Genomic DNA, 60,948 nt, shown 5'->3' on the forward strand with positions numbered 1-60,948 from the left:
GAGTGGCCCAAGAGTTGGCGGTGGGTGGTGATGACTAACTGCCTTCCCTCTTGTCTTACACTGCAAAATTAGGGACGGCTAGCGCAGATAGTTCTCGTGTAGCTTTGCGAGAAATTCAAAACAAAAATAAAGAACTCCTTAAATATTTCACTGTTGTACCGCGACACCATAAAGTGACTTCTACATATCTTCATTATCCTAAACATTTTATTAAAGCTTTTTGTTAACTTAGAATCTTCAGAAACATCCATAAAGAAAGTAAAAGGAATCCCATTGGTGGAACTTCATTTGTTGATAAAATTTAGAAATATTCCAAAAGAACCTGCCCAAGGATTGTTTGTTTGTTTTTGAATTTCGCACAAAGCTACTCGAGGGCTATCTGTGCTAGCCGTCCCTAATTTAGCAGTGTAAGACTAGAGGGAAGGCAGCTAGTCATCACCACCCACCGCCAACTCTTGGGCTACTCTTTTACCAACGTATAGTGGGATTTACCGTAACATTATAACGCCCCCACGGTTGGGAGGGCGAGCATGTTTGGCGCGACTCGGGCGCGAACCCGCGACCCTCAGATTACGAAGCGCACGCCTTAACGCGCTAGGCCATGCCTGGCCCATTGCCCAAGGATAAAACACTTTACAATATTATGTTTAATGATAATTACAGATACCAGTTAAATACATTTTGTTTACGTTGACGCGTTTAATCATAATTTTCATCTCAAAAATTTATAATGCTTATGTAGCTTAGTAGTTTGACTATGTATTATGAAGAATGGCTTTCAATTTATGTTGTGAGGGAAATATGTAAATTTTACAGCATGCATGTAAAAATAAAAATAAAATTTCACGTTGAAAGAGATAGTAAAAAAAATCACCACTCTTCATCACGAACAAAGTACACATCTATTCGAAATCGCTCGGGTTTCTAAGAAAAGACAATCTGTAATATTTTCTTTTTGAAGCTCTTCCACGTGAGACACTAAAATTATTTTGTGCTAAAATATGATGATAATTTGTGAGAGATCGATATTTGAAACATCATTATATACCTGTGTATGTATGTGTGCGTATACACTGATGGGCGTGGACTTCATACAGTTTTCAGTATATATATTACTAACGAGAACCTGGCCTGGCATGGCCAAGCGCGTAAGGCGTGCGACTCGTAATCCGAGGGTCGCGTGTTCGCGCCCGCGTCGCGCTAAACATACTCGCCCTCCCAGCCGTGGGGGCGTATAATGTTACGTTCAATCCCACTATTCGTTGGTAAAAGAGTAGCCCAAGAGTTGGCGGTGGGTGGTGATGACTAGGTGCCTTCCCTCTAGTCTTACACTGCTAAATTAGGGACGGCTAGCACAGATAGCCCTCGAGTAGCTTTGTGCGAAATTCCAAAAAACAAACAAACAAACAAAACTAACGAGAGAGACCTCCTTAGGCTTGAAGAGGCGTGGCACTTAGGTAAGGAAATGCTCAGCGAACAGAATAGCGTGACGTCAATATGCTTACAAGATGGTATCAAATAAAATCGACCGTTTCTGAACATAATTTTTATCTGTTAAATCAATTCTCCTTTAATGAGACAAAGAAGAAAAAGCACAAAATTAATATTATATGTATGGCTAAAAATCTACTATGAATGATATTATCTATTTTGAGAGAACAGCAAACCGAGTAGTAAAGAGGGCGTTATTGAAAACAAGGAAGTATAATTTTTTATTTATTTTTTAGTAAAACGTTAAAATGGCTGAATGCTGTTTGTCTCGTTGTGCCAAGAAACGACGTTTTTTTCGTAAGGAACTTCAAAGCTGGAGTAAAAATGTTTTATTTCTCGTAGGTGGGTGTAAAGTAGTGTCATTAAGTATCTTAATTAATTTATTTATTACTGGTTGATTTTCCTGCTTCGAATTTGAAAAACTAATACCTGGAATTTAATGGAAAAAACAAACAAAACAAATTAGGACCAAAAAAAAAAAAAAAGCTGAGCTTATTATCAAAATGAAATTTACAAATGGAGATCGGTTGGGTAAAATTTAAGTTGAAACCTGCAATAGTGAACCAAATATTCTGAAATGATTTATAGTTTATTTTCATCTCTACGATTCATGAAATTGTGCAGAAAAAGAATATATGGACAGATTATTAGTTTCTTCGTATTTCTTTTTATAACATAAAGTTAAGCCTTTTTTAGTGGTTTTTTTAAGGATGTAATTAAATGACTGGATGATATTTATTATAGTATGTATTCATAATAATTTTGTGATTAATAAATCATTAAATGTTATGGAAGCTAATACTAATCACTAGCAAAATTGTTATAAGTATATTTTAATAATTTTATCCATTCAGTTTGTGTATATATTATACATATGCCCAGTCATATGTATGGAGGCTATTGACATTGTTGGGTAAAGTATGAATTGTTGTTTACTTCTCACAGTATGTGGAATACCAAAGCTGGAATCCCATTTTCAGATAACTTTTATGTGTGTAATAGTTTGTGCAATTTGGATTCTATTTTATTTTTAAATATAAATTAATAGAGCTAGAAATATGTTTGTAGAGCATCAGCACTGGAGTACAAGTTAGAGTAGTGTAACAGAATGTAAGACATACCTTTAACATATGGATGTATTCCTCATGTCAGTTGAATTGTTTGAAATTTGTCATTGAACTGGAGAATGATTGATTAATCTAATGTAATGATTATCAAATTCCATTAATCTTTTATATTTATTCAGAAGTTTTGTGAATGGTATATTTATTTCAAAAAGCTTTGGTATTGTGAATGACATAAATAACGTTAGTGATGTGGTACAAAACGTCTCTAAAAGAACTGTTAATTGTAGTGAGAGGTTTATAGAAAATGCTATGGAATGAAATATATGACTTAAGATCTTTCTAGCTATTGTATGATTAACAGATACTGCTATTTTCTTGAAGAAATTATTATAAAAATAAGGATTTTTTTTACTTTATATAAATATGCTTTACAGTTCTTTTAGAGTAATGTATTCAGCTTGTATCTTAGCACTATGTGTATATTTTATAAAATAGATGTTACAAAATGATTCTAAAATTTGTTAGGATGTTTCTCTGAAGTGTGAGGTTAATTAAATTTAACATTAGAAATGGTGAGATGATTGCAGATTCTCTATCTAGGCAACCTGTTTTTTATTTATATTTTGGGGATTGTAGCTAGAAATTGTTAGAGATTATTGTTCAAATATTTCCCAGTGGCTTGTGGTTGGCTTCTTTCTATGGGTTTTGAGTCTGTTTTATTTTACCATATAGTAACCTAAATTAATTTAAGTATATAAAATAATGACATTTTGTTGAATTCATTGTTTGATATTATACATCATACCATCTTTTTAATGATTGTATGTATGTGTTTGTTGAAATATTAAATAAGAAATTTGACAAAATTTCATAACATTATTAACATGTTTAAAGTAATTTAGATTATTATATGGTGAAGTAAGATGACAAAAAAGAAATGAAATATTTAACACACACACACACGTAGTTCGTTTCTTTATTAATTTGTCTAGTGATGTGGTGTGTGTAATGGAAAATAGTTTTCTTCTGAGTCTTGTTATTCTGCCACCTGGGAGAAGGGACCAAACCTTCATTCAGATTTCTTCTTGAACATTTAGGAGTGTAAACAAGAAAGATCTGGAATACTTGAAGCAGGTCATCTCTGATATGGTACTTCCTTCTGCTCTCAAGATTAGTTATTCTTGTTCGTTGCTGCTCCCTGTATGTGAGTTTTTTCTTCATATGTGCCATAAGCACCTCCTCATTATAAGAATTAAGTTATTCAAATGTGTGTTTCAAGAAAATTATCATGTGTCACTTCTCCACCAATAAGAGAATAGTACACTGACATGGTGCATGCAACTCTTTTTTTTTTTTTTTTTTTCTCTGCTGTTACCAAACTATCACTTTTCATTTAGCAGTGCTTGTGCTAGGATGCATTTCTTTTTTGACTTGATTTCAGTTTGAGATCCAGTTTCTTCACAAAGTGGTTACACTTTATAAACTACCCTGTTTTATGTATAATTGCCTTAATTCTACCTCATTATAATTGCTTTTTTTTATACATTTGCCCTTTCTGTTAACTGTTAAAGCACAAATTCCAAAGTTAATGTCACACTTCAGATGTCTCAGCTGCGACAGGTGCTATATATCAGGCCTCAGGTGGGAGTGACCAGACAGGAGATTTATATGTAGAGAGATTGAATGTTACATGGGTCAATCTTTATCTCCAGACACTGTTTCACTTCTTTCTAAACCTCTTATAACTATGTAGGCTGACCTGGGCTCCCAATGCCTGTTTCCATCTTCTTGTTTTGTCGTGCATTCCCCTGCATTTTCTAAGGATTCAGTTTAGCTTTCCATGTTTTTTGTACTTTATTTTTTAGGTATATGATGTTTCATCTATCCTTCTATTTCTTATGACCCACAGCTTTCCTCACAATGTGGATGTTAGTCAAAACCCAGTTTAGTTTTCTCCATTCCCTGATGTCTGGAGTCCATCTTGAGCAATTTGCCTTTTAGTTAAATTGATGGAAATATAATGTCTTTTCCCCCATAAGCTTTGGGTCAATCTGCCCTTGCTCGTCATTGTGCAAACTGCTCTTATTTCTCGACCAACAACTTATGATATTCTCCACTTGTGTCAATGTTCCCTCTATTCTGATACTGTATGTAAGTACCTCATACGATAATGTCACTTTTTTTTTAAAATACACTCATGGGCAGGTTTCTCTGTACTATAACTGTTGGAGATATTTTGACGTTCTTCGTGTTGCCTAGTTGATTACTGATACAGTACGTTACTTTAGCTTATATATATAACTGTTCTTGTTGCCTAGTTGATTACTGATACAGTACATTACTTTAGCTCATATATATAACTCTTCTTGTTGCCTAGTTGATTACTGATACAGTACATTACTTTAGCTCATATATATCTCTTCTTGTTGCCTAGTTGATTACTGATACAGTACATTACTTTAGCTCATATATATAACTGTTCTTGTTGCCTAGTTGATTACTGATACAGTACGTTAATTTAGCTCATATATATAACTGTTCTTGTTGCCTAGTTGATCACTGATACAGTACGTTACTTTAGCTTATACATATAACTGTTCTTGTTGCCTAGTTGATTACTGATACAGTACGTTACTTTAGCTCGTATATATAACTGTTCTTGTTGCCTAGTTGATTACTGATACGTTACTTTAGGTCATATATATAACTGTTCTTGTCGCCTAGTTGATTATTGATACAGTACGTTACTTTAGCTCATATATATATCTGTTCTTGTTACCTAGTTGATTACTGATACGTTACTTTAGGTCATATATATAACTGTTCTTGTTGCCTAGTTGATTACTGATACCGTACGTTACTTTAGCTTTTGTATATAACTGTTCTTGTTGCCTAGTTGATTACTGATACAGTACGTTAATTTAGCTCATATGTATAACTGTTCTTGTCGCCTAGTTGATTACTGATACAGTACGTTACTTTAGCTTACATATATAACTGTTCTTGTTGCCTAGTTGATTACTGATACAGTAAGTTACTTTAGCTCATATATATAACTGTTCTTGTTGCCTAGTTGATTACTGATACGTTACTTTAGGTCATATATATAACTGTTCTTGTCGCCTAGTTGAGTACTGATACCGTACGTTACTTTAGCTTGTGTATATAACTGTTCTTGTTGCCTAGTTGATTACTGATACAGTACGTTAATTTAGCTCATATGTATAACTTTTCTTGTTGCCTAGTTGATTACTGATACAGTACGTTACTTTAGCTTGTGTATATAACTGTTCTTGTTGCCTAGTTGATTACTGATACAGTACTGTACTTTAGGTCATATATATAACTGTTCTTGTTGCCTAGTTGATTACTGATACACTTTAGGTCATAACTGTTCGTTACTTTAGCTTACTTTATATATAACTGTTCTTGTTACCTAGTTGATTACTGATACGTTACTTTAGGTCATATATATAACTGTTCTTGTCGCCTAGTTGAGTACTGATACAGTACGTTACTTTAGCTCATATATATAACTGTTCTTGTTACCTAGTTGATTACTGATACGTTACTTTAGGTCATATATATAACTGTTCTTATTGCCTAGTTGATTACTGATACTGTACGTTACTTTAGCTTGTGTATATAAGTGTTCTTGTTGCCTAGTTGATTACTGATACAGTACTACTTTAGGTTATATATATAACTGTTCTTGTGACCTAGTTGATTACTGATATATTACTTTAGGTTATATATATAACTTCTTGTTGCCTAGTTGATTACTGATATGTTACTTTAGGTTATATATATAACTGTTCTTGTTGCCTAGTTGATTACTGATATATTACTTTAGGTTATATATATAACTGTTCTTGTTGGCTAGTTGATTACTGATATATTACTTTAGGTCATATATATAACTGTTCTTGTTGCCTATTTGATTACTGATACAGTACGTTACTTTAGCTTATATATATAACTGTTCTTGTTGCCTAGTTGATTACTGATACGTTACTTTAGGTCATATATATAACTGTTCTTGTTGCCTAGTTGATTACTGATACGTTACTTTAGGTCATATATATAACTATTCTTGTTGCCTAGTTGATTACTGATATGTTACTTTAGGTCATATATATAACTGTTCTTGTTGCCTAGTTGATTACTGATATATTACTTTAGGTTATATATATAACTGTTCTTGTTGCCTAGTTGATTACTAATACGTTACTTTAGGTTATATATATAACTGTTCTTGTTGCCTAGTTGATTACTAATACGTTACTTTAGGTTATATATATAACTGTTCTTGTTGCCTAGTTGATTACTGATATATTACTGTAGGTTATATATATAACTGTTCTTGTTGCCTAGTTGATTACTGATATGTTACTTTAGGTTAAATATATATATATATATATATATAACTGTTTTTGTTCATTGCCATTTTTTATATGCAAAATATTTTTTTATGCATGCCACAAGCCTTCCATATCCCTTCCATTTGGAATTGACTTATTACAGTGTGTATCACATGAAAATCATCATGTGTCAATCCTTCACCAATAAGAGTGCAACATACATGATACATCTGACTCCATCTATTCAATTCTACCAGACTATCACTTCTTGTTTGAGCAATACTTGTATTAAAACGTTTTTTCTTTTGGTGTTTTTTTGTGCAGTTGTGTCCTGTATATGCCCCCTACTCTGTTATATTGTGTGATTTCCATATTCACTTTTCATGGCAACCATCCTTTTTTTCCTGTTATTTCACCTTTCTTTGCCAGTTAGGTTTGGCTCTTCATTCAAATGATGATTTTTTTATCATCATCTTTCCAAACTTTGTTCCAAGTAACTTCTTCCCATTCATCACCTTACATTTTCTTTGGCATTTTATTTTCAGTGCTGAGCTAAGACAAACAGACTTGCTTATGCTTAGTTTTACAGTAACTAGGAAGAACTGTGTACCAGTTATTTACTTTCATATTATAGTGAACAAGTGTAGTCGGATTGTTTCTTTCCAGCATATGAAGTATCCGATAAATTGTTATTTTGGGTGTGTTTTTTTTAATTCTATCAATCTGAAAATTGTTTTTACAATAACTTTCAGCCATAAAAAATGGCCAGCAGCTGATAATGTAAAGCATCTTTAATGTTCTGTCATTAAATGAGGCTTGCCACTGTATAATGTGGTTATATCTGTATTTTTTATGAGCACATAAATATGTGCTAGTTCATTGTTTTTATAATCAAACTAAACACCCTGTGATCTGCTAGTATTTATAATACTCGCTGAAGTAATAGTTTTCTGTATTAGTTTTTCCCTAAATGTTGCATGAATTAATACTCCTGTAACTGTCATTTGTTTGTAATCATTTTAAAAGGTTATAAGACACTTGGCCATTGTAATTGGAAAAACACTGAAATTGTGTCCTTTAAAGCTTGGAATTATTCTTTAGACATACTGGTATTGTTTTTACATTTATCTGTCTGAACATTTTGTCAAGCTATAAACTGCTCATCACTTCTACATTAATTCTTGTTCAATTGGTATTTTGTCATCCAATTCAAGAATTTTGTATTGCTAAAATATTTGAAAATTTGAGTCGTATTATTTTAACTCTGTCAACATGGGCGTGGTCAGTTTGATTGACCACAGGACCATTTTGTCTTTATAAATTTAATATTTCTAACTTTCAATAGAGTATGTATATCATTACAAAATTTGGAAGTCTTTTGGTTAACATTACAATTCTTTCACTTGCAAAAAATTATATTTTTTAATGAAGTATTTGAATTAACTCTAATAAAGATTTGTCCTTGAATACATTAAGGATTTGTTTCAAATAGTCTGTGTGAGAAGGAATTTTCATATTAAGATTAAAAATCATTTTTTTCATCTCAAAAATCTCAGTTTCCTCTCCATAATCACTAAAATCCTCTAAGTACATTTTGAATGTTGTTTTTAAATAGAACTTTACATTTTATTTGTTATTTTCTTTACCCTGTATCTTTATGGGATCAGTCAATTTAGCTGACTGGTAATCACAAAGAAAAACTTTTTTTTCATTCTAGAATTACTTTAAATTGTAAGGTAAAACTACATTTGTTTATTCTAAGTAGCTTGAAGCTTGTAACATCTATTTATAATTAAATTTTATTGTCCTTTGAACCACATGTAACTACTGTTTGCACCTTGCACTGTTGTAAGTCGTATATCATTTGGGGCACATGCAGCTCATATTACACTATTGAATTATATTACTCATGAGTTATTACAAGCTGCTTACATGAATACATCTTGAAACATTTTTGACATTATTTTAAAGAAATAAAAGTACTTACATAAACTTCTTTTCTTTTAGCTGCCAATTGTTGATGATGCTTAACTCTACTTTTTTAATACTAATAGTAGTAATGCACTAAATAATTTTAATTTAATTAAATAATGCATAAATGAACATAAACTAATTACATTGCAAGAAGTAAACAATTTCCCTTAAAAGCTATTTGTTAACATTTCCATGGGTATGGAGTCCTTACTCTGAGCAAAATTGATGATTATTTGTTCATAACACAATGTAATACATCATTTAATAGTTGAAAATCTTGGTTTTATATTGGTTATAGGTATTATATGATTAAACATGAGAGAGAGAGCTATTAACAAATCATCGAATAGAGGGTGTGGCCAAAGGGGTCTGATATTCTGTTGGTAGCTCTGTACCCAACAAAACTGAAAGCTATAAAAAGTTATGGTTTGCCTGAACAATAACAATTTTTTAGTAAGTAATTTATGTTTAATTTCCTACTGTTTCAAGGGGTGGTGGATAAAATGGAGATGAAATGTATCACACTGGGAGATATTCACGTTTTAAAAAAAATATTTATGTAGAATTAATAACTTAAACTTATACACTATTAAAATGTGGGTTATTAGCTAATATTTTATGTTATACTAATTGTTATAACATGAACAAACTTAGTTCAATAAAATTTTGAATGTAAGATACTAAAACCTTGTCATGTAAAAAGATACCTGTAATGAGAGGGTTAACATAATATTATCAGCATTTGTTTTTCATTTTAAATTAAGCTTAGTAATGGAAAAATATTGTCACCGTTTATCTATACAGGCTGAGTTAATATGGCTGACCACTGACCTTATAACCAAAAGCAGCCACCACTTTCCATATTGCAATCTTTTGTATGTTTGCATCTTAATGACATTTGATAAGACTCCTAAGTGTTACAGATCTCTTTGTAGATAAAACATAATTTGGTTACTTTAAATAATTTTACTAAAGATTTGTCTGTAAATACATGGAGTCAAGAGTGTTAACATGAAAATCACTCATAGCACTTAAGATTAAAATGCTTTTCTTCATTTGAAAATTTTAAGAATTTGAGTTGTGTAATCTCTATGACATCATAAAATATATTAAGTTAATTCAGTTGATCTAATAACAATCATAGAAATAAATAAAATAAATCTTAACTACCCTTTACTTTCTAGAATGATTGCAGATTCTAAAAGGAAACTGCAAATATATATTGTAAATAGCTTGTAATAGTTTACATCCATTCATAGTTCATTTTATTTCACTTTGGGCTGTATTTAGCTAATAATAATACCAACCAAGTTGTAAATCACTGAGGGGATACTTATGTTACTGTATTGGATGATGTAAAATCACTCAGGGGATACTTGTGTTACTGTATTGGATGATGTAAAATCACTCAGGGGATACTTGTGTTACTGTATTGGATGATGTAAAATCACCCGGGGGATACTTGTGTTACTGTATTGGATGATGTAAAATCACTCAGGGGATACTTGTGTTACTGTATTGGATGATGTAAGATCACTGAGGGGATACTTGTGTTACTGTATTGGATGATGTAAAATCACTCGGGGGATACTTGTGTTACTGTATTGGATGATGTAAAATCACTCGGGATACTTGTGTTACCGTATTGGATGATGTAAGATCACTGAGGGGATACTTGTGTTACTGTATTGGATGATGTAAAATCACTCAGGGGATACTTGTGTTACTGTATTGGATGATGTAAAATCACTCAGGGGATACTTGTGTTACTATATTGAATGATGTAAAATCACTGAGGGGATACTTGTGTTACTGTATTGGATGATGTAAAATCACTCAGGGGATACTTGTGTTACTATATTGGATGATGTATAGCATGAATTATTCACTGGCATACTCTATGAAAACTTTTTAATTTTCATTATTTTATCCAATCAAACTAAATGTTTCTAATTCTTACATTATAATTACTGCTATAATGATAAAGAATAGATTACTTCTTTTTGATTTATTGTGGTTTTGTTGTCAGTTCCTGATAAAACTTGTTTACTTTATTTTTTAATACAAATAGCACTAGTTCACCAAGTATTTTTTATGTGCTTAAATAATGCACCAAATGTATCAGAATAAAGAATGTCCTGTAACTATTATAATTTAACTGACTTTCTAACTAAGACAGAAGAACTTTAAAATAATTCCCAAAGCTTCTAAATGTGAACAATCAGAAGGAAACTTTCAATGTGAAAGCAAAAGAGACAATATTCTGTACTGAAAACAATGTACTGTGTCATTTGATAGATTACAGTTTTGCAAATTTTTGTTGGTTATAAATAATATAAACTATTAGAGAACTATTAGTGAAGAATGATGTGACAAATGGGTGTGGCAAGTGGATGTGATTTTCTTGTTTATTATTCCATAAACAAATAAGGTTGAAGGTTATGAAAATTGGGCATTGCTTTTGTAATATCTGTATCATAGTGAGTAATTTACAATAAACTTTGTTTTTCAGAAAGGGGTGTTAAATAAGTTACAGAAGGGAAAATGACTTAAAACAAATGTTACAGTTTTCATAGTAAGAAAGATTGAGATTATTTTAAAATATTTTCCTATAAAATTAAGGTCTTAAACTTATTAAAATTTTATTTGAACTATAGTTTGGTGCTATATATATTCAAGTATGTTGATAAAACGCAGTTTAAATTTGAAATATAATTCTAAAAAGTCACAACATGACTTGTAATTAGTGTTAATTTCAACATTTTTATTTTGGTAAGTGTATTAAAACTCAGATTTTGGAAAAACTAGTAAATGCTAATTCTGTTACAGTATCTTACTTCTTATCACAAAATAGCTCTACTTGACTAGCATTGTCACCTGTTGGCATGTTACTAGCCTTCTACCTCTTATTTCTGCATATTCACATGCAAATGAGCTTTCAGAGATTCTCTTTCAATAGCACAACACTACTACTATCATAATCAGTGCCCTCTTCTGCTGCTCTGTGGCATTGAGTCTCTTCCTCCTGTGGATCAGATGTATAATTCAAGATGCTGACTGGTTTTAGTTGATTGAACCAATCAATGTAGTAGTTCTGCTTTTTGAAATAGGGTTTCGTGGTCACCTGTTGCACTGTCTCTGGTGATGCAGTGTTCTGGACTCTCCAATGTGTTTTTTCCCCCTTTCTTCTAGCAGTGTATGAGAGTCATTATCATTTACCAGTTCATAGCTGCTTGAGTGATGGATCATTGAGGCCTGTCTGCTTGAGTAATGAATCACACCACTCAGTTGAGAGTAGAGAGATAGTATTTTCTACCATTGATCTTGTGTACAACTCTGGATGCCATATGTTTTTAGTTGTTGCACAACTCTGTATATCTGACTTTTTTTTTTTCAATGATAAGATGCCCTTCCTTTCACAGAATTGATGATAAATTCCAGATTCCACTAGGTTTTGCTAGTGAAACATTCTACACACACGTGTGTGTGTCTATGTTTGTATAATACCTCTATAATTATAGCTTGCTTCTCAAGCTGAGATGTTCCTCCTCCCTACCATCCGCTGGATGCACATTTTTGGCAGGTCAGATCTTGCTTGGAGATGGTCCAGCAGAGTAAATATTTATATTTTCCAGCTGATTTCCCTCTTTCTGCTGTGGACTGGATGACAAATGCAGCTGGTGCCAGATTTTGGACTGGTGATACACCCTAGCTTTGCTTTGCAATCTCTCTTCCTGCTCTCTGCTGGATATTGGCTTCCAGCAGAAGTGGTGGTGGTTGTAGCTGGATGAAGTATATTTTCCAGTTTGTATATAGCCAGATATGATTTTTCTATCATGGGCTGGAAGAACTATATACCCTTTGTCATTAAGTTTTAGACCACACATGTCTTCCTGCCGCTTTTCATCTTATTACTGTCTGTTGGGTTGAAAATACATGCAAGTGATGAAGTATTTTGGTACAGAAACTTGTATTCCCTACTAATCCTTGTTTCAAGATGAAGAGGTAAGATGTTCCTATATCTACTGTAGATCTGATATACTATTCTAGATGGTCCTTGATGATGGATGAGGTCAAGCTACCCTTATGGTCTGTCACATTCTAGCTGTTAAGACACCCTGGAGTCCTATTTCTTTAGTCATTCATATTCTGGGATTCATCCACATTTCTGCCTTTTATAGTAACAACACTGTCATAAGTACCTGATGTAGTGCAGTCTTTCATTGAGGTGTGATGTTTCCTCCTTTGATTTCATTCCTGGTCTCTATTTGGGTACTTCCTAATAGGTGATTATATTAGTTTATCAGCCTTTCACTAGTTCATTGTGGAAATCTAGGTATTTTGTCAACAGAGATAAAATATCACATTGGAAGTGAGCATTTTCCTACACAAAAATTTTATTCCTATAGGTACTTACCTCTTCTTACATTTCCCACCCAGCCTTTACACTTCTGTTGATATATGCTTTAAGTATTCTAACTAATAGCAATGTGATTAATGAGTGCAACTGTGAAAATGGCACTGGTTATGATAGAAGTGGTGTTGTGTTCCTTTTGGTGGAGAGCTGCTGCATGTGGATGTACAGAAATGTAGGCTAGTATTGTGCAGTGAAAATCTGTGCTGATAGAGGGCAGTGTTAGTCAAATAAACCTATTTTGTGAGAGGAGGTAAGTATTTATTGGAAATATAATTTCAGTGCAGGAAAATGTTAACTTTATGTAGATATAATCATTTAAAAATTTCACTAGATTAAATGACTTGTTTAATGTTCTCCTGTTATATGTTTATTATAATTGCAGAATTAGACAGTGATGGAACATTTTCTGTTTTTTCATTGGTACTGTTGCATAATTGTTCATTATAATATTAATGTTTCTTAAGTATAAGATCTGTCTTGTGATAAAAGTTTTAAATTTTTGAACAAACCAATCTATTGTGTCGACACTGGAATGCTCCATGTAGTTCTCATTGATTGCTCTTTAACCATGTTTATAGATGTATAATAAAAGAGATTTGAATTTTTCATTTTATATGTATATGCTTGAAATTATTCTATTTTGGTAGCTAAAATTTCAGAATACTTTCTGGAAAAAAATTCTTAAAAATGACATAATTTGCAGAGTTTCTTTTGTTTAATCATTCATACTGGTGCTTTGTTTCTTTGTTGCAGTGCTTATTATAATAAAATTTGATAGAAAATGAGTGAATTTGTTCATTATTACTGGTTTAGACTAGGAAGCTTTGGTCTAAGTTCCTTGTTTCTCACCTGCCTCTAATCCTGCTTCATAGGTCATACTCTCATTTTTCTGGAGTGGGTTGAATTTTAACTTGGAATTGCCCTCAAGTTCACAACTTGAACATTAAAATTAACTTCAGGTTGATGCAGGAAACTGACAAACAGGGAAAACTCATGTACAAAATTAGTTTTATTCCCCCAGAGAACTTCTGAGGAGCAGGAAACATGTAAATCATTATTTCTTTGTCATGTTGATATGCAGTACAGATTTTGTTTTTAATAAGACTTAAGTTCAAAAATACAACTCTGCCACTTTATATGCTACTTATAAATCCAGCCTGACAAGTCCCTCTCTATCATTTCATATTCATGATTTCAAAGTGTTACTTTTTGGGATTTATCAGTCACTTCTAAAAAAATTATTTCATTAGAGCAAAACTAATGTATTAAGCATGAAATAACTACAGAAAAACAACTGAAAGTTTAAATTAATTTTAAATAGTAAATTAAATGTTCTTAGAAACTCAGAATTCCACCAAAAGGACTTATCTTCAGCCCAGAATGTTCATTTTCTTTCTATCACCTGTTGTGACATCCATTAGCAGAGTAAACATTTGGAATCATTCCTTGTGAAAAGTAATTCTTCACAATGTTTGCCTTCAAAGTATAAGAGCTATGGTTGTATTATTCATGATATGTCTAAATTAAAAACTTAAAAATTGTTTATCTTAATTTACACAGAAGTGCATAAAAAAAACTTTCCTTTAGTTTGGTCATTTATTAATGAACTTAAAGCCATGTGAATTAGCCATATTGATTTATAACTATAAGTACATCAAACTGATATAGGAAAAGAAGGAACAGAAAACATAAATTTTGGACTGCATTGTGTTTTTGTTTGTTCATAATACATACATAGATGGGAAAATTTCATACTGGGTATTTGAAATTCATACTGCATAAATATTGGAGTGAAAAACTAGTCTTAACACACTAATTTAGTGTCAAAATGTGTATTAGACTACCTAAACAAATTTATAGTGTGAGATTTCTTGTAGGTAGTGGTACTATGTTGTATTCTGAAGTTAAAATAAAATGTTTGTTTTTTTTTACTTACAAAAAGTTCACACAGTATTTTAATTTTATTGTTATTTGAAAACAAGAAAAGAAAGAATTGATAAAACTAAAAGAGGTGCTCTGTGAGTTGAAATATACATGTATTTGTATGTTTAACAGGGCTGGAAAGGATTGCTGAAGAGTTTGTTGGACATGATAAGTGGAAAAATATTGTAACTCCATTTTTAGGTAAGATACAAATTTTTTCTCTTTTGGTAGAAGTTATGGTTATATAATGTTACAATAATATCATTTGTGTGAAAGATATATCTGACATTTATAATGTTGCAAGTTTATTGATTGTCTTGTGGAATATTGTTATCTTCAAAAGACAGTATAGAATATTTATTAGATATATTCTGAAGGAAACTATAATTTTTTATTTTTTAGCCTTCAGGATATGAAAATTAAAATGTAACATTACGTTGTCAAACTAAAGCAGGATTTTCAAGTGTAAATTTTTTATTACATATATATTATAGACTCATGTTGTATGTATGTACTGAAATTATTAGGTTTTAACTACAAAAAGGGATTGAATCTTCAGCCTTCCACTTACTGTGTGCTGTGTCGTATGATCCAAATCCCACGGAATTATGTGGATCACTAATTCTGTGTATAAGTTTTAAATAGGTATATCCCTTAAATAGTTCTGTTGTTATATTATGTAGTTGTACATGAATGAAACAAAAACTTGGTAAGCAGAATGTGGAGTTGTTGTGTTTAGATTTCAAGTATAAACATGTCATAAACATGTAATGACTACCAATTAATCATATTTTTTTGTGTAAACACATAGAGGTTTTTGTTGATGGAACTCTTTATTAGTAAACATTATCAACTAGTTACAAGATATTGAATTTTTGAAATTTGGGTATCCAAAACTGTAAAGATAAGCTGTTGTGTTTTTTTCTTCTAAATTTCATGTGTGCATGTATTTATATTACGTCTGTATATTTTGTGAAACCTTGTAATTATTTTCTTTTGTGCAGTGTTTTAGCTGTAAAGCACTGAAAATGAATAGTTGTGGCAATGAATATTAACAGTAACTACCATAGATTATATAGTCAGTAAGCTTATACTTTAGATACAAAGCATGCTTTAAATTTTAGCCTAATTGTTAATTTTTAGGCTTCTGTTGCAATTTGTGTTGAGATGTAATAGTGTTATGTTGTGTATAAACCATGTTAAATATCTTTCATTTTTGCACTCATATAAATATAAAAGTGCAACTTTACAATTAGCCAATAGGAATCTTGGGTTTTTGTGTAAGCTAGCATGTGTGCAAGCACGGATTGTGTATTTAAAAGAACTATGTATATCAGTCACACAAACTAAAAACCAGTATTGATATCCTCTTAGTATTTGTTTTACAACATTAATACAGTTCATTTGCTCTAGCATTCTATGCCATTTATGCTTGTATTAACATTTTGTTCTCTGAAACTGTATTTCAGAAATGTCACTAATACCTCTGCATTATGAACTATTTCCTTACAAGCACCTGCATGTATTGTGTTAACCTACAGTGTAACTGTTATGATGCTATAGCCCTCCACAAACAGGAAAGCAACACAATACCAGTGACAGTAATCTCCGTGAACACAAATAGACATTCATAGGTTCATTTTTTCCTCAGTTAAGACATATTTTCTGTGTCTTTAGAGTTTGCTCTCACTTTTGTGTATTTAATGTTTTGTTATCTTTGTCCATGGTAAATTTTCATTATACTCACTTGATTGCGATCCAAGTTTTTATATTTGTCTTTTTTTTTTGCTTTTTCTATTTAAGTGTGTATATATAAAATTGGAAAATGAACAGATTCACTCATAGGTTGCTGATTTACTCTAAATTCTCAAGTGTACATTATTTCTATGCCCTGGGGCACAAATGGTCATATTCAGAAATCTTCTACTCCTGTATAAACCACAACTGGAAGGACATTATTAGTTTATTATGTTGCTGGTGTTATTCACCAGTTTGTTGATTCCATTCTGCCTGCTTCTTCTCTAGTTCAAGTCCCTTTTTGTTATTTTTCATTGCCTTCTGTGAAACTTGTGGAAGATTTTGATTGTTTTCTACCTTCAGTCTTTGCTTCTGGTTCTACTCTTAATTAGAAACATTCCTCCTCATCCTTTGTTTGATACACTGTTTGATTAGATGTTTTGCTCTTCCAGTGGTACAGCAGTATGTCTGTGGACTTACACCACTAGAAACCAGGTTTCAATACTCATGGTGAGCAGAGAACACACAGCCCATTATGTAGCTTTGTGCTTAATTTCAAACAATCAGTCAGTAATCAGATGTGTTGTATTCTGTGTCTTTTCATCATTGAATTATCTTGACTTTTTTTTGTTACTTCTTGATCCTCCATCTGCTGACTTCCTTCCCTTATCTCCTCCCTATCAGATACTCATATCCATGCTGAAACTTTTCTGTTTTAGCTTCTCTTGGTCAAATGCTTTTATTCTCTTCATGACACCTTCTCTGTGGCCTCTAGTTGTGACCTGTATATCTTGAACCCCAGTTTGTTGAGACTGTTCTTTTTTTCTTTCTTTCTTTCCACTTCTTCCTCCTCTGTATCTCTTCCCTTCACATCTTCACCAAACCTTTCCATTGTGACCTCTATTTTATGACTTATATTTTGACTGGTTTTCTTTGTTTTTTGGGATCTTCTTAGTTAGAATGTTTACTTTTTGGGTGTCCACCCTCCCTTTCTCCTATCTCAGTGATCTTTACACACCAAGTTTTTCAGGGTGTTAGTAAATCTTGGATTCTATGGCTAAGGCTGCTTACCAGTGTTCTTTCTTGTGTCCTTAAGCTATGGCTACCTCAGTCTGATACCTATTCTCAAGGGTTTTGCTGGGCTAATACCTTTTGTTTTCCTTGTTCAGTCACTTTCATTAACTGTTCCCTCTTCTGCAGGACAAACTATTATAGCATTTGCTTATGATTCCTGTTTAGAGCAAATTCTAGTCATGTCAGCATTCACCTCTCCAAATTTGCTCACCTGTGGTATCCTTTTGTCATTGACCCTTGATTTGTGAAAGTCCATTTTAATAATATATCCCAGCATTTATTTTTATACTCTGTCTCTTCTCTCTCCAATCCTCTGTCTTCAGTGTCTTCAGGATGCAGTGGTATTTTTGTTAACAGTGGAAACTAGAGTACCTGATTGCATTTGACTTTTATTTCTGACCTTTATAATTGACATTTGTCCTTCTCTCATGAACTCTGGATGACCAAGGTTGACATTTCTGATGCCTTTCTTCTCGTTCCCACTTGTCCCATATCTTCTCATCCTTTTTTACCATAATTGATGAGTATTTTAGTTCCATACTCTTCCCTTTGACCTTTTGTTTTAAACAGAATTGTGCTGTCATTTTCTCAGTGCATACATTTTCTTGGTCTTCATATGTATTATTACACAAATTTGGCAATTGCTACCTCCATTACTGTTCAAGTGTTCTCTGGGCTGACTGATCAAACTTTCTAACTCTCTTCACTTTTGATCTTGTCCGTTTGGGAGATTTCTTCAGTTCATATGCAGGTTGGGCTTAACCCTATTCCTTGTGTTTTCATACCATGGATATCTTGGTGTCATAGACTATGTAGTCTCCACATCTTCCTGTATGAGAGGTTGTTTTACTTTTGAGGCCTTGCTTCTATTTAAACCCTAGTCCCTATCAATCATGTTTGTGTTTCCTTTAGTGAGCCTTGGGGAGTCAATCCCTTATTTGCCCTTATGTCTCTCCCTTCCATTCTACAGACTTCTTTGTCATGTCTTAGTTGCTTCAACATAACTTGGGGTACTCCTCTTTCCCCACAATTGAACTTGTATCTATACATAAATTCCTCTCTTTTTGGTTGGGGAGAGTTCCTAACACCATTGCTCTCTCCAGTGTCTGGTGTCCAGGGCAGTGATATCTGCACATCAACATTCTGGAAATTACTGCAGATTATTGGGTTTGCCATCTTCTTTTGCTTTTAAATATTTTTGTGATATTTTGCTCAGACAACTCTGTGACTTGTTTTCTTTGGGTGGTTCAGTAAGAGTGTGATATTTTGAGTTTTTCCTAAGTTGCTTTTCAGCCTGCACCTTACTTGATGGCTGAAAGGGCTGGGAGCAAATATTCTGTTTTCTCTACATTTACAAACATTTTGGTTCATCTTGGGAGGTTTGTTTCTCAATTACATCAAGGTACAGTTATGCCATATCTACCATGGTTGTTGAAATTAGGTGATTTAGCCTACCACTGCCAGGTGTAATGAAAGCATACTGAGACTTAATCAAATATTTTATTTTTCTAACATTAAACTGTTGGAACCTTCAGGATCACCAACTTCTTTAATGATGAGCTGAAACCATTGTTATTATAAATATTGATTCAATTGTCAGCATCTACATTCATCTATGTTATCTATGGTGTCTTGATTTTTATTGGTTCCTGCAGGGGTTCATACCTCTGACATTAGCCTCTCAGTACATTGGTATGTAGAGTAGATTCTGTCCATTTTCAATGGGTTCTGCTGTTTGGTTGGAATATTACCAGTGGTGGCAATGATTATTGTGTACCTTTGGGGTCTGTGGATGCTTGGCTCTGAGAATTTACGGGCATGTGCTAATGAGAGATCCATGGACATTACAGGTCCTTGAGTCAGGGTTAATCATTCAGTTCAAGTCTTCACCAACATTATCTACTCAATCTATAAAGTTTGGATGGTCTGAGGTAGTGAGAAAGTCATGCTAATTCTTCCAGGGTTTTATTCCTCTTGGGTGTTGGGTCTTAGATGATTGGTGTCCAGTCATAGATCTTTTTTAACTATATCAGTGTCTAGATTCTTCAAGGTTCACAAGTTACTCATTCCTCAATTTGAGGTGGCATATTTACTGGGATTGTGAACATCCAAGTTTGTTGTTGTCTGCTCCTTTGTATATGTTGCTATAGTAGTGGATTGCTACCATTATTGACATTTGTTTGTACACAAGGGTCAGGTACTGTAGAGCTCAGGGTTTTTTACCTTTGGACTAGCATTGGCATCACATGGGTTCTGCTGAATCATGCAAGTTTTTTTTCTCGTCACCTCCATTCCCTAGCACTATGCATACACTAGTTACCTGATCAGTATATTAAGGTTACATTACATGCCCTTTCTCAGTGTTTGTCTGATTTCAGTCTCCATCCAGCTCCTTGCTGTGGAACAGCAAACCTGACTCTTAATCACCTCCTTTTCTACCACTGCACAGATTATTCTTTCTCTTTTGGGAAAGTAAGCATCACTCGCATCCTTTGTGCCTTTGGAGAACAATAGATCCTTTTAATTGTTTTTTATGTAATCAAGGGATCATAAATATTGATTCACTGGATTCCCCAGTTTCCTTAGAATCATTCTTTAGTTTCAAGGGGTTGTTAGTTTTGGACAATGCTGAGATTCATGTTCCTCTGCCACTACCTCATCGAGAATGAGCCGCATATACCAACATTCAGGAATTTGAGGGTCTATGCTTGGGCAACAGGTTTTCCCACACAATGTTTTTAGCCCTTCTTGCTCTTCAGAAGGCAATGCCTCACGGTCTGGAATTAAGATGAAAATCATCAGGCTTCACTCTTACAATTCTGTGATAATACCTTGTATTTTCTTCTAAGGAAGCACTTAGTCCAGAGGCTCCTTGTTTTTAAACATTGAACCTCTTTCTTAGTATCACTCCTATCATATTACCATACTAGCTTAACATGTTTTACAGGAGATGACTGTAGTGGGTTGAACTCACTTCTCTCACACATACCAACCGTAACTCAGTTTTTGTCCTCGTTCTTTCCCAAGGACTTTCCATCTTCTACAATCATCCTGTATATGGTAGCCTTATCAACTACTGTTCAATACTTGCAAAGAAATAATCTTTGAGTTTCAAGCACTCTCTGGATTCCTCATATCATTTTTGGTCCTTTGTCCCAAATGCCTGTTCCAGTTACCTAATTAGTATATTAAGGTTACATTACATGCCCTTTCTCAGCACTTGTTTGTGATTTCAGTCTCATATGCTGTGTATTACCTTTACCTTGAAATTTATCTTTCATTGCTAATGACCTACATATGTTGGTGAGTGAAGTGGTTTGCACTGATTGTCCATAGGACACTGTTATTGAGTATGCTGATTATTGGATTGGATAAATCTGGGTTGGTTTGCATGTCAAAATATAGGGAACTTGGTTTAACTATTTGCACTGTTTCCATAGCACTGTTCCTCATGATTCTCCAGTGTGATTTTATTAGTTAAGTGATAAGGTTCATCATGTGGGTTAAGGGCCTACCAAGTGTACTTGTAAAACATCTCCTGTCTTAGTGGATGATTAGATACTTTGTGCGAGTTTAAGGGGCTACCAAGTACACTTATAGAAAAGTTCCTGTTTTAAAGAGTTTTATGTGCATTATATGGGAGCATGGTAACAAAAAGATTTCATTATATTTTGCATGTTATCTCTCAACATACACTCATCCACCTGTTGTATGGTTTGTTTTATTGCAATGCATAAAAACAACTACTGAGTGATGAAATAGCCTGAACCTTTAGAAGAAGTTTCTACAGATTATGTACCTTCAGCAAATTAGGTTATTTACTTTTAATGTGGTACTTACGTAAATTCACATCTTTAAAAATTACAAAGATTTCTGATTATTTTAAAAGAAACTATTAAAAGCACATACCCTTGTTGAAATATTAATTACAAATTTTTCTTGCATTCTTCTTAAATTCTCTCATAAATGTTTTGATTTATAAAACTAAATTTTATCTTTTGTTTTGATATGTAAAGTTTTAATATGCATATGATCACTGATGTACAGTAAACATATCTTTATATACCATCCCAAATTTATAGACAAGCATTATAAATAAGTATATTTCTAAGTACATATATTTAATAAGTATTCAACCCTTTTTGGATTTGTGTGTGTGTGGAAGGTGACGTTTTGAAAGGTAGAATACTTTCAAAATGTCGTCCTCTACACTTGTCTCCACAACAGTCAATTGCCATCCATTCTACAAAGTTTCATCATGAATACTCTGCCTAAAAAAATCTATCAAAGAAGATTTGATATGGTCGAGTGGAAAATGATTTAACTAAGCCTACCTCATCTTGTTCCATGGAAAACAGTTCCTACTGCAGTAAAGCATCATGATTCATAAACAAGTGTAAAGTGTTGAAACAAGCTTTGAATAAAAGAAATGAAGACTGTAATTGTTCTTGAACATTGTTTTCTAGCAGCATACCACTTTTATAATTTTGTTACACAGTCTCTGTTGAATTAAAACCCATGTTGGCCTACACAGATGGTATAAACAGAAAAAGAGCTCTTATTACTGGTTTAAATTATGAATTTATGACTTGTCGAAACTTGTACGTAATCCGTACATCGACTATGGCAACTGATGTTCATAAACAGTGATTGATTAAAAATGAACAAAACTATTACAGCTTTCCTTCATGGTAGCCTATGAGTACTGTGTTATGATCAGAAAAAGGTCTGAAAGCTCAAAAAGACTAACAGTTGTGTTTGAGGCATGTTGAAGTCATACCAAAACAAACATTTGTGATTTGAGAAATATTTTATATACGAAGTTACATGAACATAAACAATTTTATTGAAGAAATTTAAACTCTGGAGTTTCATTTTTTTCAGTGTATGCAGAAATGTCTATAAGTGTACTTGCTGTAAGTTTTTTTTATCGAATAGTATATCTTCACTTTTGATATCAGATATAAACGTGGGTATGATAGTCTTCTTCATTTTAATGAAAAACACCTGAGACAGATAATGGAAGTTTATCAGTTCACAGATTAAATTCCTCTATTTTTATTCATATACTTTAACAAGCCCTAGAATTTCCTGTGTATCCAAACTATTAAAATATAATCTACAGACTTTTTTTTACTGAATTAATATTAGAGTAATTTCATTTTATGTTTCATGAGGAACCTACTGACCTGTAATATTTCAGAAATACTACAACAGGAAGTTTTATGGTAGACAAGCACTGGTTTTAATAATTACAACATTTTGACCAGTAGCAGCTCTTTCTGATGATTATTTGGGTCAGAACTGTAAAAGTTCTTGTGGTATTTTGTAAATTAACTTGATAGTGATTTCAAGCTAATTTTTCTTAGATCATTCTAGTTTATTTAGTAAAGTGAAAGAAGAGTAAATCAAATCTGCTATTGTGATGTAAATGATTGGTATTTGAATATTGTCTAAAATTTAATAAATAATTAAAATAAACATTTCATGTTTATACAATTCTAAAAGCTTAATAGAAGCCATTGGCAGCTTCCATTAAATTTTTAAGATTGTGTGAATATGAAATGCTGGTTTTAATTATCTTTTTATTTTTATCATATTTAAGTACAACTTTCAATATGGTTCCTAATACATTTTAATCAGCTATATGTCATAGCCTGATGTTTTAATCTGGGTTTTTATAAAAAACACTTGAGATGTATTTTTTCATTAGGTCTTAAAGATAAGTATTAATGCAACATTTTATTAAACATCTAATTAGTACGTGTATTATGTAAAAAAATGTGTTAATTTTTTATCCCTTTCCTTACATTTGGTTATCTCTTTTCATGTGAGGATTAGGACAATGACTATTATAATATTCTAGATCTACAATTTAAAAAAAAAATTTGTACGTTAATATTATACTTTGTGTTTTATGATGCTGCTACAAATAAATGTTATTGATAGCAGCTTAGTCTGGGGTTTGTTGATTTCTGTGATGTATGTTAATATAACAAGTTCAACATATATTTAGTTTAAAATTTTCCTCTGTAATTGAGTGCTGGATTCAGTGATTAGAAATATTTAGCTAAATACAAGTTATCACTTGTTAATTGCCCTATGGCAATAACCACATGTGGAAGAGAAATACCTGTGACCCAAATTTAGAATATGGTAAATTACTGTATGACTCATTTTTACTGTACAGGTATGTAAAAGGAGAACATTTCCATGAACAAAGGTATATTTGGGAAAGTTAGTTTTTACAGTGTTTTAAATGTTGTAAGTAAAACGTATACATAGTGATTGGTTTAAGTGTTTTATTTTGTCAATCTGTGTACTAAAGTTTGTTAGTTCTTTAAATTCATCAATTTTTTGTTTTATGTTTCACAAACTTAATGGAAATGTATTGTCATATTTCAACACAACTTGTGTCAGAATACATGAATACATAGTATTTGAATAAGTGAAAATTGGGGCAGACTGGAATTAACTCTTTAAAAGCAGAAATCACAGCTAAACTATTCAACCACTTCACATGGTGTGGTCTCAGCTTTCACTTCATCAGTTATTAGAGATGGACTTTTGAGTTATGCCAAACATCTTGTAGAATATGGAACTTTTTCTAGATCAGTCTAGAGTTTCAGTGGCCAAGTCTATTAAATGTTTGAAAGAAATTGTTAGGATAACAAGTGTTAAGATTTGTAAGCTGCCCAACTCTCAGATGGCAAAAGTAAGAATCAGATAGCCCGCATGACCAAAAAGTGACAAGGAAAACTATATTGCTTAAAACAGCAAAATCATAAAGTTAGACATTTTATTATCACTAATGACAGCTTCTTCCAGGCATCAGAGTTTGAAACTTTAAGAAATCCATTATTGTAAATATTGATGGTCCAGTATAAAAGTTGGGATAACTACCACTAAGTGCTCTAAGACAAAGTTGTAGTGTGATATCTCTTATTGTGTGATGATATAAATATTTGGTTTCAAGTTGGTTCATTATCTTCATTTCCATTCAATATATTTTTTTATTTTATAAGTTAAAATGAAAACTTTTATTCTGAAACTTTGAATGTTGTAGCTTTGATATATTATTTCACAGGATGTATATTTATTTAATATTCTATCCTTGTGTTTGTACAGTGTTTTTAATGCTGCCATGTTTCTGCTTGTATCTTGTAGAGTAAGGTTACCATGTATCAAAAGCAGATAGCAAAAAGAGCATCCTGTGAACGAAACTCACTGACCCGTTTAGTGATATCAGATTAAGTAAAAACATTTCTGTTTGTCTGCTGTTGAAGGTTATTGGTCTTTGAAACTGGTTTGATCTAAAACCATTAAGTGTGATTTGTGTGCTAGAAAGAGCTGCGAGTCTTGTTTTAAACAGATAGTACAGTTGATAATAAAACTTATTGTAGTTGAAAATGATCTTTTTGATTTGTGTACTTCGAAACTTCTTGTAATTAGTGAAGCTGGAAATGATATGTGTTAAGGTTGATTTATATTTAATGAGGATAAATAAAGGCCCATTTACTCACAGTTTAGTAAGAAATAGAATCTGTATGTAGCAAGGTAGTTTTTATTAACCAAACATTATTTTGGAGGTCATAGAAACACACATTTGGATTAACAGAAGTTTTAGTAATATAGTAAAAAATGTTTCAACAGCTGATTCTTAGTTAATATATTTTAACTCATCTACTGATAAACTTAAAATATTTTCTTACTTGGTTTTTAATAAATAATTCATGGAAAACCATAGTCTTTCCTTGAAGAAAGTCATGAAATTGTGATTTATAATAGCCTTAGTAAAAAATGAATAAACACAATAGCCTTTCTGAAGTTAGAAAATGTTTTTACAAGTTGTAGTTGCAATTCCAAAAAAAATTGATAACTTTAACTGTAAGGGAGACAATTCCAAAAAAAAAAGTTTCATGTTCTAGGGCTTAAGTCTCAGTACCATTATTGATTATCTGAAAAGCTTGTAGTTTCTTTATGGATACACCATGATTAGTGCTATAAATGGCTAAGAGGTTTTCAAAATCACAGCCACATTTTTAAAATTATGAACAAGGATTTCAAAAAATGTTAACACGAGTAATGGAATAAGTCACCAAGCATATCACAGGTTCGTCTCCCAACACATACCAGTAGTATGAAGTGAAATTGTGTAGATCACAGGTTTGTCTTCCAACACATACCAGTAATATGAAGTGAAATTGTGTAGATCACAGGTTCGTCTTCCAACACATACCAGTAGTATGAAGTGAAATTGTGTAGATCACAGGTTCGTCTTCCAACACATACCAGTAGTATGAAGTGAAATTGTGTACATCACAGGTTTGTCTCCCAACACATACCAGTAGTATGAAGTGAAATTGTGTACATCACAGGTTTGTCTCCCAACACATACCAGTAGTATGAAGTGAAATTGTGTAGATCACAGGTTCGTCTTCCAACACATACCAGTAGTATGAAGTGAAATTGTGTAGATCACAGGTTCGTCTTCCAACACATACCAGTAGTATGAAGTGAAATTGTGTACATCACAGATTTGTCTCTCAACACATACCAGTAGTATGAAGTGAATTTGTGTAATATTTAACAGTTAAAATATGGCAGGATTCTTGTCTTCTTTGAGTGAAGTTCTCTTGGGAAAATACCATAAAAGGGTAGACATGATCAATGAAACATCACAGTTTGTCTTTATTGAAAGATAAAATTACAACACAGAGATTTATCATTTTAATATTGATTCTTAGGAAATCAAGTTAATCATTAGTTCTGGTATTAACATTGTTCCAACCTTTATTCAATATACTTGTCTCTAGTCACAAGTTGAGTGACTAAGTTAAATGACAATGTATAGTGTATTTAGGTTTTTAGAGGAATGCCTTTCAGTATACTAATAACTTTGAAATATTCTTAACATAATGGTTACTATATAACTAATATTAAATCTGTAATTAACATGTACCTTCCAATGTATCATCCTACAGTTTAATAATATAACAACATTTGCACCATTTTAGCAAATAGCTTCAGTAAAGTTTCCACTTGCTATTGAAATGCCAGCAAAGGAGCAAATACTACTGTTGTTGTTGTGTACAACTTGTCATTATTCAAAGGTGCATAATACACAGCCGATGGTCAATTGAGATTTCATATAAATATGTTTGGTAAGAAAAATAAAAGCATATGTAGAGGCTGTTGCTTGGAAGGACTGTTATAGTCCATCTATTTTAGGTTATACTATTGTAATGGAAATAAAAGAATACAAGTGGTCTTCAGATGATTCTGCTGTAAATCTAGTGTTTTATAGTTTGTCAATTATTCTGCTTGTGTTCACATGTTAGTTTATTGACATGTAACACTTCTTTTGTGTTGTATCTAAAAAGTCATGCTGTATTTAAATTTGTAAAATATTATGTGAACCTGTTATTCAGCTAAAAAAAAGTATAAGTTTATATTCAAGAACATGTGTGTACATGGTAAAAATTATGAATGTTTTCTGTTTAAGTAATAAACCTATATGTTAGTCATTGCTCATTAACTACTTGACTTTAACATAGAGTACTGTGTTGGAAGGCTTGTTTTTTGCTTTGATGTTTAATAGTATTATATGGTTACTCATATTATATATTTAGTATAAATGGAATTGTTGCATGCATTTGTAGTGGACATTTTTAACTCTGGAATATGACAGGTTATTTGGGGGAATGAAATTAAAGTATTTTTGTTGCTCTTAAGCAGTTTTATGTACATAGTTTAAATAACAGTTATTGAACACTATACACCAGTTAAAATTACGGTTTTTGCTCACCGTACATCAGTTAGAATTATGGTTATTGCACACTGTACATCAGTTAAAATTATAGTTATTGCTCACCCGACATCAGTTCAAATTACGGTTATTGCACACCGTACATCTTTTCAAATTATGGTTATTGCACACTGTACATCTTTTCAAATTACAGTTATTGCACACCGTACATCTTTTCAAATTACGGTTATTGCACACCGTACATCTTTTCAAATTACGGTTATTGCACATACAGTGAAACATTTTACTATCATGGTTAAATTAAAATAATAAGTTTCTGTTTACGTCTGTATTTAGCTTTATCGTTCACATCTGACCCCTACTGCAATTTGGAACAAGAAAATGTATCATAATTTTGTTAGCAAATACAAGCAAAACAGTAGAGTTCTACAGGTCTGTTTGAGGTCTTTATAGTAAAAACAAATTATTTAATTTTTTTTTTAAAAAAAGCTAGTTATAAGTTTCTTAGTTTCAGCTTAGAAAAGGATGACACTTTGGTATGTTAAGTAATGCTGTAGAAGCATGTTACATTCACAGTATAATTTGTGCTTTTCAGAGTATGACAACTGTAAACCAACAGACTGGTCACCTGAGGAAAAATGTTGTTTTTGTAGTGCAAAGAAGCAGCCACCTTATGTAAGTTTAGTTTGTGTTATTTATGTACATAAGCTCTTATTGGTTTGTAGAGCAAAGAAGTAACTGTGTTATGTAAGTTCAGTTATTGTTACTTGTGTGTAGAGGTCCATGTTGATTTTCTTAGGAGATAAGGAAAGCCAAGAAATGGTACTACATTGTTGTATTTTTCAGTGTGTTGTGTTGGGGTTTTTTATCTTGCACCTAACTGATTTTTCATGTTGATGGTACTAAGAATAATAGTTCAAAGATTTATTACATTATAAAGAAGTGTTGAAATACAATTAAACAATTGAAAATGAAATAAATTAGCCAAGCTGTCATTCCCAGAAAGAGAGAACATTTTTATAATTTTTAATGAAACTAATCTAGATACTGTTATTTAAAAAGATAGATTCAAGTTGAAATACTTTACTGTTTTAAATCTAGAAAGAAGGAAGGATTTTACTGCTAACAGGTTTATATTTTTAAATTCCACACAAGCTGGCAGTTTGTACACACAATACAAAAATTCCAGTATCTTCCTGCAGTATCTTCATTTTTAGAATTTTCATTTATTTAGTCTCTATGCAGTTCTAGCATAAACTTGTGGTACAGAAAACCATTGAAGTTCCCTTGTTTTAGTTGCTATGTTACTTTGTCATAGATAATGTCTGTTCTGCCTGAGGGGATGTTGTTGTAATTAAAAGTATCCATGTTGAGTCACTGACCAAAATATTCTTTTCTGGCCAAAAAAATGAGTTCTGTCTGTCACAGTTAACCAATGCTGTGAGAGAACAAAGGTTGTGGGGTGACACTGTAGACTGGACAAAGAAACTGAATTTACTTGGGAAATGCCAATTGTAGAATATATCGGAGATCATGTTTCATTTCTATAGAGAACAATCCTAAGATATTAAATGCTATGAGACTAAATGCCACCAGTATATAATTTACTGAGGCCCTATTTGCTGAAGTACATGTGTAAAATTTAATTTTTGTTTAATAACAAAAGTACTGTTTGTTTCATTTAAATTTCACCCATCTTGTTATTTCTCACAAGGAAAACTCGGTCAAATTTTCAACTACAGACTATTCCACATATTTTCTGATTGATCCTGCTACTATTAGCAGATCTCTCTGTCTGACAACACCACAACTTTAATAAGTTTTATTTTCTATTATATGTGTCTTATTCCTTGCTCAGGATCTTCCTGTCTTGGAAGCTGAATAGATATTTTGTACATGTGAAGGACCTTTCAAAAGCACATAAAATATATTTTTATAGCTCTTCATCTTTCTTATATTACACTGAATGTGATATGTTGATACATTAATGTATTTTCTGTTATTGTAAAGCAGAAAAACACTTATTTTTGTTCTTATCTTTGTTACTCATGTTGCTATTTCATAAAATGAGGTGGGTAATTCTAAATGATACAACACCTACATTGTATTTGATACTAGCAGTTCATGTTTCATGAGAATTTTTTCATTGAATAAACATACAATGAGAAATTGTTTCTTTTATTTCATTTTAGGAGTTTCCAGTAGCATCTTTTGGGAAACTGTTGCTGAGTTCAAAACATTTAAAAGTCAGGTTTCATTCTTCTGTATAATTGTTAGGACAAAGATAGGATGTTAGGTAATGCATGCATTTATAGAATTCCTAATATTTGTTTAATATCACAGGCAATGCTTCGGCTGAGATGGTATGTACCATTTTATTTGATAAATTTTGACATTATAACACTTTTAGTGTTTGAAATTTTCAATCAATTGAACCAGCTATCTTCTTCTTTCCAAAGTAAACATGATATTCATACAGACAGAGTAAAAATATATTTTAATTGCCTTCATTTTCAAAAACAAGATAGAAATAATGATGCATGAATAGCTTTCATATTTACTGAAGTCATAAATAAACTATGAAAGCTAATATGGAAACTGTTCATTTGTAAATAAAAAAACAAAAGGGAGAAACAGCTGCTTACACCCAGTTCAGATAGTAACTTTAAATGTCAGCAGTATCCAAAGCTGTGTGATTTAGATGCTGATTTAATTTTTTACTTATGCTAAGTCTGTGGTCTCATTTAGGTCAAACTGAACCTGGAAAAATTCTCTAGGATATTTTTGTTAGAACTGTTGTGTTCATCAGAGACTTTAATAGTTTTGTTCATTTGATTTAGTAAAGTCTAAAAAAACATGCACATATTTGGGTTGTAACAATTTTCGGATTTTTACGATCCATGGAAAATCCACATAGTTTCATTAGTTTGTTTTGGGTTCTTATTTTTGATATTTTGTACATAGTTATTGACCTTCTACTTCATTCTGTGAAGTTTTTAGCTTCAGCTCTTGATATATTTCCAGGCATTATCACAATATTAAACTTTTATTTTTCTAGAACTTTAATTGTTGAATGCAGTTAGCTCTATTAGGCTTGTAATACAAGTACTTCAGTATTAAATTCAAAGAGTGTAAGTTCATGATTATTATAATAGATAGTATGTAGGTGCCTAAGCAGCCATATACCATTTTTGTCTCTGGTACCAAAAGTGACAGAGATTATGTTTTTACCCCTATGTATGTATGTTTGTCAAGCAAGATTTCTTTAAAACAGCTAAATATATTTAGACAAAAGTTGGTGCACATTTAGGCAGTGACCAAACCTAACTAATGATTAGTTTTTGGAAGGTCAAGGTAAAAGAAAATCCAAAAACAACTTCCTAGTTAACTTGAGGATGGATGTCTCACACTATTTTTACTATATAACTTTGTCAAAAATGATCAGATTTGGGATACAACTTGGTTGACATATGTAGAATATTATTAATCATTGTCCGCCAAAAATAAGCCATGTCTGTTGATAACAGTGAACATATGGACACTTTTTATGTCTGAATGTGATCAGTGTTGCATGTCAGTAGCTATACTGAGTGCTCTTCTAGTTGTCTTCTGAGCCAAGAATGTAACAAATGAATGTAAGTCCTACATTCAGCACTAGTAACTTTAAAACTATATGTGGAATGTTGTATGTAATTTTACAAGTTTTCAAAGTATGCTGTGTTCTACTTGTTTAGGTTTCTTACCAGGAAACTTCCTTTCTTCAGTTATTTTTTAAATGTCCCAATTTTGTATGCATAAGTTTATCTCCGATACCTGTGGTAGACTGATTGGTCTTTTTTTCTATTACTATACTTGATGTGGAATAGTTACAAACTTACAATACTTAAGTTATATCATCTTGTTTGTTATAAAACTAAAAACTTAAAAGAATAAATAAATTTAGTAGATTTTAAAACATTTTATCAACATAGAGACCACCTTTAACATAACAGTGCTGAACTTGGAAATTGAGTTTCTGTGCAATTAGAATATTCACATTTCAGCCTCCAAAGAGAAACCTTTTTTTATCCACTTTGTGCAATTTGTTTGTTTTTAAACACACTTTTGTATGAACAACCATTCATATGGTGAGTTAAGTGAGGAATTGTAGGTGATGCAGTTTTTATGGTTTTGTTTTCTACTTTTAACCCTTTCACTATGTGCTCGGTATAAAATACACAAGCACATCTACGCATTTACATACAGTAAGTATCTGTACTATAAGTTTTGATACAGCATGTGTATCTTTACAAAATTTGGGAGACCTTTAGTAAAGTTTACAAATATTTTGTATACAAAAAATTGTATTTTTTAATTAAATATTTTTATTGAAGATTTGTTTGTGAAAATAGTCTGTTTTGATACACGTCTGAGTGCAAAATGAATTTGTGTTGTGATTAAATAAATATATTCTTTACTCCCCAAATCTTAAATATTATTTGTGTAATCTCTAAAACCTCCTAAATACATTTCAAATGTTTGTTTTTCAGTAAAACTTTACATTTTATGTTATTTTCTATACTCTGTGTGGGATATGTCATTTAGCCAACCTCATAACCGTCATAAATCAGAAAATAAATATAAATTATGCTTTTCTTGTGATAGATTGGCTGCGTATTATAACACAAAAGTACAAATGTTTAGTCTAAGTAGCTTAAATCGCATAATGCTATATATTTATTATTTTTTATTATATTGACCTTGCAGTCATACCTAGCTAACATTACATAACTTGCATTGACAAGGTGTACATGCACTCAGGTCACATACCCATTAATATAAAATTGACCTTTGGACTTTCCTGTCTTGGCTGTGTTTTGGGGGACTAGTATTTTGTAATATACAGTCACATTTCAATTAATGTGTGTGTGTAGGTTATTACTATTTAGTAATAAATTATTAAACTTATTTTTTTTAAAACAGAACAATAAATCAAGGAGAAAAACAAATAATTATTTTTTCTTGCTACAACCTTTGTACTCTGTTTAAAAGAGGTTTATTATGCTGTAAACAAGATAAAGAAAGGTGTAATTATAGTCATTACCAAGCTGAGAATGTTTTCATGTTGTATTCTGAATCTTATTGCTGTAACAATACTCTTAGCAGAAACCTTATTGTTGTAACTTAAACCATACCAGTGTAAGAATAGCAGAAGTTCTCTATGTCATGTTTTGTATATCTGTAACAATATTAGTGACATCATTACTGGGCTAACAGTGTAAGTCATGACATGTCAACACTGTCAGTGAATTAAACATTTATATATTCATTATCTTCAAATGCTTAGAGTATTGATTAACAAGATAAATTTGCCATTTTAGGACCCTGCTAGTGGTATTTTCCATTCTGAAGATGGAAGGTGGAGCATGGAAAGCCCCCATCCAGATGCCATGAAAGGTATTATAATCATATGATCGGAATGCCTTGATTAAAAAATTAAAATAAATATAAAGTCTAGAGAGGAGTAATTCTAAACTATAGTAGTTTAATAGCTTTGTTAGTATTGTATTTGACAACTTTAAACTGATATCTGTTCCATGTTGTAGCACATCACCTTTGAATTGACATTGAAGGAGATATAAATATTCAGAAATAACATTTGATAATTAATAAACTCTGTGGTAATAAGTTAGGTATTGAACAAAAAGAATCTTTGCTTTTTATAATTTTTTACTGGGTAACATTTTAGATTTTTGTTGTTGTTATAGAAGATCTAATGAAAATTGTAGAAGTCAGAAAATAAAAGAAACTTAAAAACTAAAGATAGATATAATAATTATGTATTTAAAGATTTACAGATAAAGGTTTGTCAAACTATGGGAATCAAGAAATAAAATAATAAAACAAATAAGTTATTTGTGTAGAGTTTGTGTAATAATAGCAGCAGTACGGTTTTATACAACAAAATATATCTTAGTTATGACGAGAAAATCCGCTTGTAGATAAAAAAAATATATGTAAAAACAGTTGGTTTGGGTTGAGAAAAGTTTATATATGTAGAGGAGCAAACAACGTTTCTACCTTTTTTGGTCATCGTCAGGTTCACAAAGAAAGATAGAGGTAACTGAGTGTAGGAATGTAGAGGGCGTGCTTAGATGTTTGATTATATTTACTAATATAGGTATAAAGGTGTTCCTTTGTATTGGTTTAATTTGGGCTTGAGTTGTTGTATAAGTAAGGCTTCTTTAATTTTGTGTTTGTTTATGTTTGCTTTATTTAGTATTTGGGTGTTTTCTATGGTTATGTTGTGTTTATTTGATTTGCAGTGTTCGAAAACGTGTGAAGGTGACTTTTTGTGTTCTTTGAATCTGGTTTCCATTTTTCTGCTTGTTTCTCCAATATAGCAGTCGTGGCAGTTAGCACATTATATTTTATAAATAATGTTAGTGTGATGTTTGTTAGTGTTTTTACATAGTATAGACTTTAGTTTTATGCCTTGTGTTTCAGTATTTGCATACTAAGATGTTTCAGTGGTCAAAACTTGCATGTTTCTTTATGTGTCTACATATTTAGGTATATGTCTCAATAGTCAAATGTTTCTTTATGTGTCTACATATTTAGGTATATGTTTCAATAGTCAAATGTTTCTTTGTGTCTACATATTTAGGTATATGTCTCAATAGTCAAATGTTTCTTTATGTGTCTACATATTTAGATATATGTCTCAATAGTCAAATGTTTCTTTATGTGTTTACATATTTAGGTATATGTCTCAATAGTCAAATGTTTCTTTATGTGTCTACATATTTAGGTATATGTTTTAATAGTCAAATGTTTCTTTATGTGTCTACATATTTAGGTATATGTCTCAATAGTCAAATGTTTCTTTATGTGTCTACATATTTAGATATATGTCTCAATAGTCAAATGTTTCTTTATGTGTCTACATATTTAGGTATATGTCTCAATAGTCAAATGTTTCTTTATGTGTCTACATATTAAGGTATATGTCTCAATAGTCAAATGTTTTTTCCGAAACACATCTTTTCTCTAGCTTTATCCTAAGGAAAGTTTCTCTTCTCTACCGATCTAAGTAGTAATCCAGTCGTTATTCCCCATACTATTGCCCCTAGTAATTTTAATCTTGTGACCCTCTCCACTTAATTCAATATGCCCTCTCTACCAAACCTGTAGAAAAAACCCTGTTATTACTTTTCTTGATGGCAGAAATTATGATGATGTCTTATATGATTACTGAGAGTTTCTCTTTGACATTATTACTGCATTTTCTTTTAGACCTGTTTTGGTGGGTCTGGAGTTTATTATTTATCTTATTAAAAACACTTAATATAAATACACACATTCACCTCTCAGAAGTGGAGCCACCTGATGCTCCTACTTTACCAACTCATGAGTCACGGGTCTAGTGTTGCCCGACATTAGGAGGCACTTTCTGTGGGTAGAGCATGCAGACATTGCAAAAAGATTTGCTGATCATTGTCATGCCTTGTCCTCTTGTTTATTGGATCAGCATGCCTTGGCTTTCCATTGCATGGATAACCCTTATTTGGACTTTCAAAGGCTAGATCCCCTTCCTCCTATCTAGGCTCTAGACAAGATGCCACAGTTCACTTTAACCAATCTCAGAATTTCTTTGTCACTTACAACAGTTTTTTTTGTCATCTTTGCAACTGTTGTCTGAGGCTTATCACAGATCTTCCTCACTATTTTGAATTATCTTAGTCATATATTGAGTTCTACCTTAATAATGATATTGGCTTCTTCTCTCTCCTTAGTATCTTGATTGGTTTATTTTTGAGATCTTTTGGAGAGAGATGCTTTGCTTTGTCCCTTAGAGATCTTAGAGAAGATTCTTTTCTCAAACAATCTGTTTTTGCTTGCATTCCTGATTCTGTGGAATCTTGAATGAATGTGGCACCTCTCCACTCTTCCCCTTCTACCTCTGTGAGTTTTCAGACCCTCATCTTGTAACACAAGGGCATATTTTGACCTAACCAGTTACTATTCTTCTCCAGGATAGAGCATAGACTATGGTATTAATGACAACCTGTGAGATCTTGACTCAAAGGGTTTGTTGACAGTATGGGACACCTTCTCCATGGAACAGTGGGTTATTCAAGTTCTCAGGAAAGTATTGTTCATTCAGTTCATGTTTCCTTTTCCATTGTCTTTCATATTGCTCCCCAAGGACCCTCTTACATCCAGCCATGAAGCTCAAATCATCCATAAACTTTGGCAGAAGGAGCTCACAAAGCTTGTTAATTCCTCTTAGAAGGGTTTATTATTCCCAGGTGTTTGTAATGTCAAAAAAAATGGGCAATTGACGAACTGTCATTGACCTTTCTCATCTCATTCACTTCCTCCAGCATCCTCACTATACAAGGGAGTGGTTTATTTCCTTTCAGTAGCTGTTTTCACCCAGTCTGTGATGATAAAATTTAATGTTGCCATTGCATATCTTCATTTTCTGATTGTGAAGTCTGAACAGCATTATCTTCACTTTGTGCATAACATCCTGATTTTTCAGTTTTGTACTTTTCCATTTGGGCTCTCATGTATTCTGTATGTTTTTTGACAAATTGTTAGGTCCTTTTCATATCACATTCACCATTGCATTGATTATTAGCTTCTTTTCGCCCCTTCCTGCCAGTTAGCAGAGTTTCATTTTCAAGCATTATTATCAGAAGCTGCAAGAGCTGGGTTTCTTACCAAAATAGATAGGTCTGTTCTTACTCCCACACAGATCCTCGTCCGTTTAGGGGCGTTTTTCAATTCCATGCTAAGTCAAACCCAACCTTGTACATGGAACAGGTAGTTCTTCAGATACAGTTGTCTCCTTCTCCACCATAACATACAATTCTATCTCTGTTAGGGATGTGGGCATTCTTAGAATCACTCATTCATTTACACTGGGGCCTACATGCAAACCATTCAGTGGTTATTATGGGACCAGTGATACATTTGCACAGGTATGATGGATTGTCCAATTGTTTTATCTACTTCCAATTTGCAAGATCTTGACTAGTGGTTAGATAGATACAACACAGTAGTTGGTGTCCCTTCATCTTTTTACACATGTTTCTGTCCAGAACTGGAGCACTTGTGTAGAGAATATGCAATTCAAAGGCCTATGGCCAGAAGAGGAAACTTCTCTTCACATCACTCTGCTAGAACTTCTACCAATTCAATGAGCCTTTAACTGTTAAGTAATGCTTCATTCAGACAATTCTGTAGTCATCTCATACATTTTAAAGCAAGGGGCACTAATTCCATATCCTTTTGCTTTTGAACATTAGGTTTTTCCTTTTGGGCATACAAACATCAGATCATTTTTCTTGCCTGTTATATTCCAGGTGTAATGAATTTAATGGCCAACCAGTTATCTCATCCCAACAAAGATCTTTCCATGGAAGAGAATTTTGTTGTATCTGCTTTTGTCGCACACTGGAATGCTTAACTTCTGTCCCTCTGGTTTCCTGTACCTCACTTTATGACTTTGGACATATATGCTCTCACTCAGGATTGAACAGGTCTTCATCCTTATGCTTCTTTCTGATTTGTCTGTTATCCAAGGTACTTGCACTGACTTTCTCCACATTCTTTCAAGTTCTTCTGGTGACACCGCATGACCAGGTCAATCTTGGTTTCCATTCCTTGAATATCTTCAGGAGTGTCAACCTCTTACCCTTCCTCTCTGGCCATATCTCTTACATCAGCATCAGTCAGACTTTTGTTGTATGGAAATCATTTTTCGACATGACACCTGGTATTTATGTGGTCCATCTCATTATATCAGGGATTGATTTCTTGGGTGGTGTCCTTATTAACACAGTTCATTTGTCGTTCTTCTTTGGAAGTTTATAAGTGGAAGTAGTTTAATTATTTTCAGTAGTCTGTCGGGCCTGAGTTTAACCCTGCTAGTCCCACTGTACTGTACGTTTCTTAATTCCTGATGTGGTTCTTCGACTATCATCTTCATCTATTGTCCTGTATAAAGCTGCTTTATTGAGTATCTTTTTCATTCATCAAGAGACAAATAGTGTTTGAGTCATCAGTTTTGTTATTATTTCTAAAATATTTTTAGGTTATCCATCCTTGTTGTCTTTTCCAGGTTCCTAATTGAGATAAAACATTCTGTAATATTCAGGTTGGGTTCCCGTAATATCATGTTGTTATAATACAATTATACTACACTGTGGTCTCTATGCCCTAATCACTACACCTTGGATTTATCTTTGGGTCCACAGTCTTATAATTCCAGAGATGGGACCTTGTCTGCATGATTGGAGAATGGAATACTCTCATGATCACATTTATGTAATATTTTTAGACCAGATGCATCTGGTATTGCAGAAGGAACCACTTTCAGAATAGATGTCCCTTCTTGCATATTTCTTCTCATGATGTTATGGTTTTGACATTGTTCCTGTTGGCCTTCACAGCCAACATTTTAGATTTCACATAATCTGTTCCAGAAGGACTATGAGCCTCACTGGTGTGCTGTATCTCTGTTTGTACATAAACACTTTCTGTGTGAATCTTGCTCTCACTGGACCCTCCCCCAAGCTAAAGTGTGGCAAGAGGTATGTTTCAGTAGTTTACATTTTCTTATACCAAAAATGTGTTTCCAATAATACCTCCTTTCACCCTGCCCAATAGCTGGTGTTTGGGTCTGATAATTTTGCCAGTCTCAAAAAAGTGAATAAGAAGTAATAATGGAGTATATGAATCTGGTATATAGGGTGCACTGAAGTAGGTGGAAAGTATCACAAGATTAAAATTACTAGGGACATATAGTGGAGGTGAATAAGAAGTAATAATGGAGTATATGAATCTGGTATATAGGGTGCACTGAAGTAGGTAGAAAGTGTCAGAAGATTAAAATTACTAGGGACATATAGTGGAGGTAAGTATAGGAAAATGTCACGTTTATGTTACAGAATTTTCTGACATGAAATTCTATTCTGTGTTTATGCAAGGCTCAAAATCTGATATTTTGGAAAACATGATATCTTTAGCATTAAACTACATCAGTAAAGCAAGACTTCAGTAGTGTAAAATGGGCTTTTCTACACCTAGCTAAATCTCTCCTCACAGGTCATGCAGAAAGTTAAACAGAAGTTATCTAATAACAAATTCATTCAAATCATCTTAAGTAGTAACCTTCCTTGAAGATGTAAACAAGGTAACTTGTATAGACTTAGGCCTATGAACTTCAAAAGCATTGTACTGAACTAACTATCAAAAGCTGTATGAGCAGCAAGCGAAATACAAAAATATCTGATTATATGGACAAAACAATAGACTGAGTATATTTAAAAATTTGAATAAATCATTATTGTCCTGCTGATGATACAACATTTTTAAAATATACAAATAGTTTTGTCTTTTTCTAAAGTATTTAAGGTGGTTCAGCAAGTTATTCATATTCCACACTTTACTGGTGTCTTTCATAAATATCAGTCATTATGGTTTTTTTTAAAATGGGCTTCTCAAAGTCATTGTCTGTAGATTGACTTGGAGGAGAGAAACAACATTGAACCAATATATAGATATTTTCTGCAAAGCAGTAATTTATATCAATTACAACTTCATAAAAAGCTATTTGTGGAAGAAGTTCTTTTTCCTCCTGTCTTGGTTCAGAACCCACATTTGTTTTTCTTATTATATTCATTTGTATCATTTCTGTAGTTAGGTTAGTTCCATATTTCTGTACTGATCAGCAACATTTGACTCGTTGCCATGAGATAGATTAGTTTCATGTTTTCCTACTGACAAGCAACACAGGATGGCTCCCAAGAGTTGAATAAGCTTTTAAATAATAAAAGGTTAGAAAAAAACACTATTTTTGTGCTTTCCTAACATCACAATTTAACTTAAAAAAATCATATTTAGGAAATTACTAAGAATTTTGAAAAGAGATGTAATAGTGTTGGCATGTTAAGACTTTCTGGTGATGATATGTGAAAAGAGATGTAATAGTGTTGGCATGTTAAGACTTTCTGGTGATGATGTGTGAAAAGAGATGTAATAGTGTTGACATGTTAAGACTTTCTGGTGATGATGTGTGAAAAGAGATGTAATAGTGTTGGCATGTTAAGACTTTCTGGTGATGACATGTGAAAAGAGATGTAATAGTGTTGGCATGTTAAGACTTTCTCTGATGTGATGATGTGTTAAGAAATGTGTGAAAAGAGATGTAATAGTGTTGGCATGTTAAGACTTCTGGTGGTGATGATATTTGGCATGTTATGTGAAAAAAAGAGATGTAATAGTGTTGGCATGTTAAGACTTTCTGGTGATGATATGTGAAAAGAGATGTGATAGTGTTGGCATGTTGAGACTTTCTGGTGATGATATTTTATGTGAAAAGAGATGTAATAGTGTTGGCATGTTAAGACTTTCTGGTGATGATATGTGAAAAGAGATGTGATAGTGTTGGCATGTTAAGACTTTCTGGTGATGATGTGTGAAAAGAGATGTAATAGTGTTGGCATGTTAAGACTTTCTGGTGATGATGTGTGAAAAGAAATGTAATAGTGTTGACATGTTAAGACTTTCTGGTGATGATATGTGAAAAGAGATGTAATAGTGTTAGGATGTTAAGACTTTCTGGTGATGATGTGTGAAAAGAGATGTAATAGTGTTGGCATGTTAAGACTTTCTGGTGATGATGTGTGAAAAGAGATGTAATAGTGTTGGCATGTTAAGACTTTCTGGTGATGATGTGTGAAAAGAGATGTAATAGTGTTGGCATGTTAAGACTTTCTGGTGATGATGTGTGAAAAGAGGTGTAATAGTGTTGGCATGTTAAGACTTTCTGGTGATGATGTGTGAAAAGAGATGTAATAGATGTTAAGACTTTCTGGTGATGACATGTGAAAAGAGATGTAATAGTGTTGGCATGTTAAGACTTTCTGGTGATGATGTGTGAAAAGAGATGTAATAGTGTTGGCATGTTAAGACTTTCTGGTGATGATATGTGAAAAGAGATGTAATAGTGTTGGCATGTTAAGACTTTCTGGTGATGATATTTTATGTGAGAAATGAGATGTGAATATGTGAAAAGTGTTAGTGTTGGCATGTTAAGACTTTCTGGTGATGATATTTGTATGTGAAAGAGAGATGTGTGAAAAGAGATGTAATGGTGTTGTGTTGACATGTTAAGACTCTGGTGATGATATGTGAAAAGAGATGATAGTGTTAGGATGATGTGTGAAAGAGATGTAATAGTGTTAGCATGTTAAGACTTTCTGGTGATGATGTGAAAAGAGATGTAATAGTGTTGGCATGTTAAGACTTTCTGGTGATGATATGTGAAAAGAGATGTAATAGTGTTGACATGTTCTGGTGATGATATTTTATGTGAAAAGAGATGTAATAGTGTTGACATGTTCTGGTGATGATATTTTATGTGAAAAGAGATGTAATAGTGTTGACATGTTCTGGTGATGATATTTTATGTGAAAAGAGATGTGATAGTGTTGGCATGTTAAGACTTTCTGGTGATGATGTGTGAAAAGAGATGTAATAGTGTTGGCATGTTAAGACTTTCTGGTGATGATGTGTGAAAAGAAATGTAATAGTGTTGACATGTTAAGACTTTCTGGTGATGATATGTGAAAAGAGATGTAATAGTGTTAGGATGTTAAGACTTTCTGGTGATGATGTGTGAAAAGAGATGTAATAGTGTTAGCATGTTAAGACTTTCTGGTGATGATGTGTGAAAAGAGATGTAATAGTGTTGGCATGTTAAGACTTTCTGGTGATGATATGTGAAAAGAGATGTAATAGTGTTGACATGTTCTGGTGATGATATTTTATGTGAAAAGAGATGTAATAGTGTTGACATGTTCTGGTGATGATATTTTATGTGAAAAGAGATGTAATAGTGTTGACATGTTCTGGTGATGATATTTTATGTGAAAAGAGATGTAATAGTGTTGACATGTTCTGGTGATGATATTTTATGTGAATAAAATTCCTTTTATTTTCTGTTAATTTTTCAAGAAGCATCATTGTATACAATGATGATCAAAACTGAAAATTATAATTTGTTTAGTCAAATACATTTATTTTACTCATTTCAGTAACCAAGGAAAAACAAGAGTTAGACAGATTTCTAAAATAGATACTTTTGCCTTTAAAACTTTAATCTGTAATAAACAAGAAATTAAAGCCTAACATCAACCTTGCTATTATTTTCATTCTTCTGAACATGCAGGAAATTCAGTGTGTAAAACTGATTGTTTCAACAAACATTTTTGGTCTGATGGCTCTGTTGGAGGGTCTCGATCCCCATCACCCCATGGGGAAAAGCCACTTGACTTAAGTTTGTACTCCAGTAGAATTTGCAAAAATTCCATCAAGGAGGATGAAGAAGACAGTAGTTCAACTAGTTCTGTTCTCAAAGTTCCACTTCCATCATCAAAGTTAGGGTAGGTTTGTTTTAACTATAGTTTTGCTTATGTATTGTCTCTTTTTGTTGTGAACTATTTTGTTCCATTTTTGTTAAAATTTTAGCTATGTCAATAACCTAGATAACCTGTTGTTGTTAGTATTAATGATTAAGATGATTGTGAAGTGTATTTTCACAGGGTCTGTTTCTTATTTCACATCTTCGTTTTACAAATGTTACTACAAGCATATGTGACATAATACATAACATATTCATCACTGAAAATTGTTATGTATTACATAGGATATTTCTATGATAAGTAGCTGGTACTGATTTATTGTCATTTGAAAGTGTCTGCCACAACATAGTTGAGTAAGTAACATTTGTAACGACTGATACAGTAGCAGTAAGGAATTATACAATATGCATGTAATGTGATAATACAATGTACTCAAACTGAAGAGTATCAATTACAGCATCCACAAAAAGTGGATGTTTGTAATTAATGGTTCTGTTCACACAACAACAAAGCATATTCTGGAATTTTAAGGAATTGTTTTTCAATTTGTAAGATTTTAACTTTTTTTCTGATTATACAATGTCTAGTAAGCCAACATGATCAACTGCAGTAGATGATTTTACAATGTTCAGTAAGACAACATGATCAACTGCAGTAGAAGATTATACAATGTTCAGTAAGACAACATGATCAACTACAGTAGAAGATTATACAATGTTCAGTAAGACAACATGATCAACTACAGTAGAAGATTATACAATGTTCAGTAAGACAACATGATCAACTACAGTAGAAGATTATACAATGTTCAGTAAGACAACATGATCAACTACAGTAGAAGATTATACAATGTTCAGTAAGACAAAATGATCAACTGCAGTAGAAGATTATACAATGTTCAGTGAGACAACATGATCAACTGCAGTAGAAGATTATACAATGTTCAGTGAGACATGATCAACTACAGTAGAAGATTATACAATGTTCAGTGAGACAACATGATCAACTACAGTAGAAGATTATACAATGTTCAGTAAGACAATATGATCAACTGCAGTAGAAGATTATACAATGTTCAGTGAGACAACATGATCAACTGCAGTAGAAGATTATACAATGTTCAGTGAGACATGATCAACTGCAGTAGGTTATACAATGTTCCATGAGACAACATGATCAACTACAGTAGAATATTATACAATGTTCAGTGAGACAACATGACCAACTGCAGTAGAAGATTATACAATGTTCCATAAGACAACATGATCAACTGCAATAGAATCCAGCCAGTTTGATTTTTAAGAACCTTTTATCTTCTGTTTGAAATTCTCCAAGTTTTGACATTATAACATATTACTTTGTAATTTATAAACACCCTCTGAAAACATGTTTTAGCATTAAAAGCCTGGACCATAACAGAAAACTGTGAAATTAAAAAATACCAGCTGAAGTTTTTATGATTTTTTTAATGAAACTAAGTAAACATTTTGGAAAAAACAACAACAAAATAAACTGTGTTTATTCATTATTCTTACAATTTTTTCCACTCTTAACATTTTTCTAAGGGTTTTAAAATTAGAAGAATTAATGTTTAGTTGAAATTCAGTTTTTCTTGTTGCATTAAAATACAAGATGAAATTATTTATAAAATTTACAATTTTTTTGTCTTCACCTTGTTCAGTGAACTGGTTGGGACTTATCAGGTGTTGTTGGTGGAGGTGAATATTTGTATATGGATACAGATAAATAATTGATTAAAAGATTTTTTAAATTACCTCATGGTGAAAGGAAAACTTGTGGCATTGCTATAAGATTATTTGTATATATGGTATTTGATAAAGAAGGTGTTACTGTATCTTTGGTAGTGGTACATTTCAGAGAGACTTTTCAAAATAATTACATTCACTGATAACATCACGAAAAGTGTACTTTGTATTAGGTTTACATGGTTAACCTAAGAAAAAGTATTGACAGTAAGTATTTATGTCCCCATGCCAAGCTTAACATTCAATTTGATATTCATAAAAAGTATTGACAGTAAGTATTTATGTCCCCATGCCAAGCTTAACATTCAATTTGATATTCATAATTTGTTTTAATTTTTTGAGCTTATACTCTATATAATTCACAAATGATAAAGACAAAGTTAGGTTTGCTACTGTTTCAACCCCTCACTGTGACAATAATGTGTTAAGTTTACTAAGGTGTTATAGATTTATCTACAGTTTCATTACAACTGATTTTTATTATTTCACAGTAGAATCCTTTGTTTCATAGCTTCATATTTATTCACTTTCAAAAATTATTTGGATTGTGTGTGTATGTGAGGCTTCCCTGGGATGAATCAGATCCATAAACAAAACAAATACAGCTATGTGAGGGTACTGGAAAAGATGAATAGTATATACTATCAATTCTGTGAAATAACGTGTACAGATGCCATGCAGTAGATGCTATGGTATAGCACGGTAACAGTTACTAATAACGTGTACAGATGCCATGCAGTAGATGCTATGGTATAGCACGGTAACAGTTACTAATAACGTGTACAGATGCCATGCAGTAGATGCTATGGTATAGCAACGGTAACAGTTACTAATAACGCGGTACAGATGCCATGCAGTAGATGCTATGGTATAGCACGGTAACAGTTAACAGTTACTAATAACGCTATGGTACGGTAGATGCCATGCAGTAGATGCTATGGTATAGCACGGTAACAGTTACTAATAACGTGTACAGATGCCATGCAGTAGATGCTATGGTATAGCACGGTAACAGTTACTAATAACGTGTACAGATGCCATGCAGTAGATGCTATGGTATAGCACGGTAACAGTTACTGATTGAATAGTGCACACATTTTTCTGTGTCAAGATAGTATATTAGAAAATTATTAGTAGTAGTATATTAGAAATTTGACATTTCCCATGTAAGTATAGCTTGCTGTCTGTAAATATGTAAAATAACTGAATTGTGTGGTTATAGGTTTATAAAAAATCCTTTTGTTGGTTTAGAGAAAATGTGTGTATACTTGATTGTTGTACTGAGAATATGTAATAGTTGCTGTCAGTGTACGCCTATTGTTGAAATTTCAGTTACTTTTTAAGCATCACAAGTTTTTTTTTTTTAAGTTTACTAATTAAGCTCAGAGATATATTTTTGATAATTTACAAATGTGCACATTTTGATATTTTTGTAGACAGAAACGTCGAAGTGACTTGGGTTACAAACGAGCATACACTGATGAGGAACTACAAGCAGCACTCCGAGATATCCAGACTGGAAAACTGGGCACTCGCCGTGTCGCCGTTATTTACGGTATTCCAAGGTCTACTTTAAGAAACAAAGTTTATAAATTGGCAATGGAGAGAAAGAAAAAACAGAAAGGGACTACACGAGAAACAGATGAACCCAAAACTTCTTCAGTAACTAATAGCCAGCTAAAAGAAGAAAAATTAGGAGATAATGTAGGAAGTGAGTCTTTGAGACAGTTGTTGAAGATGACAATTAATCACAAGGTACAGAAGACCCAAGCTTTGCCTTCCAAAGAATGGAGTAACAGAAATGAATCTTTTATGATGTGGCCCTTTATTAGTCCTGATTTCTACAGTAGCAACCCTACAAGCATCATTCGGTTAATAAATGGGCTTGAGCATAGTCATGCTGTTGCTCCTCTAATAGCTAAGGTGAGCCCAGATAAGGGGATGTTTTATCTCTTAATGAACTAAATACACTTAAAACTTTGATTTGAGAAATAAATGCTGTAAATTTACCTTATTTATTTGAATCATAGTGATGAGTGAATGTCATAGTAGTTGATCATCCAGTAGATTTCTGAAGCAATATAGTAGAAATAAAAGCAATATCAGGGTAAAAATTATGATTGAAATTTGTCAAATGATGTGGTAGAAACTTGAAGTTGTTTTAGATCTCTAAATAAGGACTTACATTACTTGCATATGAAATACAAGATACATTATTTGGGATAACCATTGACACACTGTGTAGACTTGTAAATACCTTATTAATTTAGAATTCCAGTTGTGTCAAGTTCATATAACAATCTTAGAATTCCAGATAGTTCTTTAAAATTATTGATTTATCTAAATTAGATAGCATAATTTTGTTGTAAGATTTTGTTTCATTGGGCTTTTTTTTTTATTATTATTGTATGGTAAAAGTAATGCAAAATCCAGTCAACATAACAAGAAATTAGTTTATTTCTTCCTTAAATTTCACTACAGGCTGCTTTCACTTTAGTTGTACTACAGATATAAGTGCTTAAAAAGTATTTTAACAGAAATTTTAAGATTAATGGTAAGTACATTGCAGAATGCCCTTGCTAATCATTCAAGTAATTGAACAGACTCAGGAAATCACTTTTAACACTAAACTATATACAGTTTTTATTACTTCACTAGATAATTACTTGTATTTTTCAGTAATAATTCTTATCTCTAGGTATTAGACAAAGCCTCTTGATTATTACATCATCATCATTCTTGGCTCTCTGTAGTAAATTAATGTTATAATTAGCATTGAAAATATATCCTACAACACTGCCCTCTCCCTGGATTGTGAAATCTCTTGAACAGTCCTAATACACAAATAAAACCATACAATAAACTGTTCATTCACCATATATTTTTGGTGTTTCCCTTCTTTTAGGGCTATGGTATGCAGATGGGATGGCCTGTTTTCCCTTATCATTATCATCATGTGTTGTCCTGTCACTAGGGGAGTTTTATCTAGATAGATGGTGAAATGAATCCGATAAAAACTCCATCCTTGATGATTCTTTGGAAGTGGTCTCAACAGGAACCCTGAGCTCTTTGACAAGTTCATTTTGCACAGGTAAATTTGTCTTTGAAATTATACAGTTGGCCATTTTTTCACCAGTGCAATCCAAAAGGTAATTGCAGTGAACAACCTTTGGCTAGAACTACCTATCCTTCTGGATACTATAAATCATATCATTGGTTCTTTTCAGTACAACATATGGCCTTCTTCAACGATTGCTTATTTTTGAAGTTTGTACTTTTTTACAGTTGGAATTGTACAACCATGCTATGCCATCTTGTCAACATTTAATCATACTGACTTTTCATTTTATCAGTAGGTTATTTAAACTCTTCCCAGGTTCTTTGGTCTCATTACATATTCTATGTAAGACTGTAAAATGTAAAATGCCATTAGATTTTCTGTACTCACATCTGGCATTTTACATTTTCTTGCAAACACTAGTAATTATAGTGTACTGCCTGTAGCTTCCTGCACTGCTGTTGAGTAACTCATAAGTAGCAGAGAAGATCTTGATGTGTTTGATGGTGTTTATCTGTATAATTGGTTCTAAAGTACTTGCTTCTACTCAGCCATACTGTCAAAAGATGGATGAAAGGCCTTTTTGATTCCAAGGATCTGGTGCAATTCCACAAATGAACCTATTTAAAGTTCTATTCCTGATCTGAGTGAAGTTGTTCATTGTTCCATGAAAAATGCCAAATTTTAAAATTAATTTATTGAGAAGCCTCCCCTTCATGTTTAGAAACAGGCACATGTTTTTAGCCTTTAGTGAAATAATCCTTCATAACCATAATGTATTTTTTTCTTCTGTTACTCTATGGCAGAGGACTAAACACAGTAGCTCCCTGAAATAGTGCTCAAATACAATACCACTGTAGAGGCCCTTGCTATTTCTTTCATACACTTTTTTCTCACTACGTTGTTCATGGGTTTTACCCCAATTTTCTACAGATCTCTAGCATATAACCAAATAGATGTATTCTTACTGTCTTCAGTGTCTTCTTAAGTCTCCAGCCCGAAGACAGGGTGCTGCAAATCACAGAGACTGTATAACTACCAACTGTGGTTGTTGTTTCTGTCTACTGGTAATTTTCCATTTCCAGTATAACAAGCTGTCTCATAGACATAATTTATTCCACTGTGCCTGGTACATCTTTGTATTTATGTTGTATGGCATGACTATGTGCCACAATTTTTTTTTTGCACTATTCTTGATCTACTGAGTAGTTGGTTGGTTTCAAACTCATAGGTGAACTTTGGATCACATTGGTCATTGTCACTGTTATATTTTATTTTACTCTTTACTATATTATGCCTCACTTTTTCACATTTTTACATGTGGTGTCCAGAAAATGTGTTAGCATTTCTATGGTTTTTACAGGGTAAAGTTTCTTAAAATTCCATCTGTGAAGTTCCTAGGTTAATTCTTTATTCAGCTTGTTGAATAAATATTCACAAAAAGCAATCTGACAAAATGTACTTGATTTTTTCAAGTAAATTGTGTGATGATAAGCTATGTCAGAGAATAGTTTTATAAAATGGCTAGAGTAGGAGCAAAGTCCAAGAAATTCTTGTACCTCACATAGGTTCTTAGTAAATTGTGTGATGATAAGCTATGTCAGAGAATAGTTTTATAAAATGGCTAGAGTAGGAGCAAAGTCCAAGAAATTCTTGTACCTCACATAGGTTCTTAGTAAATTGTGTGATGATAAGCTATGTCAGAGAATAGTTTTATAAAATGGCTAGAGTAGGAGCAAAGTCCAAGAAATTCTTGTACCTCACATAGGTTCTTAGTAAATTGTGTGATGATAAGCTATGTCAGAGAATAGTTTTATAAAATGGCTAGAGTAGGAGCAAAGTCCAAGAAATTCTTGTACCTCACATAGGTTCTTAGTAAATTGTGTGAAGGATAAGCTATGTCAGAGAATAGTTTTATAAAATGGCTAGAGTAGGAGCAAAGTCCAAGAAATTCTTGTACCTCACATAGGTTCTTAGTAAATTGTGTGATGATAAGCTATGTCAGAGAATAGTTTTATAAAATGGCTAGAGTAGGAGCAAAGTCCAAGAAATTCTTGTACCTCACATAGGTTCTTAGTAAATTGTGTGATGATAAGCTATGTCAGAGAATAGTTTTATAAAATGGCTAGAGTAGGAGCAAAGTCCAAGAAATTCTTGTACCTCACATAGGTTCTTAGCTGTTGGCCAATTCTGAATATGTTCATTCTTGAACAGTTCTGTGGAAACTCCTTATCTGCTGTCTGTTGCTTCAGGAAATTAACCAGTTGGAGAAACAATTCAATTATTAGGGTTCAGCTTATGGTACCCTTTCTTCAGTGGACCCAGAGTTATCTGTAACCCATTATAAACAAAGGTTTTTCCACATGTGATTACATTCCAAGATGGTTCAGAGAGAGGGCACTTGATTTGTCATTTGTAGCAGGTGCATAACATAATCCAAATGGTTACATGGCAAATTGCCACAATCCATTTCCTACATTAAAGATTTACTTCATTGTGTGCTTGAACATGCACATATTCATCCTTAAGATCCAATGTTGGAAACCATGTTGATACTTATAAAGCAGGGGTTGGCAACTTGTTTTTCACAGTGACCACAACTGTGACTGATGAAAACAACGTTGGCCACACTATTTAAAGAAAAATGTTAGTTTAATCAAAATAATTGCATTTAAACTAACCTTCGATGTGAAAATTGATGGGGGTTTTCATCAACAAGTTTTTTTGAAATTTGGCTTAATATCTATACTCAATGAGCAAATAAGCTCTGCCTCTAAATTTAAGTCAGTAAGCTGAGATTTGTATCTAGACTTGAGAAAATCTAGCATAGAAAAATGTTGACTCACACACCCATGTGGATCCAAACATGGAATATAATTACAAAACTGCTATCTTTAAATTTGGAAGACACTCATTTATCAGAATAGTGAGCCACGTCTCTCTGACAGAACATTTTTGTTTTTATGTGTTCTACACTTTGCAGGGTAAGTATCTTGTCTTCAAATCCACACTCATCTAATGACAAAAAAGATGAAATTTCCTAAGTCAAATGGGAATGGATCATGCAAAAATTCTAATATCAATATCAAATTTTTAACTTCAGAGAAGCTTGATTCACAATTTTGATCCAGTTTATGTAGAAATCATCTTTAGCATCAGAGAAATAATAGTCATTATTATTTTCTAGAAAACTATTCAACATTGCAAAATGGGTCAAATCATTCTTTTATAATTGTTCTACAAGTAGGTTTAACTTTAATTGAAATTCATGAATAAACTGTGATTGCTCGCTTATATTTTACCTCTTTCTTGAAGCTTTGTATTCAAATTATTCAAGTGAACCATCATGTCACACAGAAAGTACAAATCACATTGCCATGACAAAGTTTCAATTTCAGGGAAATTTTCAATCTTACCTTTTTCAACAAGATACTATTTTATTTGAGTAAATAAGGAAGTAAATCGTTCCAAGGCTTTTCCTCTGCTTAGTCATCTTACATTTGCAAAATCAGTAAGATCATCAAAAGTACAGTCACTGCTTTTCTTTAAAGACTCAACAAACTGTCGATGAATGAGAGAGCTTCCACTTCTAATATAATTCACAATTTTTACAGCAATGTCCATCAAATTTTTCAATTCATCAGTGTTAGACATCTGAGCCACATACATTTTCCTGATGCAAAATGCGATGGAAAGATAGCAGTGTGGACTTCACATTATTTTCAATTAAATGCTGCTTCAAAAGAGAAACAAATCCTAATTTCGCCTGAGTCATGGTGGGAGTGCCATCTCTTGTGACAGAAACCAGTTGTTGTAAAATCCAGATTGAATTTTTTTAACATTTCAAAAAATTTTTCAAAGATGTATTTTTCCACGTTTGATCTCGTAATCCACAAAGGCCAAGCATTTCTTCCCTCAGTTGAAGATCTGAAGTTAAATATCGAACACAAAATATCAACTGTGCAGTGTCACTAACATCTGTTGATTCATCTAGTGCTGAAGAAAAATACAAACAGTCTTTTAGTTGTTCAAACAACTGATTTTCTATGTCTTTCGCTAACTCTAGCATTCTGCGGACAATTGTTCTGTGACTTAATTGCAAATTATTTACCTTTTGAAGAATATCATATTTTATTTTTAGATCACAATTCTCCAACAGAGTTTCTAAGACCACAATCAATATTTCTTTTACAAGTTCAGCATCAGGAAATGATTTATTTTTCTGAACTGGAATCCAAGCTACTTTATAACTAGCTAACATAACTAATTCTATTGATGATAAAAATCTTTTTAGGCCTCTCTTTTGTTCATGAAGTTGTGCTTTCAGATGGCTAGTTTCATTCACATGATTTTTGCTATCAACTGGAAATTTTACATCAAATTCATTGTAAAAATTGTTAAAGTGTTGCTTAAGGTTGTATACTTTATTATTGAAAGTTGTTAAAGTGTTGCTTAAGGTTGTATACTTTATTATTGAAAATTGTTAAAGTGTTGCTTAAGGTTGTATACTTTATTATTGAAAGTTGTTAAAGTGTTGCTTAAGGTTGTATACTTTATTATTGAAAGTTGTTAAAGTGTTGCTTAAGGTTGTATACTTTATTATTGAAAGTTGTTAAAGTGTTGCTTAAGGTTGTATACTTTATTATTGAAAATTGTTAAAGTGTTGCTTAAGGTTGTATACTTTATTATTGAAAATTGTTAAAGTGTTGCTTAAGGTTGTATACAAATTCACTGTAAAAGTTGTTAAAGTGTTGCTTAAGGTTGTATACTTTATTATTGAAAATTGTTAAAGTACTTTATTATTGAAAACTGTTAAAGTATTTGTTAAGGTTTGCTACACTTTATATTATTATTGAAAGTTGTTAAAGTGTTGCTTAAGGTTGTATACTTTATTATTGAAAGTTGTTAAAGTGTTGCTTAAGGTTGAATAATTTATTATTGAAAATTGTTAAAGTGTTGCTTAAGGTTGTATACTTTATTATTTAAAGTTGTTAAAGTGTTGCTTAAGGTTGTATACTTTATTATTGAAAATTGTTAAAGTGTTGCTTAAGGTTGTATACTTTATTATTGAAAATTGTTAAAGTGTTGCTTAAGGTTGTATACTTTATTATTCCTAAAACCTTTGATACACAAAACACACACTGATTTATAATTTACTTCAATCACTACAAATTTCAACTCCCAACTTTCATTAAGTTCTCGTGTCACGTTTTTCCAGTTACGCGCCATTTTCTTTTCGTCAGTAATGCCAGAATCAGTTAAATTGTCTTTATTTTCTGAGTGTTCACCATCATCTGGATTATTTCATTTTCGAATTGTATACTTATCCATGTTATGGGATTTAAAGCAAAATATATTTAAATGCTTGAAAGTTGCACAATAAAAGTATGTTTGCAAGTGCATGCAAAACTACATACGCTTGATAACAAACATATAAATCAGACTGATGTTACAAAATGAGCAGAGTCTGTGGCAGTGATGAAGCGTGAGACATTAGTAATGATGTGAGGCAGTGCAGTTTCTAATTACCAAATTTGTGATAATAAATGTTGGAAGAAGTTGATTCCTAAACTCAAGCTGGTCACAACTGTGCTACTTACTGGCCACATGTGGCCAGTAGCCATGAAGTATTCCACTCCTATTATAAAGTATCCAAAGTTGAATCAATCTTGGTAGTGGGTAGGAAGCTTATGTGACTTCATTCATCTTCTGGTAGTCCATACACGATTTTTTGAGTATCCACTCTTCTTCAAAAGTACAATAGGAATAAGTGATGCCCAAAGAGTATCACTTGCTTCTGTTTCTCCTTCATTTTCAAGGCTTCTTTCTCTTAGAAAGCCCCAGCCTCTTTTGCAGAAGAGAGTTGTTTAGCTCACATGTTGGAGCAGCATCTCCAGTATCACTTATAGAACATGTGTTCACTTTAGGTCATAAGGTCCACTGGATAAGATGTTGTGATATTCAGTGAACAAATTATATAGCCTATGGCATTGATCAATTATAAGATCTCCACAGTTTCATTCACACGCTTTTGTAAGTGAGATAGTAAACTGTCCTTACACGAGGATTTTATATTAGGCTTTGTTTGCTTCAAAGCTTACTTGTTCTAAAATTCTTTGTTGACATACTTGCTGGTGGTATAATGGCTTTTTACCTTTCTTGTCACTGGAGGTTTACCTCTGGTGTAGCAGTTGTCATTCAGCTTAGGATTTCCTGGTCATAGACTCTGAAACTGTTTAAACCTAGTCTAACCTCACATCCCAGTGTGCACTATTTCTTCTTTCTATATGGGCTTGCTCAAATTGACCAACTATGTGACCACTTTTGTACTCATTTAAAGTCATAGTAGTTTTGATTTTACTAACTTTAATATGATCTGTATAACTTCACAAAGTTTGGCAGGTTTTCAGTAAACATTACAAGTGTTTCACATTAAAACAAAAATATTTTTAGTGAGATTTTTTAATAAACTAAAAAGATTTGTCTGTAAATATATTGAGTCTTTTTTTTTTTTTTACTAGTTTGAGTTCAAAGTGATTTTCACATTAAGATTAAAATTCTTTCTTCATCTCAGAAATTTCAAATTTGCATAATCTCTAAAATGTCCTAAATACAGTTCAAACATTTGTTTTCATTAAAGCTTTTGTATTTTATCTGTTATTTTCTCTACTTTAACTCCATACAATATCAGTCAAATTGACCAACCTTGTAACCATAAACAAATCAAGTGTCTAATGTACCCTTTTCTCTTCCTATAATGACTTCACATTGTAACAGGAAACTGTATTTATTTATCTTATGTAGCTGTAAACTCATAACAATATACATCTATTTATACGTAAATTTCATTGTTTTACAGTCTTTTGAACCCATGTCTGATTACTGTTCACCCTATTATAAATTACTTGAGGAACATGGAGCTAACATTACACTATCAAATTACATTTTCTACAAGCTGCTCATACGCACGCCTTGTGAATTATTTTTATTGTATTTTTTTTTCCTAATATAATATTAATTAACCTAAAGAGATCCTTGTTTTTACATTTTAGTGGAGTTTAGAACAATAAAATATAAACATGAAAATGAGATATAAGGTACTTAACTGAACTTTTTTTTTATCAACCACCAATAACTTTTAACCTTTTATATACTGATGGTAATAGTGCACAAAATAATTTTAAATAATGCATCAAAGAACATAGAGTAATAAAATATAAATAATCAAACTATGTCCCATAAAAGTCAGTTTTTCTGGCTTTCTAACTCTGAGACAAGATTCATGACACATTCATTGAAGCTGGTCATTGTGTTTCTTACAGGAGTAGAGATTGTACTAACAGAGAAATTGACAATTTATTTTTTATTTACGTTCATAGTAACTGAAAATATTTGGTTCTTGAGCAAAAAACATAACTAACCAATTTTAATGTTTAGTTGTATAGCATTTTTCAGTAATATATTTTATTTTACAAGATAAGTATACAAAATCACCTTTGTATTAAAATGATATAACATTACTAGGGTAACAAGGTAGAACTTACAATAAGTGTTAGTGTTTCCAAAGTTGTTAACAGAGATGATGAAGTTTAAGAATTTTGCCTAAATTTGTTTGAGATTTCACAAAGAACTCATGTTATGAAACTTTTAATGTTGAATATATATCAAATAACAATAATTTGATCAATTTATATTTGGTTCTAAATACCAAATAATTTTTGTTACCTGAACTTGGTTATGGTTTCAACAAATGGGATTGGGTGATACTCATCAAAGATGTTTTAGCAGATGCTTTTCTAATGTACGTGTTGCAGTACCTTTTTCAAAAATGATCTATATTTTGTGGAAAATATTGGTGGCAATCATAAATCCTTGTGAGGACAAGTTACCACCTGCTGTTGTAAATAACAGTGAGAACAATAAGGAACCTCTTGGTCCATCTAGGCATATACATATATTAACTACCATAATTGTACACATTATATCCAAATTATCAACCCTAATTTCATAACTTAACCAGACCCAGATTGGTGATAAATCTGGTGTATGTAACATATGAAAATTCCTTGAATGTTTGAAAAAATATGCTAGAATAATAGCTGTGGATAAGAGTTTTCATTCTTTGAAGATGAAATGTTAACAGCATTTTGTCACTGGTGAGTTTTTCAACACACACTACCTTTTGACCAGTATTTTCCTTTATATATATATATATATATATAGCCAAAAGTAGACCACTTTTACTTTGCTGCTTAAAAATGTAAAACACTATGGAAGTATCAAAAGACAATATTCTGCCTCCTATTGTGAATTTGATTCACATATAACAATATCATCATACTTACCTTCCATTACCTAGTGTAGAATATACCTTTATTTGGTATATTCAGCTTTTTCCAAATTTGTTAAATACTCTGCTTTAAGTCAACATTTTCATAATAAACTAGATGCATGAAAACTAACTCTACAATAATCTGACATTTTATATAAAAGTTACATACCATAATGCTTATTTGGGTCCTTGAAGTGAATTCATTGCCAGTATATAAACATATAGGCTAAGGATATTTGCACATAAAAAAACTTTAATTTCTGAAAGACAGATACTGTCAAAAATATTAAATTGTATTTGTTTATTTAAAAAACTTTCTAAATACATTACAAACTTTTTTTAATCTCTCTCTCTAAAACTTTATATTATATTTGTTATTTTCTTTACCATATCTTCATATATGGGATTGGTCAATTTCACCAACCTTGTAACCACCAAAAAAAAATAAAAAAAAAAATATATATATATATATAAATTACCCTTTTTTTTCCCATAGGGTAACTTCACACTGTAAGATGAAACTATGTTTGTTTATCTTACATAGGTTTAAACTGATAACAGTACACATCTATTTGTAATTAAATTTTATTGTTTTATTGTCTTTTTAATTGTTGTTTGAACTATGTCTAACTACTCTTCACAATTATAAGTTGTATCTCACTGAAGGCACATGTTACACTATTGAATTAAGTTACCTATGAGCAGCTCGTCAGTGTACCTCTTAAAACATGTTTCTTATATTATTAATTATTTTACCTTATATAATCTTCAATAATCTAAAAAGATCCCAGTTTTTTATTTAGTTAACTTTGTAATAATAAATGAAGAATAAACTTAGAAAACAAGAAATAAACTTAATTTTATGCCAATACTCTCATTTTAAAGGTAATTTATGTAATCACTTTAATTTAGTTCTTATACCAGTAGTTTTGTCAGTACTCTAATTTTAAAGGTAGTTTATGTAATCACTTTACTTTATTTCTTATACCAGTAGTTTTGTCAGTACTCTAATTTTAAAGGTAGTTTATGTAATCACTTTAATTTAGTTCTTATACCATTAGTTTTGTCAGAATTCTAATTTTAAAGGTAGTTTATGTAATCACTTTAAATTAGTTCTTATACCAGTAGTTTTGTCAGTACTCTAATTTTAAAGGTAGTTTATGTAATAGCTTTAATTCAGTTCTTATACCAGTAGTTTTGTCAGAATTCTAATTTTAAAGGTAGTTTATGTAATCACTTTAATTTAGTTCTTATACCAGTAGTTTTGTCAGAATTCTAATTTTAAAGGTAGTTTATGTAATCACTTTAATTTAGTTCTTATACCAGTAGTTTTGTCAGAATTCTAATTTTAAAGGTAGTTTATGTAATCACTTTAATTTAGTTCTTATACCAGTAGTTTTGTCAGTACTCTAATTTTAAAGGTAGTTTATGTAATCACTTTAATTTAGTTCTTATACCAGTAGTTTTGTCAGAATTCTAATTTTAAAGGTAGTTTATGTAATCACTTTAATTTAGTTCTTATACCAGTAGTTTTGTCAGAATTCTAATTTTAAAGGTAGTTTATGTAATCACTTTAATTTAGTTCTTATACCAGTAGTTTTGTCAGTACTCTAATTTTAAAGGTAGTTTATGTAATCACTTTAATTTAGTTCTTATACCAGTAGTTTTTTCAGTACTTTAATTTTAAAGGTAGTTTATGTAATCACTTTAATTTAGTTCTTATACCAGTAGTTTTGTCAGAATTCTAATTTTAAAGGTAGTTTATGTAATCACTTTAATTTAGTTCTTATACCAGTAGTTTTTTCAGTACTCTAATTTTAAAGGTAGTTTATGTAATCACTTTAAATTAGTTCTTATACCAGTAGTTTTGTCAGTACTCTAATTTTAAAGGTAGTTTATGTAATCACTTTAATTTAGTTCTTATACCAGTAGTTTTGTCAGTACTCTAAATGTAAAGGTAGTTTATGTAATAGCCTTAATTCAGTTCTTATACCATTAGTTTTGTCAGTACTCTAATTTTAATGGTAGTTTGTGTAATCACCTTAATTCAGTTTACATACCAGTAATTTTAGCAAGAATAAATGAGTTAAGAGTAATTTTTTAGAACTCAAGTGTGTTTGTTGTTGGTGTATTTTTTTCCTAGTGATATGAGGTTAAGGGTTATGAGTAATGTATGTATCCACATTATTTTTCAGATGTTAACAGGAATAGAAAGTTTAGCTCTTAAAAGGCCGCCTTCCGAAGACAGCGTACCAAATCAGTCCTTGATAGATGTCAGTGAACTGCCAATGTTGCCAGAACTCATTCATCATCTTGCAGAAGAAAGAATGCTTCTCGAGTGTGATCGCAGCAATCGACTAGGTAAAGAAGAAACGGACACATCTGAGAAGGATGTGTCTGATTGCTTGTCAAATGTGATACTAAAAGTTCCGTCCTTTCGACCTGGCACTCAGTTAACTGACAGTAACAGTGATGCAGCTAATGCTCTGTCACTTAGTCAAACAGGTCACTACCCAGGAAATAAGGGTATATCTGTGTCTTTGAAGGAACTGATTGCCAAAAGTATTAGCCAGAGAGTTGGAAAAACTGGTTTCTGCCCAAAGAAAAAAAATAATTATACACATAGCCAATCAACAGTAAATGAAGGGAAAACGTGCAGCAATGTGGTAAACAGATTGTCATCAAATCCTGCCTCTCATTCTTCCTGTCCAAGGTCTCACCAGACCAATGAATCTTCTAAAAGGGAAAGGAAACAAATTCGTCCAAAACGTGGACGTTACAGAAATTATGACAGAAACAGCCTTGCAATGGCCGTGAGAGCAGTACAGCGAGGTGAGATGAGTGTTCACCGTGCTGGCAACTACTATGGTGTACCACATTCTACTCTTGAATATAAAGTAAAGGAGCGGCACTTGCTTCGAAACAAGAAGAATTTGAAATACCACCAGAAGTCTTCTGAGAGCTCAACATCTGATAAGAGTAATGAAAGCAATCATAGCTTAAAGAAACTTCTACAAGGAACAAACATAAGTGAAGGTGAGACAACCCCGTATTTGGACAAGCCAGAGGGCTCAACTTCTGTTCCAACTTCTTTGCCGTCCCACACGTCACTTTGGAAAACTATGCCTTTTTTATCTGAGGGTTTGGCAGGACTGAGTTCAGATTCAAGCAACTTTTTTGCCTCTCAGATGATTCGTAAACTGCAGGCTAATGCTCAGCGGCAGGAAGGTTGTAGTGGAAATCAACGTCAAGAAGTGGGCATTTTGGAGAACCTTATTAAAAAGACTCTTGAAAAGTCTGTTTCTATGGAGGATAAAACATCCTCATCCTTAGTTATCTCCTGTAGCAATGGAGAAAGTGATGTTAATTTAAATCACAAATAACAGAAATGTTTGTTGTTATGTCATCCCAGTCAAACTGTCCCTCTGGAAGAAGTGCTGAAGCACTCTAATTAGTAGCAGAACCCTTCATCAGAGTTTTATCTTCTGTTGTTCAGATGTGCACATGGTGCCTTTAGTTATTGTTGTGTTATTTACCACTCTGAGATCAACCTAGTCCAAGCTGTGATGGAAGTCAAAAATTATTTACTATAATGTAATCTATAATCGAGTGGGATTTTTCTTATTCATGTTTCTTTTTCAGGTAGTTTGTTTTTTTAATTTTCATTTATATATATTTTTTTTGAATGATGGATGATTTTTATTAAGAAAGTGAGGCTGTGATATGGTTTTTGGTTTTCAGAATACTTCCACAATTTACAGAGAAATCATTCCATAAATTTTAATTACTATGTTGTCATTCCAAAATTTAATTTGCATTCCGTTTGTTAAAACATAAACTTGAAAAATTATTGCATTTTCTCACAACATTTTTTTTTTATAACAGCTGTTGTTTTTTCTAAAATACAGTTAAAATAGTTTACATATGTTAATTAGGTTTCCCCTGACAAGTTCCATCATCGTTAAGAATTTCCTGTTTATTCGTTAAAGTTAAAAAGATAAAACATTATGTTATTATGTAATACTTTTACAGTCTTGTTTGTTATAGTTTTAAGTATTTTTTCTCTGTACAATAAAATGTAGTATTAATTGATTGTATTGTATCAAAAATCAACCAGTACTTCAGAGTTTTTGAATAAGAATTAGCCAATGATGTCTAAATATTTAAAACCCTAAAGTCTATTTCTGTTATCTACAACCTTGTCACAAGTCTGTCTGTTTTGAGGTATTGAGAGAATGTTTGCACATTCTAGGCAGATTGTGTAACGTGGAAAGGTCTATTGTAGTCATTTTGATGGAAGATTGGGGACCACATGTCAAATTTGTATTGACGTCAATGTATTTAATATTTAGTCTAGATGAATATTCAATTTTAGTATGAAAAAAAAAATTCAGCACAATTTTTAATGTTTGTTGCTAGTCCCCTTATTAATTTAGATTTCCTACTGTAACTACTGGTTACTGTGGTGTGAGTACATTGTACACCCTCATTGACTGTTACATTACTAATGATAGAAATTATTTCATTGTCTTCAAGTTCTTATCATGTGTGTTACAGGAAACAATAGCTGTTGAGGATAATTATAAAGTCTCAACCTTTGAAATTAGCCTGTTTTTCATGTGAGAATACACAAATATCTGTAAATATCTATAGACAATTTAACACCTGGTATGTTTGTACTAATAATGTTTGAAATAAAAATAAATGAATCTATTTTTAGTGATGTTTCCAAACCATGAACCATGATGATAGAAGAAATTAGGACCTCTACAACAGAGTTGGGTTATGTGGTTTATGTGATGTCTATAGGTTGTCTTTATTTTTAACATTAGATTCTTATTCTTATTTAGAACATGTTAAGAAGCTTTAAGAGTTAAATTCCATAACAAATATTTAGCTGTGAGGAAAATATCCGTTTTTTTGTTCTGATTGACATAAATACAGTGAAATAAAGAATTTTCTGTAACGATTAAGAGTAACTTGGTTTGAGAGTTTTGAATCTAATTCAGATCTGACCCTAAGTAGCATGCAGGACAGAAGGTCGAGAATTACATCCGGTGGAAAACGGTGTACAAAAATACTTTATAAAAATAGTGTTAATTTATGGTTGCCGATTTCTTGTCACTCATTATTAAAACTATTTAATATTAGTTATAGTTACAGTTACCTCTTAAGTCCTGTGGTAAAAGTTGTTGTACTGATTGAAGTTTAATAGTTTGGAACAGGTATATTAGTGAAAATTTAATACAAAAAAAAAAAACTGTTTAGTCCAAATGAAAATCCAGTAAAGGCAACATATGTAAAAAAAATATAAAAAAAACAAGAACAACATTTTACAGTCAGAGTGTTTCGCTTCATCGACATTACAAGACAACAGTCTATGTGTTTTGACACTTTAAGCTGACAAAGCGAGAAAGTGGTTTAACTCATAAACTTTCAAGTTAATATATTTAATATTCATAAGAAATTAATATTTATTTCTAGCCATTTTTCACGCCGGTCAGCGACAAATTTAATATACAGTATAGAATTTATATTGATTCTCAAATATTAAACGCTGGG

The 60,948-nt window shown here is 32.1% G+C and overlaps 1 protein-coding gene across 2 annotated transcripts; it reads left to right on the plus strand.

The window, feature by feature from the left end:
• The first annotated feature begins 1,677 nt into the window (after positions 1 to 1,677).
• Positions 1,678 to 60,361, plus strand: LOC143223767 (mushroom body large-type Kenyon cell-specific protein 1-like). Of its 2 annotated transcripts, XM_076452173.1 has the most exons (8): positions 1,734 to 1,833; positions 3,656 to 3,762; positions 15,366 to 15,434; positions 28,409 to 28,488; positions 33,174 to 33,249; positions 42,038 to 42,251; positions 45,433 to 45,919; positions 57,582 to 60,361. In XM_076452173.1, exons 2-8 carry the CDS (start codon positions 3,705 to 3,707, stop codon positions 58,767 to 58,769), a joined length of 2,172 nt encoding a protein of 723 aa, XP_076308288.1. In that variant the 5' UTR covers positions 1,734 to 1,833; positions 3,656 to 3,704; the 3' UTR covers positions 58,770 to 60,361. The 2 variants fall into 2 exon arrangements, with proteins under 2 accessions (XP_076308287.1, XP_076308288.1); XM_076452172.1 differs by lacking the exon at positions 3,656 to 3,762 and having other exon boundaries at positions 1,678 to 1,833.
• Positions 60,362 to 60,948: the final 587 nt, after the last annotated feature.

This window comes from Tachypleus tridentatus, chromosome 8 (assembly GCF_004210375.1).
Source record: "Tachypleus tridentatus isolate NWPU-2018 chromosome 8, ASM421037v1, whole genome shotgun sequence".
NCBI lineage: Eukaryota > Metazoa > Arthropoda > Merostomata > Xiphosura > Limulidae > Tachypleus > Tachypleus tridentatus.

Bases quoted from the DNA above. Each gene is read 5' to 3' on its own strand.
- LOC143223767 (XM_076452172.1), top strand. From the start codon at position 1,740: ATGGCTGAATGCTGTTTGTCTCGTTGTGCCAAGAAACGACGTTTTTTT. The intron at 15,435-28,408 runs GTAAGATACAAA...TGTGCTTTTCAG, and splicing joins TATTGTAACTCCATTTTTAG to AGTATGACAACTGTAAACCA. The intron at 28,489-33,173 runs GTAAGTTTAGTT...TTGCCATTTTAG, and splicing joins CAAAGAAGCAGCCACCTTAT to GACCCTGCTAGTGGTATTTT.